General features: G+C 40.8%; 4 protein-coding genes across 8 annotated transcripts; 1 reads left to right on the forward strand and 3 right to left on the reverse strand.

Moving 5' to 3' along the window:
- The first annotated feature begins 1,893 nt into the window (after positions 1-1,893).
- On the forward strand, positions 1,894-5,217 carry LOC146501446 (E3 ubiquitin-protein ligase rnf146-like). Its single transcript, XM_085134060.1, has 2 exons — positions 1,894-2,147; positions 2,719-5,217. Exon 2 carries the CDS (start codon positions 2,720-2,722, stop codon positions 3,788-3,790), a length of 1,071 nt encoding a protein of 356 aa, XP_084990186.1. The 5' UTR covers positions 1,894-2,147; position 2,719; the 3' UTR covers positions 3,791-5,217.
- A 9,461-nt stretch (positions 5,218-14,678) lies between these two features.
- LOC146501447 (uncharacterized) lies at positions 14,679-21,713 on the reverse strand. Of its 2 annotated transcripts, none has more exons than XM_085134055.1 (6): positions 19,992-21,713; positions 18,578-18,846; positions 17,006-17,335; positions 16,523-16,602; positions 15,531-16,431; positions 14,679-15,425 (listed from the first exon to the last, which is right to left on the reverse strand). In XM_085134055.1, the coding sequence occupies exons 2-6, from the start codon at positions 18,719-18,721 to the stop codon at positions 15,168-15,170; spliced, it is 1,713 nt and encodes a 570-aa protein (XP_084990181.1). In that variant the 5' UTR covers positions 18,722-18,846; positions 19,992-21,713; the 3' UTR covers positions 14,679-15,167. The 2 variants fall into 2 exon arrangements, with proteins under 2 accessions (XP_084990181.1, XP_084990182.1); XM_085134056.1 differs by having other exon boundaries at positions 19,988-21,713.
- Positions 21,714-21,830: 117 nt separating this feature from the next.
- On the reverse strand, positions 21,831-29,240 carry LOC146501448 (microtubule cross-linking factor 3-like). 2 transcript variants are annotated; one of them, XM_085134054.1, is made up of 8 exons: positions 28,167-29,240; positions 27,361-27,585; positions 27,030-27,188; positions 26,646-26,714; positions 25,787-26,056; positions 25,317-25,703; positions 22,310-22,972; positions 21,831-21,972 (listed from the first exon to the last, which is right to left on the reverse strand). In XM_085134054.1, the coding sequence occupies exons 1-8, from the start codon at positions 28,908-28,910 to the stop codon at positions 21,856-21,858; spliced, it is 2,634 nt and encodes an 877-aa protein (XP_084990180.1). In that variant the 5' UTR covers positions 28,911-29,240; the 3' UTR covers positions 21,831-21,855. The 2 variants fall into 2 exon arrangements, with proteins under 2 accessions (XP_084990180.1, XP_084990179.1); XM_085134053.1 differs by having other exon boundaries at positions 21,831-22,174; positions 28,167-29,233.
- A 3,066-nt stretch (positions 29,241-32,306) lies between these two features.
- On the reverse strand, positions 32,307-40,365 carry LOC146501449 (very long chain fatty acid elongase 4-like). 3 transcript variants are annotated; one of them, XM_085134065.1, is made up of 7 exons: positions 40,087-40,365; positions 38,693-38,784; positions 37,894-38,081; positions 36,634-36,714; positions 35,471-35,642; positions 35,220-35,347; positions 32,307-33,701 (listed from the first exon to the last, which is right to left on the reverse strand). In XM_085134065.1, the coding sequence occupies exons 2-7, from the start codon at positions 38,757-38,759 to the stop codon at positions 33,405-33,407; spliced, it is 933 nt and encodes a 310-aa protein (XP_084990191.1). In that variant the 5' UTR covers positions 38,760-38,784; positions 40,087-40,365; the 3' UTR covers positions 32,307-33,404. The 3 variants fall into 3 exon arrangements, with proteins under 3 accessions (XP_084990191.1, XP_084990194.1, XP_084990192.1); XM_085134068.1 differs by lacking the exon at positions 40,087-40,365 and adding an exon at positions 38,987-40,050; XM_085134066.1 differs by lacking the exon at positions 40,087-40,365 and adding an exon at positions 38,972-40,050.
- Positions 40,366-71,159: the final 30,794 nt, after the last annotated feature.

A 71,159-nucleotide genomic window follows, 5' to 3' on the forward strand; every position in this document is an offset into this window, starting at 1 on the left:
AAGAAAAATGTTCAAAAAATGCTTGTATATGGTAACCCCTGCTCACACTTGTCAGAGATCAGGAAGTGCGCCATCAGAAAGAGACTCAGGAGCAGCCTGTAATGAGTTAAAAGAAGCCTCTTCTAAACCATTTGATCTCATCCTTCTTTTGGCTGCCTTTCAGGGGTCACCACAGTGGATCAACTCACCCCTTTTTTAGCATCCTCCTCTATCATACCAGCCCTCTGAATGTCAATTCAATTTTATTTTATTTATATAGCGCCAAATCACAACAACAGTCGCCTCAAGCTGCTTGAAGGTCCTCCTTCACTACATCGTTGAATCTCCCGTGTCTTCCTTTTTTTCCCCTCCTGCCTTGCAGCTCCATCTTTAGCATCCGTTGTTGAATTTATGCACTAATGTCTTCTAATTTTAAAACAAGTGGAAACTCTTTCATCTAAAAGAAGCCAGATTTTTCTATACACTCCACAGTTATGACTGAAGTGGATGGATATGACTAACTTTATTAAAGTGCTTGTGTACATCTTCATCTGGACATGCTTGTATGTTAGCTATTAATTTCCAAGGTTCATCTGTGCTTTAGTTTATGCCTCACTAGAACACTACTCTTTTGGGGACTAAAATCAGCACAAGAGCCTGGGGCAAGTATGGGGAAAATTATACTTTCACATTTAATGATGAAAACTTTGCGTTTGTGCTTGTTAGAAGCTCAAAATGGCTGAGAAACGCAAAATGTTTAATGCATACAAAAGATGCACCAGTGCTGTGGATTCCCTAAACACTTCAAGGTTCTACATGCACTGAGATAAGCCACAAAACCGACACCAACTCCCACCCACCATGGATCTCCCTGAAAACAAAAGTGCCTCAAACATGACCCTAAGGATCATTGCTGCTGATTGGTTTATATTTACAGTTTGTAATTTTGTCATCCTGTGTGTCTATCTCTCATTCCTGTGCAATAATTTCACCGCTTTCCTACTGAACTGTTAACACAGATAATAAAGTTCAGATAATTTGATTATATTTGCAATATTATTTAGCAAATACAATCACCAGATGTAGCAACTGCATGAAAATGTTATAGAATCACTGCCATTCTACGGCTGCAGGACATTTTCTGTGCCACTGATGAATGTGAAACTAATCCCTGCACAAAATATTAAAACATGCACTTGTTGTATAAATGACATTTGACCTCAGACAAAATGTGAACCATGTTAAACCTTTTTCTAAACATATTTATTTGTAACTTTTTTTTCAACATATTTTTATCCCTTGATGCCAAGCTAGTGCATTATATTTGAGACATGACTTTTTGAGGCTTCATTAGTGTGATTTTTTTTTCTTTGCCTGGTAAACCTAAATAAAGACATTTTTAAGACAAAAGCTAGATGTCGCAAATATTATGCAAATTTAAAGGCATATATGCAAATTACTTTTTGATTATTTCTTTAAAAATGTGTTTGAGCTGGATGTTAACACCATAGGGAATGAGTATTCAGTATGTATATCTTTGACTTGATGAGTAAGAATTTATCAAACAATAGTTTTTTAACTCTGGGTTCAGTTTTTTAGAGTTCTGGTAACAGGGTTGCGCCAAGCACAACACACAGTAACTACAATGTCTAATTAAAAGTGAAAATCTTGTGAAAAGGAAAAAAAAAAAGAGAAAGAAAAAAAAAAGAAAAAAAAAAAAGAAAAAAGAAAAAAAAGTGAAAATCTTATACCTGAGTAGGACAGATGGTTTTTTTTTTTTGGTTTATTATTTGTTTTTCTTAAGTAAATCGCAGTTATTTAAAAAAAAAATTAAATAAAGTTAGTTCTTTTTTAAGGTGTACAACATACTAAACCATAACTCTTTACAGGTTTAATGAAGCCCTCTTTTACTGTGAAATACACTCCTTTTTTTACCTACTTTGTGCAGCCACACACACCAGATCTACACAACATATGTATCACCTCTGGAAAGTGTTTGCAGCACATCCAGCAGTACTGAAGTTAGCTGGGCAGGGCACAGAGCTCAACTAACGTAGCAACACAGTCATTTCCTGTCATACATAACTTCATAACCAAATATAAATGCTGTGGAAATATCTCAACCTGGCCTTCAGCTGAGGACGCTTCTCGAGGTATCCCAAGTTCAGGTGAGTATATTTATAGGCAACTTTAGCAGCCCGGAGACACACTGACAGCTAGCAGGCTAGCTACATGCACTGCTGGAGCTAGCAGGCTAACTTTGGCTGAATGAATGATTTAACTTATCCGACTGTAAATTGGTTACAGTCACAAAAGCAATGCCAGAGTTTAACATTATGACAAGTAGTTTTATATCTGTTTATACAACTTGGGGCTGAAAAACTGACGTTAGCACAACAGTAGCCTAGCTGGGTGGCTACATTAGCTCTGCCAAACAGAGAGGCCTTTGTTGTTCTATTTGCAGACCGATAAAGTCACGAGAAGTATGCTGGCCTGTCTGTTGTTTGTAATATTTAGGCTTTCAAAGCAACAGTTATTTGGGAAGTAATGTTCAAAGGGGGATATTTGCCCTGAAAACAGTCTTGTGCTATATGCGAACGAGGGCGTTCCCAGAAGTGTCAGCAGAGCAGCGCATGCTAACTTGGGCTGCATTCCCATGTTTTTGTCAGTGAGTCACTAAATCTGTTCAGCTTGCAGCATGCATGTCCCATCAGCTGTGCTGTGACTCTCTCCCTGCAGCATGGCAGGCTGTGGAGAAGTGGACCTCTCAGCAAACGCCCTGCGACCTTCCAAGCTCATTGAGGAAGTGGGAGATGCTGCCTCCACCAGCACCAGCACTACCCCAGAGTGTGCCATCTGCCTGCAGAGCTGCGTCCATCCTGTACGCCTCCCCTGCTGCCATGTCTTCTGCTTCCTGTGCGTGAAAGGTGCCTCCTGGCATAGCAAGCGCTGTGCTCTCTGCCGACAGGAAATCCCTGAGGACTTCCTGGAGCGGCCCGTTCTCCTGTCACCTGAAGAACTGAAGGCAGCGGCTTCTGGGTTGAGCCGAAGCGGGGGAGTAGGAGGTGAATCCTGCGGAGACTATGCATGGTACTATGAAGGACGCAACGGTTGGTGGCAGTACGATGAGAGGACAAGCCGAGAGCTAGAGGAGGCCTTCGCCAAGGGCAGAAAGAGCACAGAGATGCTGATTGCGGGGTTTCTTTATGTGGCTGATCTGGAAAACATGGTCCAGTACCGCAGAAATGAGCATGGTCGCAGGCGCAAGATAAAGAGGGACATTCTAGATATTCCTAAAAAGGGGGTGGCGGGATTAAGGTTAGACCCTGAACCTACCCCTGTTCCTGCTTTACCTGTCATTGCTCCGGCAGCAACAGAGCGTGTCAGCTCAGCTGATGGCTCGGACTCTGCTGGCCAATCGCAGTCTTCCTTTCCTGTTATTGTGTCTTGCCCCCCTGTTAGACCTCAAACACTCCTGGGGCGTCATCATCTCACCAGTCCTCTGTCTCTGTCACCTTCGACCCTGGAGGCATCTTTTTCTCAGCTTCTAATCAGCCAGCCTGAGGGTGAAGAGGTGGAAGGCGATGACGAGCTTCAGATGTACGAATCTGCATCTGGCAACAGTGAGAGTGAGGACGAGAAGGAGTGCGAGAGAGATCGAGAAGAATCAGTGGCACGAAGAAGACATAGGCAGAGGCCGCTAAGAGAGATCCAGCCAACCAGAGTCCCTCCAAGGGGCAGGCCTTCTAGCTCTACACTCAGTCTCCGCTCACGTAGTCCTGATGGGCAGTGCACTGTGACAGAAGTGTGACTGGAACATTTGAAAAGTTCTCAAACTCTCATCAGTTCAGCAAAAAAGTTTAAAAACCAGTATGCATCTTTAAAAGATCCCATGGATGGAGCAATACCTTTTGAATGTGTTGTTACCTGTGTCACTGGGTGATTAACCTGTTGACTGATGTGCCAAACATTATCCTGAAATTATTGTTGGAATAATTAAAATTCTCCCTCCACTTTAATGTAAACTTCATCTTGTCGGTGGCCCTGTGTCTGTTGAGCTGTGTTCAGACCAAATTCATGAAAATATAGAGAGTAGTAAAAGCGAGGCGGTAGCTGGAATCAGGTCCTCCAGTTTTGAGAGAGTTTAGAGAATCCATTTTATGACTCTTAGCAAAATTTCCACTGAAGTTGTAATGCAAGTAATTCAGCTTGCAGACTTGCATACTTTCCCCAGTTCATGTCACCTGAAGCAAATTAACATTTTTACATAGATATTATATGAAATTGCTACGTGTGGGATAATGTAATAGCTAACATCATCATAACACCTCTGATATAGGTTGATCTCTCATGTTACCTTTGTTGTACTCCTCTCTCATGAGCAGAAACAACTAAAACCTTAGAAAGGAATATAATTTTTTTTTTATGGTCGTTGTTATAGTCGTACACAGTTTGCAGTTCATGGCTCGGTGGTTATGCAATAGCAGGCTTGTTCCTAAAACAAAAAAGTGAGGTGCTTTAGAAAGGTATCCAGTCTATAATCTACCATAAGCTCACTGCCTTATCATAAGATGTGACAGCGTAATACAGCCCTTTTGAAATTCAATGATTCTCTATTTACCAATTTTATGAGCTCATTGTTAATGTGGCTGATTTATGTATATCTAAATGCTTTTTCCTCTTTTCTCCATTTTTAGAGTGATGGTTTAAAAAAATCAAGCCTAAAATGTAGCAAAAGTTACAGAGGATTGAAACTGCTTACTTGCTGTGATGATTAGTTTTTTTTAAGCTTAATCGGGATCTAATTATTAGCTATTTAAATTTGAGTTTCTGTGTATGTGCGTGCACGTGTGTGTATTAGAGGAGGGAGGCCATGTTTCCCCCTGGTTTAGTGTGATAGTCTTATTTGATAATGATGTGTTTTTTCTTTTGTTGTGAGCACTGTTGGGTGTTGAAAAGCTATTGGCAGAACCACTGGAAAGTGTTGGGTTATATATGTAGAGAGACACATTTGGATTTCTATTTCTTGTCACAGGGCTACTATCAAAGCTTTGGCATTGACGTGTACTTGAATGAGCTCACACTGTCCTCACAAGCTCTGTCACCCTCATGACGCCTTCCCTCCCCATGTTCTTACTTCAGCTTTTACGTTTTTGCTGTACCTGTCTTACTGAAGTCTGAATGTTTCCCTTGTGGTGTTTTTGTCAAGTTATTAAAATTGTTTATCTGTGATTTAAAGTCATATGATGGGGGTGTTCATTTTCTTTTATGATGGATGAATATGTAATTCAGTGCATTAGAGGATTGTGGGATGACTGGAAGCTCTGATCCATGGACTTGTTTGTAAGGAGTGTCCTGGATTTAATCTGTTTCAAGAGTCCACAAGATGGAGGTGTTGCTCAGATTTCTGAAACCTTTAAGCAGCTCCATACGGACTGGGTGGTTGAAACCTTGCCCGTGATGCAACTAAGAGTATTTTTGTGCCTATTGTGAATAATAACATTTTTAACATTGGAATTACTAACTCAAGCATACATTGTACTGGAAAGTTCCTGAATTCAGCTGCAGTTTGTGTCAAAAGTGAATACTTGAGTTTTTATTTAACATTTATTTGTTCTTAAATGATTAAGAATCTTAAGTGGACAGAAATATTCAGTTTGTCTGTTTAAAATCATTACTGCCTTTTCTATAATCCATGAGCAACATGTAAATTTATTTGTATAAATTCTGGGTTCCCTGCACATTTTTCAGTAAAATGGAGCTGATCCAATCCAAAACATCAACGTATTCACAGCCTTTAAAAGGTACAAACAGACTAACGGTTAACACCACTGCACTCCCACTGTATCTCCATCAAAGTCTTGCTCACATTTGCTTTAGTTTGACGCATTAGTCTGTATGCATCACTAAAGGCTGTGACTTAAACACTGGGCTCCGGACCCTTCTGCCCTTTGGATTTATTTATATGATGCTCTGAAACCCCACCAAAGCCGCTGAGCTGCAGCATTTGCCAAGTGAAGAAAACCGCAGGCTTGATGCGTGCAGTTGGACTGTGACTTGAATTAGAAACATGGCTCTGTGGGCCAGACTTTGTCTGTGTCTTTTCAGAGCTTTCACAAAGCTGTGTGCACTTTTTAGTCAGTGGCGATGGTGGCCAGATGTCGTGTTTCTGTTCCTGGGTAAAATAATTTTCATCTGCAGCCTGGAAAATAAGTGAATGCAATTTTTTTTTGTTTTTGAAAAAAAGCACATCTTCATTCGTTCAGCAGTTTTGGAAAGCATTCAAACACAATTTTGTATACTTTATAAAGTTGTAAATGGGTAAAAACTTAACACTCAGTTTGTAGTTTTTAGTCATGTTAACAGTTAAACAAAACAAACTTCTGACCATGATAAGTGACTATGTAAGGTGTGTTTTGTTTCAGGAGGTAAGCAAGAACTAGCTGTCACTCTAAAAAGGCTTCAGGAGTCCTCTGCAGAGACAGGAAAACCTGCTCATAGATAACCACCATCATACAGGCCTTTATGGCAAATAAGCCAGATAGAGGATACCCTGATTGGAATACAAATGACTTGCCATTCATATGTGTTGGCAGGCTCCATTCTGTTTCTGGCAATGCTTAGCACTAAAGAAAAATATGGGATCACCACACTTAGAGGATGCTCATTTAGCAGTTTGACTTTATGAAATAAACAAAGTCAATATGACAAAAACATTTTTGTATTCAAACATCATTTGACAGAACTGTAAGAAATGTGATCAAATGAAAACCAGAAAACAGAATGAAAATGAAGCATGGCCTGTGAATGATCAGAAGTTAATCATAAATTTGTATTGGCTGAAGAGTTTAATCTGATAAAAAAAAAACATCCATTCTGGCTCCAAGTTTATCCATCAACTGCTCTTTGAGAAAGTTGGACTCAGTTTGATTGAGAAAATTGCTTTTATTAGTAAAGTCCATACGTCAACCAGGGATGTCAGGCTTTGATGTTTTTCTGTTTTTGTTGATAATGGTTTAACTTTGGATCTGGACAGAAATATTCCATCCATCCATCCGCTTCCGCTTATCCTTTTTAGGGTCGCGGGGGGCGCTGGAGCCTATCCCAGCTGTCATAGGGCGAGAGGCAGGGTACACCCTGGACAGGTCGCCAGTCTGTCGCAGGGCCAACACACAGGGACAGACAACCATTCGCACTCACTTTCATTCACACATTCACACCTAGTGACAATTTGATTATCCAATTAACCTATCCCCACAAGCTGCATGTCTTTGGACGGTGGGAGGAAGCCGGAGTACCCGGAGGAAACCCACGCAAACTCCACACAGAAAGACCCCGGCCTGATGTTGGAATTGAACTCAGGACCTTCTTGCTGTGCGGCAACAGTGCTAACCACCGTGCCACCGTGCTGCCTTCCAGAAATATTCCATTAATTAAAATAATTATATAGAATAGTTGTTCACAGATCATCTACCTCCATGTCACCCCATTCCTAGCTTCCTATTCTGTCACACCGACCTTCTGCGTGTCCTCCTTCACTGCATCCATGAATCTTTTCATCATCATTTGCCCAGTATATCCACTGTCCAAACCATCTCAGGATGCCTCTCTAACATTCCTACAAACCGCTCAACCTGAGCTAAAGTACTCATTTTTAATATCGCTATCTTGACTGAACATCCTCCAAGTGTGGTGACTGCAAATTTTTGCCAGGAGTTGCATCACCAAGCATCTTCAAGCTGTGGAGGTGGAGTTCAGCAAAATGCGCAGGGATCCAGCTAAAGAGTTTCTGAAAGAAATGACCTGAGTGCAACAGTGCAGTTATCAATATAGCAGTGAGCCTTACTACAAAACTACAGTTAAGTGCATATCAAGAAAGTGTGCCTGAATTCTGTGGTGCCAAGAGATGTACCCCCCAAAATTAAAGCTTTAAATACTGCGTAACATTGACAGATTGATGGGGAGACTGGGCCTTACCACCTTCTGAGGTCAGTATATTTTCTTTTCTTTTCCCTTTTATGTGTATTGCAAAAAATAGTATTCAAAGTATCACGTGTTGCTGAGAAGGTAGTTTATGGTGAGTTTTATGATTTTCTTGTTCTTTAAAAATACCTTCCAGTTGTAGCCGACAACCAAACCAATACAGTAAATCAGTTTTCCACATAACTGAAACACAACGCCTGCTTGGAACCGAGAGGCTCCGCAAGCTCAGGAGTATATCTATGGGTGCTTGTCACCACAACCAGTTGCATTTACATTACATGCAATTTGTCTATTGTTTCTATGAAAATATTGATTTCAGTAGCTTTCAATTTTTTGGAGACCTATACCTGAACACAGCTGATACTTGTCTTGTGTGTGTTCCATTCATTTACACATGAAGGCTAAACTCTGTCAAGTACTTAAAAAAAACTTGCATTACCTCACCACTGTAGCAGTGTATTCTTTTCTGACTGATATATTTTTGTGCAACAGTCAAAACATCATAAATATAATCACTGAACAACTAATGAATAATAACATGAATAATAACATATATCTTACATTGTGCTCTTTTTGCTTTTACACAGAAACAGAGACTGTGTTTAGATTGAACATCTGCTGGGGCGGAAGATGAGATGTGGCATTAGCGTGAAAATAGCATGAAGGACAAATGAAGAAGAGCAGACATGATGTTGACATAGAAACAAAGATGTCTTTCTGAATTCATTTTTTTTTTTAAACCCGACTGTGAGTCTCATTGCATCCATGATGAGAGGTCATGGCTACTTCTGGTCTGGGCATGCACTATATGATATGGCTATTGCTGAGTGCAGGCAGACAGACGGGAGACAAGCCTGCTATATGTTTTCAGACACGTAGCTGCCCTCTAACGATCTCATGTGAACCTCATATACTGGTCAAATGCCTTCTGTAGCCTAACTTTTCACACTACATAAAATACATACCCTGTCTCCAATACATCCACAAATAGTCTCGTCATACAACTCTCACCACCCTGAGGCCCAGAGTGGAGCATTGTTATTGTGGGGATTGTTTCTAACCTTATTTTGTTGAACATGGTAGATTGGTTGAGTCCATTAAATACAGGCTCAGGTTTTCTTATACAAATTCTATTGAATATTAAAATGTTTATTTTGTAAGAGAATAAAAGATGTTAGTACACTGTTTAGACTGTTACAAGAGCCATTAGCATGTGGCCTCTGTCTTGCAGCTGTGCATGATGTGTCTATGCATATATGCACAGTAGGTCATCAGTATTTCTAACCATAATGCAGAGATTCACAGACAAGGTACCTCACTCATGCAGGAGCCAAGAATGACTTCACTTCTACTGTAACGCTCATCGACCTAACACCATTAGCCTATCAAGTAACATGCCTCACTAAGCCCAGTGCTACTGAACCATTTATAACAGTGACGTATCACATTATTACTATGAAGATCGTAAAGTTTATATTATGAGTCTTCTCCATTTCTAAAAACAGTTTAATGTGATTGCACACTGTATTTTCCGTTTGGTGTCTACGTGCTACCAAATGAAGGCTAAAGGGAGAACTAGACAAGTTAGTACTGAGCTGACAGTTTAAGGCACTGATATTAGCTTTTGCACAGGAAGAAATGTTCTTTAGAGATCTAGCTGCTCTCTAGTTTATACAGTGGGGGAAATAATTATTTGGTCATCCAATGAATTTGTAAGTTTGCCCTCTTCTAAATAAATTAAATGAAAAATGAAAGTTTCATTTCAATGGAGAGAAACACAATATCAACCAAAAATCCACATTAACAAAGTTACATAAAATTTAAATAAATTCCCATGCAAGATTGTTCCTTCTGGGGTGAGAATGATCACGAGAAAGGTGGTAGAACACTCTAAAACTCCCCTGTAGCTTGTTAATGATCTAATGACATTCGGGATTACAGTGACCAAGAATGCCATTAATAATACACTAGACTGCAATAGACTGAATCTTCCAGTAGCTGCAAGGTCACTCTGCTTTTAGGTGAACAAATAAATGATTCAGAAAGAGCTTGGAAGAAAGTGCTGTGGTCAGATGAAATCAAAATTGGGCTCTTTGGTTTTAGAAATGCTGAGTATGACCCAAAGAACACCATCCCCACAGTCAAGCATAGGGTTGAATACATGCTTCGGTGTCGTTTTCCACTAATGGTACAGAACGATTTTACCAAAATCAGGGGCCAATGGACGGAGCCATGTAGCATAAAATCTTGGTTGAGAATCTTTCTTCAGGGGAAAAAGTCCATGACAACATTGCACCAATGCATTACTGCAGTCAACAGCATGTACCTGCAAAACAGACGACATTCCTTGGTGATGTGTATGTCCAGGAACATTTATCTGACGCGAACATGGGCACATGAATGGGCCACAGGCCAGTCCTGCAGCCATGTTGCCGCTCCCAGCTGACCACCAAATTAAAATTGGTCATTCGTCACACAATAAATGGACCACTATAGTCACCTCTGCCAAGCAACACCAGCTAATCCCACGAGAGCGCCCCGCTCTTGTTTTGAAAGACGACCCTAATGGGTCGTCTTTCAAAGGGGAGATATTTAGGCCCCATTCTATTTTAATGAAGGGTTCTGGAATTTTCAAGAACACTTTAGGCTCCCCCCTGGCTGTCCTTAATGGTCCAACCTCTTGTACTGCTGCACTCATCATCTGGCATTTGAGACGGCTGGTTCAATGGACAGATGCAGGCACACTGACAGTTTGGACAGGTGGACGAAGATAGAGCAGAACAAACTGTGACACCACCTCCAGTCTAACGGGACATTTTGTGCCATATGGTTAAAAGGAGCACAAAATGGAAGCGTGGAGCAGTGGAATTTGAAATTACACCTCTGGCCTAACAGAGTTGACCCTCAAATTCATAATTTAGGCTGTCAACACTCCTGGGAGATGTACAGCAGCTTTGAAATCCATTTTTTTTACGTGTTACCGATACAGGGATTCGAGAGGAGCAGGCTCAGCAGCTGCTGAAAATGTGTGAATTCTTATCACCCAATATCTTTGAGAGACAAGAAGATAACTTCATTTACAAATGTGTGACAGGAAATTTCAGGTTCGCATAGATCTCTGAAAGAGCATTTAGCAAAAGGTCTGAAAAGACTGAACAAAACAGGTGTCAGTCGAACCCTGCTTGTTTCTGCAGCTGCGCGCTCACGTGTGCAGTGGCAGGTGGATGCCAATGAGAGGACAGAGACATGCCTGTTGTTTGAGACATGCAAACATTTCTTGTCTGTTAAATTTTAACACGAGAAATCCAGCTATATAATGCAATGAGAGAGCTTGTGAAAACGGCTGTAAAACGGCTCAGTTTCAGCTGATCTGTCCTCCTTTACGCTTATTTTGGCCCTGCTGCTCTCCTGTTCACAATTTTGTGAGATGAACTCAAAATTAATGACTGTCAACTATTTTGAGTCTGTTGCAGGAGCAACTGACACATGCTGGGGATTTCACTGAAGACTCCCCAAGCCCAGCTTTAGAGAGGCGGGACAGGGGTGGAGAGCAGAGGACAGAGGACAGGTGGATGTGGCTAAGAAGTGACAGGAAGGAATGTGAGATTCTCACATTCTTAAGACATCTAAGAAAACATTATGCCATCAACCAGAGACTCAGTGAGATATATTTAACACTTGTAATAGGCATTTTTCCACAGCGGAAATGCTGGCATGCGTTCTGTGGAAAGGTAACATTAAAAACAACCACATTCCTTTTATGTGACCCAGTTTCTTGGTCTTCTTGTTGTGGATGCTGAAAAATTACTGGAAAAAAACCCTAAAACCGGCACATGTGCACACAGAACATCATCAGTCCTCACACAGAGGGATGGAAGACCATTTCTTCTAGATAATCCCTGTTTTAGATGAGCTCTGGCATTAAAAGTCATCACATGTACAGCAAAAATAGTTGTGTGTGCAAATTATGCATATCATAGATCATTTTAACCACGTTCTGATTGGAGACTGCAAGATAAACAGAGGTGTTTTAACAATATTGATGCCTCAGTTCCATCAGGAAGACATCTGTAATTTTATTAATTACACCTTCGCCATCAACTGGTAGTGGCAGATGGCTGCCCCTCCCTGAGTCTGGTGCTACGGGAGGTTTCTTCCTGTTAAAAGGGAGTTTTTTGTTCCCACTGTCACCAAGCATTTACTCATATGGGGTCATCTGATTGTTGGTGTTTTCTCTCTATTGTATGGTCTTCACCTTGTAGTAAAGAGCATCATGACATGACTGTGGCTGACTGTGATATGCTGTAAAAACGATGCCTAAGAGTGATGCTTCTAGCAAGCAGGATTTATTTGTGAATAAAGCTAATATTAAGTATGAAACAGACTATAAGTTGCTCCTGTAAAATAAACTCAGTTTTCCAGACATTGATTTAGACCAGTTGTAAATTGGTCTGTAAAACTTTTTTTCTTTTATCTTTTCTTTTTAGTCCAAGATTACGCTCAGTCCAAGTCTGGATAAATGTCTGAAAGACTGATACACGTGTTTTCTCTTAACAGAGGTGAGGATAGATGTAAATGTTGGCAATCACTGCCACAGGTTCGATTCTCTAAGGGGGTAAAGTGCTGCCTTGTCTGGGCTGCTCCCACGATCTCAATTCAATTCAATTCAATTCAATTTTATTTATATAGCGCCAAATCACAACAAAAGTCGCCTCAAGGCGCTTCATAGATACAGAGAAAAACCCAACAATCATATGACCCCCTATGAGCAAGCACTTTGGCGACAGTGGGAAGGAAAAACTCCCTTTTAACAGGAAGAAACCTCCGGCAGAACCAGGCTCAGGGAGGGGCGGCCATCTGCTGCGACCGGTTGGGGTGAGAGAAGGAAGACAGGATAAAAGACATGCTGTGGACACACACACGCATATACGCAATAGCAAATCATTGAAAAGGACAGTTCAGCACTGTACATGTGTCATGAATGAATGTGTTTGGCATTTTTATAGCATATAATAAAAGTTGCATAACTCGTAAAGTAGTTGCGTAAAGTAGAGGCTGTCCGAGGTGTGATGATGTAAAACTAAAAGTATCTTTTAGTGGGCGTAACCCCCTTGGGTGTGTTAACTTGGTTGCTGACGTCAAGTAAGCCAAGGCGACACTTCAGCTGTCTGCTCCTGTGTTCTCTTCCTTTCTCCCCACTGGCATGTGTCTGCTTTTGCTCACATGAATAGCCTTTCCAGTGGAGAGCATGTTGTGCCAGGCTCTGCCATGCTGTGCCGGTCTGATAGCAGTGTCTTTCATTCAGGGAGGCAGGGATAAAGGGGGAGCAGGCTGGACTAGGAGGGTGAAGAAGGAGAAGACGTACATGGCAAAGAACACTGCTTTTTCACACTTTCTACTGCGGATTTCCTGTTTAAAAGCTCACCTATGCAGGTGGGAGGTCGAGTTAGTAGGGGGCCTGATGAGGGTAGCGGAGATGGCCAGCTGTCATGCAGCATGTGGAGGTGCCAACCTGTAAGATGGGCTGTCATTTACTCACACAAAGAACCTGGAAGCAGAGGCGGGAAGACCAATGAGTAATGCTGTAACAAGGATACAGGAAGAGAGATGTCATTTTGATACCAGACAGAGGAATGATAAGGGGAACTATTATAATGTGCCTAAAAAAGCAAAACACACACAGACACACACAAATGAACCCAAAAACCACAAAATAAAATTACTTTAAAAAAAGAAAATGAGTGAGGGGCAAAATTATGTCCCAGATGAGCAGGTGAAACCCAGAATCTAAAGGCATTTCTACCTGAGGAGGCAGAAAAGGAGATAAATAAGATAAAAGATAAAGAGCTAAGGAGACAGAGTGAGGAGCCAAAACTCCCTTCCTGCTTTTTATTTATACTCCTAAAGACAGCAGGATAAGATTTCTGGCACCAAAACACACGTCACGCTTGCTATTTCTGTCTGAGGTGCCACATAGCACTGAGAGGTTGGGTGACAGGCATGAAATGAAACACAGGCCCAAGAGTCTTCCACGCACCCATGCAGCTTTTTAAATGACATTTCACACTTCAAATACCCTGTAAAATGGGGCAAAAGGCGTAGCAGGGCACGAACATATGTGCATACGTCTAAAAATGATATTGGTTGGTGCAGAAACTGTGTGATATGAATGCTTTTTTTTAATGTAATGCAAATATTCTTTCAGCGCCAGTGTGTAAACTTGTGAGTGTGTCAATGTGTTTCCTTCCTCTGCCCCAAAGCAGGTGTCAGGTGCCCCAGAGGTTGTTGATGAGAGAATGATGAGGTGAGAAACACAAAGCATGCGACGTCATCTCTGCCCGTGCCGCACGCTGAATATCCCGACAACGGCAGGTAACGTAACTGCCCTTGAACGGACGCTGCACGGTGTTTATGTGCTTAACAGCATCATCATTTCATGTTTTTTTTAAGAACATGATTAAACCCAACAAATCAAAACTGTGTCATATGCCAATCTGGAAGCTGTAAAATGTAATCACATAGCTTGTTTCAACTAACTTATTGAAGATGGCGGGCAATTAGCTCATTTGCAAAGCCGCCTAGCTCTGGACGAGCTGCCATCTCACTGGCATGCTGTGATTGGATATCAGCAGGCATCAGCGGGCAACGTCCTGCAATATGAGCCAATATTAATGGAGTGAGACAATGCAATCCTTCAACGCAGAGAGAGACGAGTCTTTATGTCAAAGCACTGTCATATTTATTACCAAGAAAAAAATACATTAAAGGCATATTATAGTCATTTGTCACAGCTGTTATTTCAACATCTTAAATATATTTTGACAATATGATACAGTACAACACACTGTTGTTGTTAGAGGAGTGGCCGCTGGGAGAACGGTCGATAATACAGCAGCCGTAAGGATCAAACACGTGGGCATGCACCCTCAAAACAGGGCTGCATGCTTCGTCACATTACACAGAAAACACCTGAAATTCAATACAAAAAGAAAATAAAGAAGTTTATAGATACGATGCAGGATTACAACAAAGCTGATATGATGATGTGTTGGCAAAGTTTAGGCACAGAAGGATTTAAAAGCCACAGCAGCACTGGAGAATGTAGTGGATGTGTTTTATCTCACAACAAAAATGAAGCGCTCTTGTTTGATAGAAATTATTTACAAAAAAAGAGGAAGGGAACAAGCTCAGTTCGAATGGAACTATTACATAATGACGGTCTCAGTAGGATGAGAGTAAGAAATAAGAAGCCGGTGCTTCATGGCAGGGCTTGGGGTTCTGGTCATGGGGCTAGGGGGGCGAGTGAGTGGGCTTGGTGGGCGGTAGATTGGGCCTGAGGGGGCGGTGATTCTGGCAGGAGGGGTGCGGCTGGCCCATCTGGAAGGAGGTCGCTGGTTGGCCGGCCGTGCAGGGCGAGAGAAGCTCTTCTTAGGCGTGGCTGGTGACAACTCAGCTTGGTTTGTCTGGTTACAAACACAGTGGTACGCGTGTTAGGGTGTACTACAGGTTTTTTTTTTTACAGGTTTATCGAATTTATAGTAAAAAAAAAGAAGCAGAAATTTACCTACCTGTTGTGGCTCCTGTCTGTAGGGTTTGTATCCTGTTCTGGGATTGGAGCTGTACTCGTGTTGGATCTCCAGCATGTCCAGCAGTTCAATGAGTCCTTCATCCCTCAACTGGCCATAACGAGTCGACTCCTGTCCTGATAACATTCCCCTATAGATTACAGAGGGAGCACTTGAAACCCTGTGCTCCATTTTGGGCTCCGCTTGCTCCACTGTAGCCTTTCTTGATTTCTCTCGAGCCAGTCCTCCATCTCTGTCTGCCCCACTGTGAGCTCTGGGTCTAATCTTTGGGATCCCTGCCACCTGTGATCTCCTCTGAGACTGCTGGGGACCAGACTGGGATCCTTTGGAACTGCTGTACCCTCCTCTTTGATCCTTGTAGTTCTGCCTTCCAGGGTCTAATGCTAACCCCCGATCTTGGCTGGGCTCTATCTCTGCTGTCAGCATGTCAGAATCCGTTTGGCACTTCTGGGTAGGCACGCGGGTGGGCAACCTGCCGGCGACTGCAGCGGCTCCCAGGGTTCTGCGCTGACAGCTGGGAGTGGTGCACTTTGCTTCTGGAGCTGGCCCCCGATGGGTAACCACTCCAGATTCTGTCAGCATTTTACCTTCGTTCTCCTGCAGCATGGCTCCAAACTTCCTGAGAACAGAGGGGCTGCTGCATTTCCTGTCACCCATGACACCTGCACTGAAGGACTTCCTGTCCAGAGCGGGAGATTCTGCAGTCCCTTGGAGTTGCGAGCGTGCTTGCGCAGAAGGAGCATCCCTTTGTCCAAGAGGGGGCTTGGCTGAGTTTTCTTTGTTGGGGGAACTCTCTCTGCAGGGGGAGTTTCTCATGTGGGACACTCTGTTCTTTCTGTTTTCAGTCTCCTCGAAGCTGCCGAAAAACTGTTCTTTACCGAGCCTGGTTCGGCACAGAGAAAATAACTCAAAACAAGGCTCAAAAATCATCTCAGACTATAAAGAGTTGATGAAAAACACATACAGCCTCTTACCTTTTATCTCCAGATCCTCTTTCAATCTCACCCTGGCATGCTGCGATGTCCTGGCTCACTTTGATTGTGTCACTGAAGCGCTGAAAGAGATCAGAAGTGACATAAAAATAACCCTGTATCAACATGCTGCTGTTATATTTGCTGGAAGATCATTGGCAAGGTACCCTTTACTGTATTTTTACCAAAACTGAACCCAACCACTCGATATAGCATAGCTCAATCTATTCTTATCTACTGTACTTTCCTGTTGCACTTGGCAAGTTGGCTTTCTTCTCCACTGCTGTCAGGTACAGGGACAGAATGTGAAACTAGCTCCTATCTGGCAGCTTGTCTGTGTAAGCAGACTTGCAGGGAACTGTAATCAATATGCTCCTGACCAAAGCCCTACTTATACTTTTACTGATCGGGTTCCTTCGGGCGTGCAAATGCCAACGACATGAGGCACATGGAAGGGAAATAAGAGAATTTCTTTCCTCTACTTACCACGTGGCGAGCTCCATTGTTCTTCCGGCCCATTTGTTTCCCTGCCCCCAAATAATCCTGCAGCAGGTCGCCAATCTCTGAGACGCTGTTGGCGTGGCAGAACCCGTAGCCGTTCTGATGAGTCACAGGGTAGCTGTAGCCACTGGAGCTGCAGCCGTTACTATAGTGATGTGGCACAGTTATAGCTCTAGTGTGGCTCTCTCTGTGATGGTCAGGCACAAAAAGGCCATTGCCATGGTGACCCAGGCCACACTCCAACGGGGTGCCATTTTTCTGGTTGTCAGCGGCGATATCGTTTGCTCCTCTGCGGGCCTGAACTTCATTGTACAGCTGGAAAGCAGCGATATTAATGATTACAAAACTACTTTAAAATCTAACTTAGATTTCTGACAAGCTCGTAATTCCATTACACACATGCACCTGTTTCAATTTGCATCTTTGTAATGTGCAATACTTTGGTATCCATTTTCAGACAGTGTGTGTGTGTGTGTCCAACATATCAGTCAGCACATCACAGTTTAATCAGCGTGTTAACATTTGTCTGCATCACTGCTCCAACAAGGCCAAGAGGTTGTGTGAGTTTGTGTGCTGCCAACAGTTTATTATGGAGCACAAACAAACATGTTACTCCAATTAACACACACTCTAGGGGCCACAAAAGCTCCTCACTGAAAACACAACATGTACCACACGTGGTCATGTTGAGAGATAACTGATACATCTTACTGGGAAGAAAAAACAACAACAAAAACAAAATAACTCCACTTTAAATTAAACATCGGGACCATCATTTATCTTAAAAATTTATTAAAAAAAAAAAAAATCTACTGAATTTCACTTTTGCACTTCAACACCGGTAGGTTGTAGTATTAGTAAGTACAATTTACACCCACTGACCCAGAGTCTGTAGAAATCTGCATTACGGATCAGTTTTGGCTAAGTTTAACCTGAGATTGGTGCAGTTCCTCAAATGACCACTTGAGGCTGCGACCAAAAGTTAATCCCCATAGACCACAGGTGTCAAACTCCAGGCCTCGAGGGCCGGTGTCCTGCAGGTTTTAGATGCGTCCTTGATCCAAGACAGCTGATTTAAATGGCTAAATTACCTCCTCAACATGTCTTGAAGTTCTCCAGAAGCCTGTTAATGAACTAATCATTTGATTCAGGTGTGTTGACCCTGGCCCTCGAGGCCTGAAGTTTGACACCCCTGCCATAAACCCATGTTAAACTGCACAACTGTAGAGCAAAAATAAAAATGTTTTATCAAAAACATTTTTACCTTATGCACCTTCAAGAAAACTGCACACGATCCCAGTACAACCCACCAGTTACATGAAATGTCCAAATTTGCCTTTCATTATTCATTAATGCACCTTGGTAATGCTAGCAGCATGGTTAGTGACGCCAAAGGTCAGTTTGGCTCCACAACAATACAGCGATGATCACAATACTAAAGCTGAGGCTTCAGAATGAATGTCCACAAGTTAACGGGTGACATCACAGTGGCCACTGCCATATTTTATATACAATCTGTACATTTAAAAGTCCTGCATTGTTTATGTAACGTCTCACCTCTTCGATTTTCCTCTGAATGTCCTGCAGCTGGTCCTCCCACTCCTGCATCTCCGAGTCGAAGTTGTCCATCAGCTCTGGTCTCTCTTGCCCCCAGCCACAACCACTGTGCTCAAGCCCTCGCTCCAGATCTAAAGCTGCCATGACAGGCTGCTTAATAGCCAGACACTCTTTCAAATGACTTTCCCCCTTTCTCCTGTTTCACTTTTCGGTCAGAGGTCACCAAAGGGTTGCAAGCAAGGGGCAGAAGGATTAATGGCCTGGAAACACTAAAAAGTCAAAGAAATAGAAGACAGACAACAAGTGTTGTTGATTAATTTCAATGTGTTTCAATGTATTTCTATATAAAGTAGCCCAAAATCTGGTTTTGTTATGGAGTTTCTGACACTGAAATCAAAAGGCTGATCAACCCATTTCTACTTTTTCAGTCGAGGCTTTTTCATCTGGGTTTGGCTTGAATACTTAGATATTTACAGCTGCTTTTGGAATTCTTCACCAATAATTACAGGCATGTTAGAACTACCAACGCAGCACGTGTAGACAAAACTATTACACGACAGTGCCACAGACATCTGTTTCAACTCTTGGTCAGTTTGACCTCCAGCCTGACCCAGCGTGTCAAAGAAAAAACATTTCACTCATGAATCAGAGTGCCCATGTGCACACATGATGTCACCTGTTATGCATTTTGCTATATCCACCCTATATCCTACACCCACCTATCATGTTTATACTGATAATCATTACAATAAGATTTGCTCATTAAAAAAAAAACATAAATGTACAAAAATCGCAAAACTGTGACAGAGTCTATTAGTAAGAAGGTTAAAAAAATCATTATCTCTTCTGCATCTGACCTTTAAAGAACCACTTAAAATCCTACTTGAGCTCAGTGCTTCTTAAGTGGGGCTCAACATTAAAAACGACCTCCTGGAGATTAAACTGCGTAACACCTCAGATGCATCCAAGACGGCGAGCCAGTTCCCTAAAACCAGCCAAGAGCAAGAGCCTAACTGCTGTGGTAAACTGAGACAGCAAGGCTTCTCTGATGTTGTTGTTGTTGGTGATGCCGCCACTCAATATTACAAGTATCCTGGTGGAAAATACCCGAATTTACCAGCCACTTCCCTCCCATCTGTGATGTGAGAGTAGAGATATTAATAATCTTGTAACTATGCATAGTAAAGTGACTGCACGTCCTGTGGACAGGGGAGAGAACACAGGGGAACAGAAAGTATGCCCGACACTAAGCCAAAGGAAAAATGATCAAACTGAACATGACTCAGAATAAATCTTTAAAGAAAACAAAAAATTATTTTTTCAATTTTCATTTTGTATATGTTGATAATTAAAACTAAATAAAATAAAATAAAAAAGTTTCCCACTTTAGTAATTTACAGCTTTTCTTACCTACCTCTACGTAAAAGTTCTATCTGCTCTCGGGTGTAACTCCTCAGTCTAGTCCCTGGTCTCTTCGGTCCTTTCAACCGTTCCTGCTCGCCAATTATTTTCAACTGCCCTCTCTCCGCTGCGTCCCCCTCGCTTTTGCCTCCACCGTGTTACGTAAAAAAAAAAAAAAACAACCTCGGGGGTTGAATTTAAAGGATCCCCTTGTCCTCCTCCTCGGGGAGCGTTGAGCTAAAGGGTAAACAACTTCTGTTCCAGCCGGGGTACCCACACTTTATACCGCTCCCGGGTGTTTACGTGGGGCGGAGGTCAAATATCATAATGTCAAATTTATTCCAGCATTTGAAGTCTCGATGGGACAAACTGTCGTCACCAGCATCCCTGCTATAATTACCGGGGCTCGCGGAGAGAGGGGAAAGTGTTTACATAGCTATTTCAGCTGCTGCGGTCTCTCGACCAATCAGCTTCTCTGTTGCTACTCTGCTTTCGGATACTTGGGCAGATTTTGCCTTGTGACCGTGCCCAGCTTGCAAATCATTTTTCCAAGGGATGCCAAATGAGTGCGTGTGACACTGTGAGTAATAATGTGTCACACGGAGTAATATCTTTATTGGAGACAGTCACAAAAACACAACAACAACACACAAACAATAATAAAAATAATAATACAGCATTTACATCTAATTTGTAGAGATTTAATATTTAAAGCTTTAATATATATATAAAAAATACGTCAAACTAACAATCAAGCCACACACTCAGTAGATGTATAACATTATTTATGCTTCAAATGGTGCAAAGAAGTAAAATATGCACACACTCATCCCATGTCCTGGAGTAACCCAAAGCTGTGACTCATTCTGTTGCGGTGAACATCTGAAGACAGTTGCTACTGTTCATCTGCCACGCCATCAATTACTAATAGCAACCCCTAATCAAGACCCTGTTGGGAATTTTGGGGTCCTTGACCCCTTCTTATGATGATGATCAGAATTCCTTCCAGTGTGAAATCAGCCTTAGTCTTCCACCTGTTGTGTTCCCAAATGAATAATTAAGCCCTTCAGCAATTCAGGGGTGGGACAGAAACAAACTTTCACCTTACTTTACTTTGAGGCAACAACAACAGCAGGGCGGCACAGCAAGTGTTGTTCCGCAAATTAAAGACGATGTCGCTGCCGTCATGACCTGTTACAACAGCTAATGTACTAAGTAGCACTAAGTGGTTCAGATTGCATCCAGTCAGAATAAAACCTATATGACCACACTTTCATTTTGGCTTAAACAAGTTCTGCACAAATATGCCAAAATATCTCCGTTGGCTTTAAATCCACAGCTATTACCCGCACAGTGAGGAATGAACTACAAAAAAACTGGACTATTTATTATTATGATTCAAACAGGCACACATCTTAAAACGTCCACACACACAAACACACACACAGGACATATTATATAACTGGACTCTTTGATGATGTCTGTCGTGCTGCAAGTTTGTACTACAATAAGTCTCTGAGGTGGCTGTTTTTAACCCCGTGGACACTTCCAGTGCTTACAAATGAAGCCTACGAGGAGTTGCAGCTCCTCAGATGGCCATCTGAGACTGTTACAAAAACTACATCTCCACTGTCCGCTTTGTTAAAATGCTTAATTGCATTTAGCAGAAATAAACATTTTTACAGTCCAGTTGAAAACAATTTTGTTCTCTGTAAGACAAATTTTCCCATTTATGACAACTTAGGGGCGTGAATTATTATTATTATTTGCAATTTAACCGTTTAAACATCATTAAGGCATAAAATTAAGCATTATTATGTTAGCGTTCCACTAGCTATCTGCAATGTGTAACCTGTCTGTAACTTACCGTCTCAATCTTATGCAGATGGCGATGCGTGATGATAATGCAGATTCCAGTGCTGAAGCTGGCCACACTTCCTCCAATGTGAGTGCAACCTCGGTAAGTGCTGAGCTTTTACTGTGCTGTCGGTTACCTTGGCAACAAATGATGCGGGGATGGAAAGAAAACAAATCAACGGAGGGAAAACAAACCAAAGGATGACGTGTGTTAAAGGGAGGTGTGCATCACAGAACAAAGAAAAGAGTGAAAAGAAAGACGAGCTTGAAGATGGTGGCGTAAGAGAGGGATGAGAATAACACGAGTATGAGGATGAGTAAAATGATTGGCTGGAACATCTGGGAGAGGGAGAAGCAGCAAACCGACAGATGAGAAACACGGGAGTATGGATAAAGAGAGAAAAAGGAAGAAATACCGTTAACTCTCGAGGATATTTTACGTGCTCACATGAGATATTTCAGTTCTATTCTCACCGACAGCGGCTCCTCTGACTCCCTGTCCTCTAGCTTCGGCACTTCCAGTCTGTCTATGAAGGCCTGCAGTTCCTTACGAAAGGCTTTCATCTGGGCGTTAATGCGATATAGCAGCTCATGTTCCCTGATTCTGCTCCCATCATCTTCCCCACCCTCCTCGCCGGACCTCCCGAACATTAAGTCGCCATTTGAAACGTAGACCCTCGCCTCCGAGATGATGGTCGCAGTATCGGCGATGAGCCTATCAATGGTGTGAACGAGCCTCTCTGCTTCCACGCGGATGTCTATCATCTGTTGCCGCTCACGCAGGGTGCACCGGCCACCAGGCAGGAAGCGGGATAAGGCGGAGGAGGCGGCGCCCTCTGGCCCAGTAGGGGTGTAGAGGCCCCGGGTGGGCGTCAAGCAGCGACTGCTGCCGTTATTGTTTCTCACCTCATCTGAGTCACTTTCCCCACCAACAGGACCCTCGCGTTTGCGGTGAGGAGGGAGCAGGCGGGATGAGGTGGAGTCCTCGTCGCTCTCGCGGCGACCACTCGTCGTGCCACCGGCATCGCTCTCTGCATCGCTGTCCCGTGGGCTTGGCCGCAGGGAGAGATGAGAAGCCAGATCGTAGCGTTGCATGTTGGAGAGGAGCACTCGGTTCTCATACTGCAGCTGCATAACCTGATGGGAAGAGGCGGCAGAGAGATGAGAACTGTTTTTAGATGTTTTGGCCAAGCAGTGACCTCTGGGGTGGAAAGATAGAACTATAAATTGCAGGCTGGTTCCAAAAGCAAGTCAGTCCTCATAGGCTGCAATGTTAAAATACCGGGCTTTGCAGCAGGATCGAACATGTTACACCCTGGTACAAAAAATGATTTGGGACTTTATGGGCAATTTTCCCCTATTGTAAAAACTGCTCAGTTATTTTACCCACTTAAAGTTATGCAGAACTGTGAAAGGTGCATGTAAAACTGTCTTGTCTCTCCCATGCTCTGTATCTCTCACCCTACATCTCTCTGTATGTCTTGAGTCTCTTGAGTTTTTGTGTTCGTGCTACTTCCTGTCTTATTTTGATAGTCCTTGTCTCATGTTCATTGTGTCAGTTTTGCTTTCCCTATCTCGTTATGTCTAATTTGTTCCTGCTGTGTTCCCATGTGTTTCCACTTTCCTGATCACCCCTCAGTGTATGTGACGGTCGTGTCCAAATTCATGGGCTGCATCCTCCTGAGGACCCGGCCTTCGCGGTCGTGGCCGGGTCCTCAGGAGGTCGGGTAGGCCGGAAGTAAATGGCTATGGAATTGGACGGTCTAGCCTTCTTGATCTACTCCCGCCCTTAATTCAGAGTATTTCCGGTTGTCAGCGCCACGGCACGAAAATCGAAAATGGACCCTGAAATCTTTCTCCGTTTTTTGTGTTCATTTTTAATTATCAACGAGCTAACCCACATTCTCGCCTGAAAATATGTTTAAAGTTTATTTTGTGGCCCAGAAAGATTAATAAGAGTAATTTTAAAACTTAGTAGCGGCCGCCATTGCCGGAAACTGGAGCTTGGCTGGGCTGCGCTATGAATTCTGGGATATGGTGGGCCAAGAAGGACACACCCGACCCATCCTTTAAATTCGGGGAAAAGGAGGACGCATTTGTCGGCTGCATTCGGAGGAGTCTACGAATTTGGACAGCCTTCGGCGCGTCGCTGTGACGTAATCGGTCTACAAATGCGGCCTCAGGAGGATGCAGCCCATGAATTTGGACACGACCATTGTCTCCGTCCTTTGTCTGAGTGTCTTTCTGTCTTCCCCTGTGTCTCTCAGGTTCTATGGCTGAGTCTCAATTCAGGGGCTGCATCCTTCGGAGGCCGCATTTGAAGGCCAATTACGTCACAGCAATGCAACGAAGGCTGTCCCAATTCGAAGGCTGCTCCAAATGCGGCTGACAAATGCATCGTTCATTTCCCTGAATTTGAAGGATAGGTCGGGAGTATCCTTCGTGGCCCAACCTATCCCAGAATTCATAGCGCGGCCCAGCCAATTCCAGTTTCCAACAATGGCGACAGCTACTTTGTTGTAATATTATTTTTATTACTCTTTGCAATACTGTATTAATTAAATTAGTATTTCGAATATTTTTATAATAATATAAAAATACTTTTCATACGCGGCAATGGATTAGGAGCGCGGCTAAAGTAGCCCCTAAATTGAGACACAGCTTATGTTTCCCGTGCTTCCCATGTTCTAGTGTCTTTCCCAGTTTAGATTTCAGTTCAGTTTCCTTATTTTGCACCATTTTGCCAATCAGCCCGAATAATCTGCTTGCCTTTTGTTATAGTTCTGTTCCTGCTTACATTGTCTGCACATAGGTCCTCACTCTCTGCTCCACAAAATCTGCTGCTGCAGATCATAACAAAAACCCAACTGATTTACCGAGCAGGCTGATACTATCGACTGATTTTAAGTGTTTGCAGATCTATCAGCATCAATATTTATAGTAGCCAATAAATGAAAGCTAAAAAAGAGCGGAAAGAAGAGATGAGAGGGTACTCTTAGGGTACCTTCCCCGATGGCAACACACGTATTTGGAACCACAGACTGTTAGGGAATTGTGTTTATGTTTTTTTGAAAGAAAAAAATATTAATGCTATATCAGAATATTGGTATTTTAAAATATTGGTATCGGTATATTTAAAATATCAGTATTGTTAGTAAATATCTGTGTTGGTAGTGTAAAGCGGTAATGATATCAGTATCAGTCTTAAAAATTCTATACTGGCAGGCCTAATCAGACAAAGATGCTAACACTCTAAACTAAAATGATTTGCAGAGAAAACATCAACTTGGTAAAATTCATGATTCTGTTATTACTGCTACTAAAGAAAAACTAGCATATCTGGGGACTGTCAGTTTTGGGAATGAGGGAATGAGTTACTAATTAATACCTAAATGCATATATTTACACTAATTATAAAAGCATTAAATTAATTACATAGATCAGCATCTTATATTATGTCAGTGTTTAACGCCTTCCTTACCTTGCCACTTAGATCATTAATCTGCAGTCTTGCAGCCTTCAGCTCCTCCTGTAGGGCTTCTGCCTTTGCTCCATCAATGCCTGTTCCTCCTGTAACTCCACCTCCTCCTCCATGCCTGGCACCTCCTTCATGAGTGCCAGCTTTAAAGCGTAACTTGTTCAGCTCAGCTGTCACCCTCTTGTTCTGTTCCTCAGCATCAGCCAGGTTTCTCCTCAGGAGCTCTGCCTCGTCCTCCACCAGCTGTAGCTGTTGTCTGAGCTCTGTCAGATCATCCCCCAGGCCTCGGCCTGCGCCCGGCCCACCCGTCGCTCCACAACCCGAGCCTCCACCGCTCTCTCCTTCTCCACGGAGGTCATCAAGCTCAGCCCTCAAGCCACGGTTCTCAACCTGTAAGGAAAAAGGGAGACGGGTGCAAAAATCACATGATCTTTCATTCAGAAATTTCACACAGTCTGCTCTTACCCTCTTACCTCTAACTCAACTATCTTTCTCCCGAGGATGTTGGCTTCCTCCTCCACCAGCCGGAGGCGTAGCTTCAGCTCTGACTCACGCGTGGTGGGTGGCCCCCCAGCCTCCCCTTTTGGGTGGGTACTGTCAAGTTCTCCATAGAACGAGCGGTATTTCTGCAGCTCTTGCTCTAGCCGGTCCTTCTCCTTGTCAATCTTGGCTGTTTTCTTCCTCATAAGCACAGCCTCCTCTTTGATGAAAGCTAGCTGGCACTTCAGGTCCTCATTGTCCTCCTAAAACACGATGAAAAACAAACTGTATACACTCAAGTGCATTGAAATGGTTAAATTGTTAAGAAGGCTGGTTTCTGCATTGAGACCTAAGACTTAAGATTAAAGTGAAGAGCAGATTTTTTAGCCACAGTCTTTCTGAGCCAGACGGTTATCTCTCATCCGACTCAGCGGATTCTTGGCATGTAATAAGTCTAACAAAATTGCTCCAGCTCTGCAAACCCTCAGCTTTCACTAAAACTTTGTAGCTGGAGGTGAAAAGCCAAACATTTGACACAACAGGATATCACAGAAGCTCATACGCAAAATATCAGGTGTGGACCCTGAGAGTTTGCAGGGTAAAAGCTGTTTATTCTTTGGCCTGACTGCTCAATACATCGGCAGGCTGTCTCCAGGCTGAAGTGCATGTTTAAAAACAGCTGATTCAGGACTAAATATTCACACATCAGTTCACATGAGACTGCACATTTTCCTAAGAGAACTACCTCCTAACAGTTATCTGCATCAGTTTAGGCAAGGTAAGAATTTATGCCAAAAATGTATAAATATACACAAAATAAAATAATTCTTTTTAACCATAACAGCATCTCACCTCAGTGGGAGTCTGTGCTGCTTTCTTGTCACTCTTCTGGACGTCCTTGCTTCCTCTTCTCTTTTGAGACTATAAGAGGACATTGCAATTGAAATTAAATTATGACTTCTTAATGTATGCACGAGTATACTTGTATGCGTACACTTACTGGCCACTTTGTTAAGTATACCCACTCAACTGCTGATTAAAGCAAATATCTGTTCAGCCAATCACGTGGGAGTAACTCAGTGAATGATCAATGCGACCTGCTGAAGTTCAACTCAGGTATTACCTAATGAAGTGGCTGGTCGATCATTTAATATTCATATATGTGGACATTTATGACACATTACATTTAATGCTCCTCTGATGTATGGTGATGGATGTGGGGAAGCGTTTACACACCTCTTTGGTTTTTTCTAGTTCATTCTGAAGGGCTTGTTTGGTCACTTCCACCTCTATGAGCTTCTGTCTCAGCTTTTCATTCTCCTCCTCCGTCTTAGTGCGTTTCTCCTCCACTTTTTCCAGCTCATGGTGGAGCCTCACAGACACATCCTTTGCTACCTGTAATAATCATAACCTGAACCTGCTGTAATAATCTGTTATACTTGATTTTTACTGCTGTAAAATGCATAACAATTGAACTAACGTGATGGTTCGTATTAGCCTACATTAAAACCTCCCATACATAACATATTAGCCTTAACACACAGAGTCATCTCCTCCCCTCCCCTACCTTTAGGTCCTGCTCCAGACTCCTGAGCAACTCTTCATCGATCTCTCCTGTCTGGGCGTAGCGCAGCCTCTTCCTCTCAGCCTTCCGCAGACGATACTGCAGGATTCTGCAGTTTTTATTGGCTCTCTCTAGCTCACGCCTCATTTCCTGGAGCTGGCAAGTGTCTTCTTCATAGAAAGTGTCTCGCATCTCGTCCATCTCGGCCCTCATTTCTTCAATCTCACACTAGCAGAATCATAGCAGACAGAAGATGTAATTGCTACATGTGTCACACTGACAGCAGGAGGTGTATATACTTCGAAAACAGGAGATTTTATTGGTTCAGACTCTGACTAGTAGCTCCAGATGTATTACAGATTTTCAGTTTCAGGTTAAAATATACAACCTGACTTAAAAAAAAAAGGTTTTTTCCAGATGTGAGTCTGATCATCTTTATTACTCCACAGTTCATTTCAGGGATATATAAATGCAACATTGCAAACATATGAATTCCAGCTGTGGCATTGTGGGTAGTCCCTTCTAAACACAAGATATAATCGATCCTTATTAATCAATAGCATCAGGATCGATATCCAGTTACAATAGAGAATGCGTTTTCACTGAAGACAGAGAGGCTGTCCTACAAACATAATCGACCCCATTTGCTATCTGTCATTTCATGACAATTAAGACGTTTCTGAATTGTGTCATTCTAATATGATTTCACCTCTTTAGCCTTGGCCTACATTTCAGGTTAGGTGAGATTATGTATTTTAAGTATTTTTTATTTTATTTAAAAAAATGTTTTTTGTTAAAGTCTATCAAACCTTGAGATCTTCGTTTTCCTCCAGCAGCCTGTCCATCTCCTCCTCCAGGGCCTGGTCCTGCTGTGTCACGGACCCCGCCTCTGTCGCCTCTGCAGCCCGCTCCGGCTCTTCCACGGCGGTCTCCGACGTCCCAGTGCTGTCCGCTTTGGCTTGCATCTTGGCTCCCCTCCTCTTGAGTCTCTTCTGCAGGTGGAAGTGAATCAGCTCAGCCTGTAAGCATCGCCCTTTCCACAGACCCAAACCGAGGCCCGCTTCACAGGCCGCGGACACGTCGGTTCTCTTCCCGTGTCCGCTTCTCTCAGCTGGCTTTCTCTCCTTTTCTCTCAGCGAATAAGCTCTGCCGGAAAACAAAGGCTGTGTGGAGTCACCTTTAAAGCGGGGTAACGCAGAGCCTAGAGTCGGTACTGGGAAATCTTCCGGATCTTCCTCGACAGCATCCGCCCTGTTTGGTCTGGCAAGCTCAGCTTCAGCACCATCCGGGTGAACAGCTGCTCCTCCGCGGCTCTCGGGCTCCCTCTCCCTTCTGTCTGCGGTGCTCAGGCTGTCCCTCAACCCAAGATCCCCGCTTCTCCGTGCACGATCAGGAGGCCTGGAGCTGCCCGGGTGTCTGGGAACAATCTTTAATGCCCCCTCCTGGGCTGTAGCCGGCGAGGGAGCCCGGTGCTGCCTCCTCCTCCTGCCTGCGTTATTGTCCGCCGGTGCTGTGGAAGAAGGATCTGCAGCGCCGCTCACTGTCGGCTTCATTTTTTCCACCTCAAGTAAACTCCACGCACACGCTGCATTTGCGTGCTTTTATAGATGAAAAACAAAGCAGCCCTACAGAAGGATTTTCTAAAAAAAAAAATCTTAGCCTAACTGAAACATGAACAAAACATTAATAAAAACTCTAAAAGTTCAAAGTTGCCTCCAGTGAGCCACTAGATGTCGCTATTGTGCCGCTGCTGTCAGCGCCCCTATCCTCTCATCCCAAACCATATGCATATGACCTGAAAGCTTTACCCACAGCCAGTGAGGGCGGGGAACACATGAGCGGTGCCACGACTCTGTAAAAGTATTAAAAATAATAATAAAATAAATGCGTTTTAACATTTATTTAGAATTTTACATAGTGGCTGAATCCTTACCGCGGACCTCTGAGAGAGGAGACGCTGACACGGGGTACCACCAGGCACTGCAGGGCAGGGGCACGGGGGCGTAAACGTTAGGGTGGACGTCAGAACAGGAAGTAAAACAGCCTCCCCCGACAGCCTCGTCCTTACAGACATATCCCACTCTCTTCCTCTGTCTCATATTCAGAGCATTATATTGTTGTACTACGATATGTTGCACATGTTAACAAGAATGTAAGAAAAAGACTACTCTTGGTTGGTTTGAATACAGTCCACTTCACTGATACTGAAACAGGCATCGATTTCTGGGGCTCCAGTTTGCTGATAGGGCTGGTGTAATCCTCCAATGGGTCCAGCTGCAAAGGTGAACTGTCAGATTCCTGACACATTCAGTCCTGCTGTTATTTATTACTCCTTTTTACTTGCAGTATTGTGTACAAGTCTCAGCCAACCATAATTTCCTTTTATTTTGCCTCCAAAAAGCGACAATTGTATCTTTAGGCACTTATTGCTAGCAGCCTATTGCAAAAACACAGAAGTTGTTCCCATTTGCTTAGTTGAATCTGTGAAAAGTGCCAATGATAACCACATTTAACGGACATAAAATGATACTTTTGCACCAACAAAGTGATTCCCAAAGAACTATTTGGCAAACACTTGGTATATCTCTTCATGGTGCGCAGTGTGTGCTTGAAAACTTTCAAGAAACTGATCAAAGTCAGGAGTTAAAAAGAAAAAGTGGCAGGCCTAAAAAAACAGCAGGAGATGAACAATATCTGAAGGTCATGTACTTCAGAAATAAGAAACAATCCAGTAAAGACCTGACGGTTCATTTAAGGTTAATCAGAAATGGTCTCAGTGAAAGTGTGACTGTCAAGAAGCCATTTTTAAGGGAAGGAAACAGGGAGAAAATGCTCAAACATGCCTCATTACACAAGAACTGGACTGAAAATCTTTGGCAATGGGTCTTATTGAGTGATGACTATATCAGTTTGTATGAAGGAGGTCAGGAGAGAGGCAGGGAGGGTCTGCATCTATCTGTGAAACAGTTTCAGGAGGTGGTGTTAAAAGTCTTTTAAAAAGTGATTGAATTATGAACGCAGAAAACTACAGTCAGAAGATCCACCGTGCAATACCATCTGGAAAGTATCTGATTGACAACGGCTTCATTTTTCAGAATCTTCAGCATGACAATGAATTCAATCCTTAAACTGTTCAAAATTTGCCTCTGAAAAGCAGTATTATGTAGCTATTAAACTGTTTGCCCTTACACAGACCTTCATCCTATTCCATTTTTTATAATAACCAATTAGGTTCCTGAATTGCTGAAAATTAACCGCACTGGCTGTGCATTTTCCTCTCTCACTGGTTTTAAACTGTTCTGAATTGAAGTTTAACTTCCTTGCACAGCATTTTATTTGGTTTATATTTACATTTTTAACAGGTTTGTATCATTGGGCTCATCCTCTCACCTCTAAGTAATCAAGAAATATAACCGTGGCCCAACAGAGGGTGCTCTACATACACAAAACTGCCTGTGCAGAAGCCCAGAGGGTAATCTGCCTCACAGATAGAGAGAGAGAGCCAGTAAAACGCTGACTGTTTCCACTCTCTGTTCAGCTAGAATGAGCTCCTTAGTAATATAATTGCTAATGAGATGAGTAAGACCCAGGTCAGGTTTGCAAGGATTTAACCCCTCTCCGGAAAACTGACCCTTCACCCACTTGGGTCTTCCAGCTACAACTTCTATTGTCTTTGTGTAAAGGTTTGTGTGTGCCACAAAAGGAAAGAAGACATTCAGGAAGCAGCAGTGTGTTTTATGAATGCATATATTTTAAGTTCCACATCAAACTGTAGAAATAGTGGTCAATTTTATGCATGTGCATACATGTTTTTTCCGCTTCCTGTAGCAACAGCAGCAAGCATGCAGGTTATAGTGTCCTGTGCTAAATGCCTTTGATAGAAAAGCCTTGGCAATTCTGCAATCCTATTAGTCGCTGGCTTAGATCCTTCTGTGTCCCCAAGAAGGACAAATTTACTTCCTCTCACTCATCTCACCCAATCTATCATTCACATCTACAGCCTTCCACCTCCTTCTACCTCCATGCTAACGCCATCGGTGGAAAAAAAAGGATAAAAATAGCCACATGTATACCATTATAAGAAAGTAGGAGTTTAGGAGTAGGGCATGTATGCTAGGAAGGAGGGATAGGAATGTGGGAAAATTATGTGAGGAAATAAAGAGAACATGCAAAAATACAACAAAGGATGCAAAAGAATTGCAATTGACTTTCCAGACATGCAGCCACAAATGACGGCCTGAGAATGAGCCGAGGCTGCGGGACACAGGAAAAGGCATGGAAGAGGAAAATGATAGGGGCTAAATAATTGAATAGATGCCATTAGTGACTCATGGTGTGGCGAAAGAAGAGTGGGCTGTAGTTTGCTTGTTACAGGATGATAAAAAAAAAGGAATGTGAGTGTATGGAAAGATCATGCAGTGTCACAAGAATGGCAGAGTCATAATTCAGGCTGATGAATTTACTATTTCTTTTCAAATATCTTGAAGTTGTTAAATACACATGCTTCACATTGTAAATCAACTATTTTCAAGGCCAAATATGAACTAATCCACACAGTTTGAGAGTTGCAGTAGCAACCTGGTGGCAGATTAGTGAAGGCTTCTCTTTCAGTGACCTGCTTTCCTGAGTAACCTATGGAGTGACGTGGAAATAAGCTCTTTTGGAGCTAAAGCCAATTTGCCCCCAAAGATTAGGGCAGATCTGTCTGAGCAGGCCAAACACACATCCTACCTCTGCCTATCTCTCTCTCTGTCACACACACGCACACCTATAAGAGCTCTTTCCATTGTACAGATGGAAACAGGAGAGATGAAGTAAGTAGGACAAAGGGAGAAAGTTGGAGGATGGAGGATGGGAAGACTAGCTTCTGGTAGTTTAGCAGATGATTTGCAGCTGAATGCACAGACGCTCACGCCAAAACTAGCACAAAGACACACAAACACAACCTATGGGGTGCTGACATTGTCTTTATTTCAGTTATATGTGCAGCCAGGGAAAGTTGTGTCTCTTCTGTTTTAATAAGACAATCCTTTCCCTTAAAAAAAAAAGACGAAGCTCTTCTCAAGACGACTTTCCCCGTCCGTTCTACGTGGCAGTGAGACAATACTGAGCTGTACATTAATCTCTTATTCTTGCACCTCAGCTACATTGCACAGCAAAAAGAAAGAACGACCCACAGAAATGTGTATTATAACAAAGATAACCATAAATTAGCGCTATAAAAAAAACCCTACAATTTCACCGCCCCCCTCGAAAGTATTTAAAACCAGGTTTTTAATCCACAAAGCACATAAAGAAAATAGTGTATCACTCTGTAAATGCAGCACAGGTAAATAAAGTCAGAGAAGACAGTGAGATTTGAAGTCTGGTAGATGGTGCAGGTGACTGCAAAGAGTTGATGGCAGATAATGAAGAGACATGTTTTTTTTGTTTCTTTGATAGCCATGTTAAGGTAAACTAAGTATTTGTAAACAATGATAACCCCCAAACCAAAAAAGAGAAAAAAAGAAAGATCAGAGTTTTGCATGTTTTTTCCCCTTGTTAACAGTTTAAATGAATTGATACTCATTGAAAGCACTAGAAAATAAATTAATTTAGCTTATTTAACGCTATTAAGCTTTTAAACAGTACTGGAATTGAGAGTACAAAAGTTGGAGGTGGATTCCGGTTGAAAGTAAGTGGATGCTGAGCAGGATGCGGTTCCTTTAATATTTTGGTCCTACTATGGTCCAAAACAGAGCTGGACAGAGGAACGGGGGGTGGGCCTACACGAACAGCAATTTTCTTTTCTTATGTGGATTTAATTACAAAAGAAAACTGTCATGGAGACAACCGACACTCTCGTCCCCTCAAAACCAGAACCATTTACAGACACACCCAGTGAACACACACTGCTAACCATTCACTTCATCAAGTTGGTCCCTAATCACATCCATCCACTTTATTTGCAGGGATGATCGTCTGGTTTGAACTCTGTTTATCCCTCCCCTCCCCTCCGCCCATAAAATAACTGTCTGCTTTTCGCAAAGCAAGCCCCATTTCCTGCTTTACTCCCTTTTCGCTCTTCCTTTCTTTTGCCTCTTTCCGTTGTCCTCCTCATCGTCCTCCTCCTCTTCCTCCACTTTGCTATGACCGTTAGCCACCACAGAGGAGCCATTTGTTATGGGCTTCCCTCCCTTCCGAGAAAAGGCAGGCTTGCGTCGATATGCGTGGTAGTAGAAGTTGGCGAAGAGGATGATAAAGGTGACGGCGTAGCCAATCAGAGCCCACTGCATCCAGCAGGGGAACGGACAGCCGGTGTAGAGGGAGTGGCCGGCGTGGCCGATGGTTACGTGGAACTGGATCTGGTGAGTATGTAAGAAAAAAAGATTAAAAAGACACAGAAGAAGCAGTCTGAATTTTTGAATATACAACTACCAATTAAAATCGGAGCTATCACTGAAACAGGCAGAAATCAGTAACAAACGAACATCTGTCAGATTAACTGCTTAACACTAAAGCCTACATATTTGTGTATTTTCTCATGCATACAGCTGTTTCAGAGGGCTGACTTCACTCCTGTTCCCAAGTTTAATCCCAGTGGTTCACCACGGTGGATGAATCAGCATATCTGATTTGGCACAAATTCTACATCGGATGCTTTTCCTGATGCAACCCTCCAATTTATCCAGTCTTGGGACCAGGGACTAGCCTGTGATCCCCTGAGTTTGCGTCTCTTCCCAGCATTAAACCAGGGATCCACCTTGTGCTAGACTAATGTGTTAGCTACTACACCATGGAACCTCTAGAATCAGTGCTAATAACATTTATTTCCTAAAAGCCTATTATCACTATATTAGAAGTTTATAACAATTAAATAATGTTTCATACTGATATGATACCCAATTGTATTAATCTTTAAAATGTGAAGATCTAAGAGGAAAATATAGTTACAGATTTAAAAGTTGATTTTTTAATATAACATTATATTAAAACCTGGCTGCGGCACCCACGACGTGGGACGGAGAGATTTCGCAGGTCTTTCCTCCCTACTGCTGTCAGACTTCAACTGATCAAACACACACATCCACACATGTGCAATAGCAATAACACTAAGTGCAATACTCTTTTCTGGCATCGTTGTATTATACTCAATTGTATATAGCATTTGTATTCTATTTTATTCGATTGTATATAGTGTTTTATTTTTATTTTGTTTTATTCTATTCTATTGTGTACAGTATCTCATAGATATATTATTCCAGTGTTTTTTCTCTAATCTTTCTATGCAACTTTGCACTGTCCACTGCTGTAACAAAACAAATTTCCCACACGTGGGACTAATAAAGGTTATCTTGTCTTATCTTATCTTATTAATATTCCCTATGTGTAGAATAAAGAATACACTGTCAACCAATTTTCAGTCATGAATGTGGCAGACTTCAAAAGACTCATTGCTGATGGAAAGGTCTAATTAAGTCTGCAAGAGTTCAACAAATTCAGATATAGTTAATTAAATACAAGCAAAAAATTAATTAAGCACTCATTTGTAGCACATTTATAGCAATTCATTATTAGCTTCATAAGCTCTGCGTTTCTGCGTAAACTTTATTATAATTGGATGAAGATGCAAACTATATCTAAGGGCTTCACATATTAGCAGATCAGTGGATCTTTAGATGATAACCATTGTCACTAATAATCACTCTGAGGTAAGTGAAACCCAAAGTGTGTTTCATTGTCCTCACAATCAGCTCAGGTAATTCGGAGAGGCAAAAAACACCAATCACACCATGTTAGCATAAAAAACTGTTGGCTAAACTTTCACAATCAATAACGTCAAGTTATTTGATATATGATGCATCCCTAAAGGTGCCACTTACCATCTGGATAATGGTGAGGTATTTCTTCCACCAGAGGTACTTCTGCATCTGAGGTCCCAAGGCAGCCAAGCCATAGTACCCGTACATGAGGACGTGAATGGAAGAGTTGATGGTTGCACCAAAAAATGCTGTGGAAACAGTTACATTTATATCAGAGGTGATGGTGGCTGTGTTATTACTAAACAGCTGTAATGTGCCTGTTTTCCAGCTCCAAGTACAACGACAAGCTCTACTCTGATTCTTTGACTCACATTGTCCACCAGGAACCCATTTGATTCCAATCCACCAGAGGATGAACATGGTGCAGTGATGGTAGACGTGGAGGAAGCTGACTTGGTTGAACTTCTTCCTCAGTATGAAAAAGACAGTGTCCAAGAACTCCACTCCTTTGGAGATGTAGTACCACCAAAGAGCCGAGGCTATCTAAAGATATAAAATGAGGCAAGGTGAATTATCACAGCACACCGAGGTGAATCCGTCACATAAGTCAATAAACCTTTTGAGACCATGCATGGGGACATTACATTTGACTTCTCTGACTTTTTTGCATCTTATATTTCACTCTTCTCAACACAGACCTGTTGCATCCCTTGCATCCTAAACAAGACCTCAGCTCTCAGGAGGTTAAGGTCCTATGTAGGTCATATTTAACTATTTACAGCCTGTTTCTGATTCCTTTTCTGAAGGTTTCTTCAGTGAAATATTGCTGGTAACAAATGTTCTGCAAATAATGATTACATGGAGTTAAGATCATTGTAAACAAAGCCAATGGCAACTGTAGACAACATCCAAATCCCACATAAAATAACATATGTAATTATATATTTACATAGTTATTGGTACAATATATATTAATATTTCTTTAGTGGTGAGCTCTAGCTTATTGGTATTTTTCCTAGTACACAAACAATGAAGCAGATTCCTTGCCTGAGTTTCCTTTGTACTAATAGAAAATCTTTAGATGACAGAAAAATGTAGCAATTGAGGATCTTTGGAGAGATCAGCAAATCAAATATTTTTAGTAACCCCTTTATACTAACACAGCATGTCAAAATCTTTCTCTCTGTTATCCTATTTAACTCTGTCGCAGTACAAATTACTCCCCTTGTGACACACAGCACACAAGGTTGTTCTCTAAGCCATCTTGCTCTGGCATCTCTTATCCTTAAGGCCATCATGAAAGCTGAGGCCTAAAGGTGGAGATGGGGCAGAGCTTACGGGTGGTGAGACTGACTGGCCCCGCCCCTCTGAATGTTGAGCCAAAAGATTAGTAAAAGTAGTAAAAAAATTGTCATACTAAAAAGTGTCATATTAATGTCATTTTACCCTAACTATGTCCAGTGCGGAGGTAAACTGTGTGCGAAGGATGTTCACAGATTGCTTTTTAGATGTCTGTGCGTGTGAGGGAACCTACCCTGACTTCATTGACATCATTCGAGTAGTTTACAGGCTGACAGAGGTAGCTGTACCCGGCTGCTCTGGAGGCTAGTAGGAGCTGATGAGAGGACACAAAGTCAGAACAAGGATGAGAGCAGAACACCGGATCCTGCCTGTGATCTGGAGAGACCGACAACTACTGCAAGTCACTCCTGTTCAATTACCCTTTTTCATGTAAGCACTGCTAAAACATTAACAATACACAGAGAGCAGGACTGAACATGATATTCTGTGCCGATAGGACCTTCAGTTTATCCAAAAATACATGAAGAATGTAAGCAGACACAAATTTGACTCAAAAAGATCAAATTAGTAAAAGAGACTATGTGCTCCTATAATTCACATGAATCTTCCCACTTTCTTTTCTTGTAGTATTGACCATGTTTTGCAGATGCATTGCCATGTATACAATACAAGACTTTGGTAATGTAAATTACTAAATATGATGCCTACTCATTTAAAGTCACATAGACAGTTAAAAAATATGTATATCCAAAAATCTAATTTCTCCTACGTCTTATGCTTCTAGTTGACTGGATATATGACGCACCAAATAAAATATGTCTTTATTCAATACAAAGGTTTCCACACTAATCTTACTGGCTGCCCTCTAGGTTCTTCTAGTAGGGAGTAAAGGCAGTTCAATCCACGTGATGGAGTTACAAGAGAAAATGGGTGATCAAGGAAGCTACATTAAACCCCCTCAGGTAAGAGTTTTGAAAACTCTGAGCGGACTGAAATGCTGTTATTTGGTGCATTCAGTGACAGATGTTCATGCTGTGGGCTTCACTGCAAACATGTTATGTGAGCATTATTGCTAACATCAAAAAAGGTAGCCACAAAATACTGCAGCCGCTTCTGACTTGTGCAAATAATGGTTATTTGACAGTAAGATTAAGTTGAAATATTTTCTCTTTATTAGGGAAAGAAAGAAAATGTTCATTTGATTAGATCCACAATCTTTAAAGCTGGAAACTGAATTCACAGACCTGCAGAATCTGTGTCATACATCCATTTCCTTTAACAAGTTCTAAGGTATATTTCATGTATACACAAAATATATAGTGCTTTGTAAAGTATTTTTTTATGTTTGTTTGTAAGTTTGATGGACAAAAAAATTATTTTCAATTTAGATTCTACCCAGAATCTGCCAAGCCCCATATTGTGGCTCTTTTAAGCATCTAGTACCTCCACTTTAAGCTATGATCGGTCCTTCAAAGGCTACAATGGCACTCACCTCTTTGGCGATGTAGAAGTTGAGGACCACCATGCTGAAGTTGTAGACTATGAGGGTCTTCCTGAGTGTGTAGGGCTGGCGATCTTGCATGTATTTAGGTCCTGCCCACAGGAAGATCAAGTACAGGCAGCTGATAGCCAGAGTAGGGAAGGGAGAGGACATCATGGGCCAGTGCTGAACCCTCTTGTCTGATGGTAAAGGGGTTACAGTTAATTTTAAGGGTGGGGAAGAAAAACACAAGTTACAGCTGTAAATATCAGGATGGATTCAACTGAAACATTAATAAACGTATGTTGTAAAGTTGATCCACAAACCCTCATAATCTTTATTAATCGCTTGATATTTTTGTGTGGACCAAGTTTTTTTTGACTAAGAACACAGGCTACAGAAGTTATAGTTTGGCATTCATTTATTGGCTCTATAAAAACAGTACAGAGGATGTAAGTTGAAGGTGAAAATACTCTTCCCAGCTCAAAAATAAGCTGACAAGTTTAGTTATGCAGTTCCTCTTTCACTTGATACACGCACGTAGCTGTAAACACACTTGCAAAGCATTAAGTATGTTTACTTTTGCAGTTTTCTGTGCACTCCATATACCATCAGCAAGCACATCTATACATACACACAACTGCATGATGATGAAAACAAGAGACATCGATCACTTTTGGTGAAGTTATAATAATCCATTATTATGATTATGCAGCCACTGTTGAACAAACCATGTTGTCACCCCACAGATGTGCGTATGTAGTGAAAGCTCCTATTGCGTGTTGTTTCCAAGCAAGAGATCCCAGCTTACCTGCTATAGTAAGGCTCCATTTGTAAAACTCTACAGTGTCATTCACAAGATGCGTTACAACCTCCATGGCTCTGCCTTTGGTCTAGATTACACTGTGGTGGAGAGAGAGAGAGAAGAGCAGAATGTCAAAATCAGCTAGAGTTACACTGTATTGGTAAATGATGTCTAAAGTCAAACATTTCAACAGCACAAATAATATGTTAAATGCATGTTATGATAAATGCATGGTGAAGTTTTTTCTTTTCACTCTTTTCTCCATTGAAAGTGCGCATTAGCCACCTATTCACCACAAACCTCCACAGGAAGTTGATTATTATGATTGCTGGGCACTCCCATCAGTTACAGATAACTACAGGAAAATGGATGGAGGATACTGAGTAATAATGGGCACACAAATAAAAAAAACGCACACATATGAGACAGTAATAATGCAGAGGGCGATTTGCACCCCATTGATAAGGCAGCATTACATAACAAACCCTTTTTATCCACTTGAGAGCTGGGAGCAGGTGCCTCTATATTAATCTATAATTAATCCTATGCGTCAGATCAGCTGCCCTTTAAATAATTAATTGCCAAGTGTACAGTAACTACTGCCCACCAGTGAGCGCTCAGTGGAAGGAAAGTGTTGAGTGTTGAGCACAGAGTTGCTCATAGCTTTATCAGGATAACTTTATTTGCAGAATGCATCCCATCCAATCCAGGGTCCAGGGTTTAGTTGAGCAGCAGAGGGCCGCGGAGGGAGATCAGATAAGAGAGGGTTAACCGGGTCTGTGCAAGAACAAAAAGACTGGGGCGCATGTGTCAGCAGGTTTCGCCCTGACCGCTCAAGAGGCTTACATTCAATTGATCAACGAGCTTAGATGTAGGCCTAAGAACAAATGGCCAACCATTTGACAGCCTGCCGGATGGTTATCTGCCTACATGTGCTATGACATACGCAAAAAATAAAAATAAAGAAAGAAAGGAAAACAGACAATACAACCTGCACACTGCACAGCAGTGATATTGTCATTTTTGCAATGATGGGGATTTAAAAGAATAAACCAATCGCCCTTTTTATTTTAAAAGGGGTCCAACAAGTGATTTACTCCAGTCAGCTTTATTCGGATGGTGGTAACAGGTGGTAGCTGAAAGGCACTGGGGGCTGATATTATAGTTCTTTGTAGCTTGCAAGCCATAGAAATGTGACTAAAAGATTCTTCATCCGCCAGCGTTAAATACATTATTTCTGGTGTACAAAAGGCTCGACCCCTCTCTAAGTAACTCCAAAATTAAAGCTCAAATGTTTAATTTTCATGTATAATAAACTCACAGGAACAAAGTATACTCAAAACCGCATTACAATAACACTTAAAACTCATGCAGTAGTTTTTAAAGATGCATTTACTTACGTCCTCGATATATAAAAGCGTATAATGACATCCGGTGGCAATATGATGCCCAACTCCCGTCAGTAACTGTTTCGCTCCCCCTCTTCTTCTTCTGCCCTTACAGCTTATCAGTTCATTCGCTGCTCTTGTTCAAATTCGACATCAAGCAGCAAATTTGGCAAGAAACTAAAAAAAGAAAAGGCAAGTGGAAACCTATGACTAAGGTTTGCCCGTTAAGCAGTCGGTTCGTGCCGGCCGCTCAGCCGCATCTTCTTCTCCCAATCTCCTGGAAGCAGGGAAGCCAGAGCGCATTGCGCATGCGGGAATCGGCTCTACTGTCTCACGCGCATCAGGCGATGGCAGCTCACCTCGTGGCCGTGCTCGCGTTGTCGCACTTGTGATAAACCTCGGCATTTACTAACCGTACCTATAAACAGTTAGATAATTAAGAAACAAACTAGCTTCGTTGCTATTCATATATCTTAATAAAAATAGATAAATGATAATAACTTTCTATTCACAGCCTAAAACAACTATATACATCCTAGAGGTTTGGCTCTGCAGGTTGCCTTACTCGTAAAAACGTCCCTATCGGATTTCTCCATTAGATGGTGCTGTTAGGCTATCTTTAAGTTTTTAATTCACCGTCCGCTTCAAGACACCGGCTCAAGACTCATTTACCGCTCGACCAGGAGAGTTTCCTCAGAAGGAAAGCTGGTTTCTGTATTTTGGTGGAGCGAAATTTCCCATTTCCCTTACCAAAAATGTATTGCCAAGGCACAACATTAGTCACCGAATTAGTATGGCTATATGTCACTGTCTGAGTTTGTTAGGTTAGTTGTCACAGCCTACAAGTGAAAATTAGTTTTGACTAGTGTGTCAGGCTGTGCTGTTTTGGAGAATCCAGTACATTTGAAAAGGCTCTATTGCTGTGCCAGAGCCATTTATAGGCTTTTCTGTGAGGAAGGGTGACAGATCCAGCTGGACTGCACTAACCTGGCCCAACCACCAAAAGGCTGTAGGCATCCAGAACAGTGAAGGATGTGAACGTATCCTGTGTCTGTTTGTGTTTGAACCAAGCTACAAGGAACAGGTGTAATGGCTCAGATTAATGCCTTTCTCTCCAAATACAACTTGTAAACTGACGTCCTCTGTCCATTTGTTTTGATATTGCTGCAGTACAGTTAAATCCTGTATGATACCCTGTAAATAAAAACTGCATATACATTCACAGGTCTGTGAAGGTAATCATGTCTACATCTGCAAGATGCTGTGTCACTAATAGACACCTTAATATTTAAATAGTTTTGACTGCTGTCTGAATTTGGCATATACAAAATAAACTGAACAGTTTGATTATGTCTAAACAATGCATGAAACAGTGTGCTTCCTCTGGTGCAATTTATTCAAATTTGCCTTGATGGTTTATTTGCATGGCTCCAGTTGCACTGTAATTACGGTGCTTGCAGTTATTTGCTTCGTTAACAGGAGATCTATCATTTCTAAAATTGACATTCTTTGCAGGCCTGCCTTCCCCCACGCTCCCTCGGATGAGATGAATAACTGTTTTTGTGTGCTTTCTAATAGTTTCAGTGTGTTTTTGTGATTGCAAAAAGGACAAAGTTGCCCCCCACCTTTTTTTTTTTGCATACTTATTCTTTGAGTGTTGCAAGAAAGAAATATAGGAAGTTGCTCATATTCTTCCTTCCTTTAGACATTTTAGCATTTGCAATCGATAGTGCATCTGCAGCCAAACTGCTGTTTTTTTCTTTCTTTTTCATCTTTTAGGTGGTGCAACATGTTGGACGCTAATTGTATGTGTTACAATGCAGTTCCTATGAAGCGTTTCATACGATATTAAAACGCAAGATTCAGGAAGCAGTTTGTGAAATTCAGAGGTCAGGATGTTTACCGTGGGTTTAACCTCAGTTGTGAAAACGCACACAGATACCATCCTGCACACACATTTGCATTCCAGTTTGGTTGACACTGACATTTTCTGTGCACATGCACAACGTGAAGTAGGCAATTGGGCTCGACTGTAATCAGAAATGACTACCAGTGTGGAGGCACATCAGGGCAACTTGGAAGTTAGGCTTTTAATAATGCAAGCTAATGCATTTAATATTATCATTTGACATTCCCAAATGTCCTGCTAAGTCTAACTAAACTGTGGTTGCTTTGCTTTGTGGAGTTTAAAAATGTACATTTTATACTCCATAAATGTTTAAGTAAATTTATTCCATAATTACAATCTAATGTTATAATCATACAGAGGAGCATATCCTGTTGCAGACTTCATATTCAGAAAGCGTGAATGTGAAGTGAAGTGCTCTGAGGTTCTGAGTGCGTGACGTAGTAGGGGTTAAAGAGAATATATGCTGACTAGACTTCCTGTTTTCACTCTTCCTATTTTCTATACTGTCATGTTTGCTCTGCCTGTCATCTCACTTCACGCATGGCCAGCTGTATATCATATTGTGCTTTCGCAGCTTGTAAAGTTACCATCTGTTGATCTCACACGCTTTTATCGCACTTTATGGGCTTCATATTTCATGCAACATCTGGCAGTGCCATTTTCAAAAGGGTAAATATTCCACCGTTTCCAAACTGAGCAAATGCCAGAGCACAGCCATCTCTCTCAGAGATATATTAGTCTATGATTTATGCTGGAACACACTGTGCACAAACCACCGAACTCTCTGGAAGGGAAATTTCCTTCTGTAGGGCACATTCACAGCCAGCGACCTGGGATAAACTATTTTCCACATACCTCTGGAGCGGCTTTTAAAAAAAGTCTTTTGGGAATACTGCTTTTCCAAAGCGTTCTCTGAACACAGGGAGAGTTTCACATCATTGAGGCTCTTGTAACTGGGATAGGTTGATGTCAAACCTGCCAGCATGAAGTAGCTGTTTGCGTTTATTTGCTGGGCAAAAAGTAAATACTGGAAGACCCTAACTGTAAGCACATTGTCATCCTCACGTTGACAGAGTTAATTATGATAACGTGTGAGATGAGGAGGGCAGATAGGAATAAGACTGTAACTCAGTCAAGATGTATTTTTGAGTCTCTTTTTCAGCACGTGTGACCAGGAAATTACAGGCCTAGGGAGATTTAGCTCATAGAATGTGCATATTACTTTTCTCAGTGGTTTCTGTGTGTGTTCTTTCTGTAGGTGTGCGGTCACTGCATCCTTAAGCAGGATTAAATCACCACATTTCATATAGGCCAGTGCTTTTGTTTCAGGTTAAACACGTGCAGCAACTTTTCACATGGCGCAAAGTGCAACAGTTTCCCATAAACAACGCAGGTTCGTGCTCCTTTAATTAGCTGTCCTGCCCTAGCTCCAGTTTCTCCAATTACATCTAATTGCATTGAATCGTTTTCTTCCACTGTTTCTGTATAATCTGGATCGGGATAATCTTCCATCAGAGTCTTTCATATGGTTTTAATTTAGGACGGCATATCCATCAAGCTGAGATTTAAATGGCTTCGTTCAGTAGCTGAGCCCTCTCTGTGTGTAGTGGCTCACTAGATGTGGCATTAGGTCACAGCTTGTGCCACTTTGGGGATAACAGGGCTTTTTTACTGCTTCCCATAAAAACAGGAATTGAGCTGCACACTTATATGTGTTCTCTACAGCTGCGTGCACACACACACACATACACATACACACACATTTGTCCTCATTTGGCCTTTAAGGGAACCCCTCCCCCATTGCAGTATGTGGCCACAAGTGCCCACATGCAGAAACATATCGATGACGATGATAGAACAACATTTCTCCTGTTTTTCTTTCTTTCTTTCTTTCTTTCTTTCTTTCTTTCTTTCTTTCTTTCTTTCTTTCTTTCTTTCTTTCTTTCTTTCTTTCTCAGTTTCCCTTCTCTGAAACCCAAGCCATTTTCATTCATCATCATCTTTCAAAGACAGAGTTTCTCTTCTGTTTTTCTTCATGTTGACTTGCGCAGCACTCGGCCATTACACAAAGTTATTCTTAGAGGCTAAAGACGCAGTTAACTTTGTAAAGAGACACAAGCAGCACTCAATAATTAAAAAGAGAAAATATTTTTATTATTAGAGTGACAAGTGGGGTCATTTAGAATGTGTAATAACCTCTATTAAATTACTTTCATTAAGGAAAGTTAAATGTCATTTATACTTACACTATAGAATGTGTAAGACGTGGTTTTTCTGAGTTACTTAGAATTTTAAAAAAAAGAAAAGAAAAACTTCAAATATCACACGTCTCATTTAGAGAGGACCAACCCCATATAATTTAAAATGCCAAGTATTGTAATTATCTCCAGCACTGATTCTAAGACCAGACCAGTTTAAGTATAGAGGTAGAACTGACTGCTTCAGCAATCCTCTTACGGGATAAGACCCAGAGAGTTAATGAAATCACATTCGGTTCTTACTTTTGTGGAGCAGAACGTAAAGTTCACGTTAAAAACATAAAGTTTAAATGTTGCATTAAAAGTGACTTGTAAAAAATGTGTCTCAGTAATTGCAAAACCCTGAGAAACTTCCACACGCTCGGAGACAGGAGACATGCAGAAAATGCTCGGTTCTTATTGAAAGACAGATATCAGTGGGCTGTTGCTGCTATCACATCTAGGAAACTGGCAGCCAGATAAATTAAACAGATTCCCTGCAAGCAATGTGAGCAGCTTGTAAGATCATTGCTCCTGATAGCATTGTGAAAACACACTATATGGTCTGCTATAATATTTTCATTACCTATACTACAGCCTGTCAGTCACTGCTGAGTGAGAAACCACAGACATAATACAGGAGTTGTCTCAAGGTGCTCTGTGGGAGGGGGCCAGGCTGGTTGGCTTGCTCCCTTCATTTTTGCCTTTGATGAAAACTTGGCTCTGAGCTGCAACTTCTTCTAATAATGAACACCTGTGCAGTGATCTTAAAAGAAACGTCCTATTTCATTTACTTAATGAAATCTAGACCTGTTCTTTTGATTAAAGAACTGCTGGAAGTTTCAGTAGTATACAGCAAGAAACCCCACTTATTGCTTCAGCCATACCCCACTGCCTTATTGAAGCCTTTACATTATACTGACAGCGTGATTACATCCTGTGAAAGCTACTACACTTACTTTGTATGCATATATATACAGTCACATTTCATGAATGTGTGTTCACAAAGTGAACAGTATTCTTCTCTACAGCTGTAACACATGATAATATTTTGAGTAAAAATATTTTCTCTGTAGACTAAAGCTAGCTGGAAGCAGTTACACATGGTTCACTGACTTGGCCTTACTACAGGAAATCTGATTCCCAGGATTTTGCCTCATTGCCACCAAGTCTACCCATATTTTGACTGGGCAGAGCGAAATGTGTCATAGTGCATGGTGGCTGGTGTGATGTAAATCCATAAAAACAAGTATTGCCACTCAAAACAGGAGTTATTGGATCAGTTTTAAGAAGCAAAGCCAGCAGAGAGAGAGCCTGCAACTGTGGGGTGGAAAGCAAGAGTCAACACGAGGCACTTCCAGCACAGTATGGTCACTAATTATATTTACAGCTGGTTCAGGACCAGCTCTGCCAATAAGCCCATAATGGGGATGTGGTTAATGGGCAGGCAGACTAACAGGCTTTAAGTTTGTTTGAGATCTGCTGTCTACTCTGAGTTTTCTTTCCAGCAAACCTACCACTAAATCATTGAACAAATAAGAAGTACCATATATGCTATATTCTTCTTCCACACAGTTTTAAAGCAACTAATTAATGTGCATATTTAACTATGTTTAGGGGTGAAATGACACAAAAACATGCACTAAAGCTGTGAATCATGCTGTGATTCACTTTACAGACTGCATCAAACTAAACTTACCATAAGCTGTACGTGACAGATGAACACCATGATGGCACTGGTTAGTTTAAATCATATTCGGACGAGAGGGTTGCGCTGCTATCAGCTAAATCGAGCCCTGGCTAGCTAGCTCAGTTAGCAGAGTGCATCTACAGTATGATTCACTGTGATATTTAATGGAATGATAGTTTTATCTGTTGAAAAAAACCCCTTCAAAACCCAGACTGGCTTAGATAGCTTAAAATATCACACACATAGTACTGAAATATGTGAAAATTTATTATTTTGTTAGACGTGCAAGATCCTTATTCCAAAACAGCAACTTTCTCTAAGCAAATGTTCACTTTTTCTATCAGTCTGGTGCACAATCAGCATCAAATACATAATGTATTTCACAGATGTAAATTACAAACAGTCAAGAGAAAGCTTTTTAATATTGTTATTTATTCTTACAATAATACCCCTTCTTCATGCATGTTAATTCAGTTGCTAAAGTCTAGCTTGTTTCCATGTTAGCTAATGTTAGCTTTGTTTCACAGCTTCAGAGGTTATATAATATTTAATAGACCACAGAAGGTACAGAAGACTTTATGCAACAGCTTTCACTGATTAATATTCCTTCATAAGTAAGCTGACCTGAAATGGGTTTAGATTACCACTGTCAGAAATTGCAATTTGGAGCTGTGACTTACAAATCTATTAGTATACCTTTAGTAACTCTTCCAGTGTGAATGCATTACACATTTTAGCCCTGCTTATGTTAGTACGTAGTATGGAATTGGGACGCACTAGCTCTAGGTAGGCACTGCAGGTATAGAGGTAGTTAATCCTCTGCCCGACCGAGCTCAAAGTCTCTCAGCGCTGTCACGTTCTCTTAATGTTAATCTGAAGTGGATCCACTGCCAAGGGGCTGACCCACTGCCTGCAGCCTTACTGAGGTCAGTGTCTTACGTCACTAGGAGAGGCTGGAGTGCCCTTTGATAATTACTGCCAATAGCCTGGATTTAACATGCCCATGACCTTTGATAACATTTAGAAACCACAACCACCATCACACTTTGTACCAACTTGTTCAAGACTGTGTTCAAGTCAACAACTTACTCAGACTCAGTCACTCAGACATGTCTAAGCTAAATAATTACCTTGTATTTCAGCAGAATAAGTCAGATATGTGGGTTTGTTTTTCGTGATGTGCTGCTAAAAGGTAATGGCTCCTATATTTATCAGACCACACTTTTCTTTAGCATGATTAGTGTGGCTTTAAGGAAGATTGTGTGGACTGTTGTAAGGTTGATCTGTGAATTGGGTATCTATTCAAGGAGTTGATTCTTGGTGAATTTTTAATTCCAAGCTACGATTTTTACTTAAATAACTACTGGATTTCTTCAAAAACTGGTGTACACAATTTACAGATTTATAGATGGTGTAATGTGTTAATAGATCCTGTTTCTCTTATGAGATCCGCTTAATTTCTTTTGTAAAATCACTCAGTAGCTACTGGACGGATGCATAGAAATCAAAAACATGAATATTTTCTTCACGTTAGAAAGTAATAACATTTGTAAATCTCGGACTTTTTAAAAAATCTGTTGCTCTCTCTACATGTTTGAATCTGCTCAGTAAATTTTGCACAACTTAAACTGTATTAAATGTTCATTTTTGTTTGTTTGTGTTAAAAAATGACAAAAAGTTTCATCAGCAATTTAGTGAGTCAGTTGCTGAGCTAGATGTTTGCGTGCTTACTGTTCTGGCTTGACAAGAGCGCCAGAGTAATGTTAAATCTCTAATTATGTTGAACTCAGATACTTTCCTCTAAAGGGAGAGAGAGAGTTTGGTTTAAAAGAGGAGAAGAACAGAAGAAAGAAATCTCCAAATTTCTCAAGAATTGAACTTTATATTTGAGGAACTATAATCCACTGTATCTAGGGCTACAGTTAGATCCATAACCATGTCTGTGTGTTGGACATAGACCTGTACTTTTGGACCCAAATGTAGACTTGTGGAGACGGGACTTAGAACTCATAAAACTCACACCTTTATTAGCTAGAAGGAAAATAACACGAAACTGTACTGGGAAATTATAAGAGCAAAACACACGGGGAAACACACAGTAAACACACAACCATGAGGGAGATCACGACACAGGACCAAGGGAAACACGGACATAAATACACAGAAGGATAACGAGGGAAGTCAGAACATGCAGGGAACACAGCTGACATGAATTAACATGACGCCACAGGGGAAGCACATTGAACATGGAAACACGAGACTTTCACAATAAAACAGGAAAGGGTGGAATGTGACACAGGAGTGGGGGAAAGGCAGAGGAGAGGGAAATAAGGCACAAGGACTAACACACCTAAACACATACACACAGAGAGGGACACAAAAGGCAAAGACACAAGTGGAGCCTAAATGTACAAAAGCTAACATAGTATAAACTCAGGACTACCCAGTGAACCTAAAAATCATAAACCATAATACAAAATGTCCCCAAAACCCAAAAATACTTGGTCAAAAGGACCCAGAACCTCTAAATCCCTGTACTTTGTGAAAATAATCTCTTTATATTTTGTTTTTTAATTGAGTTAAAACAAAATGACAAAGTTTTATCTTCAGTCTTAACATGCTCTGTTGTGTTAAAATCATGTGACTGACATGGTCATTGAAGAACAATCCAATATTTTTTTTCTCTTGCCTTGAGAAACTCTTGGGTTGATTTTGTAGTTTGCTTTGGATTATTATCAATTTGCATTGAGAAGTGCTGTGTGATCAGTTTTGCAACATTCGGCTAAATCTGAAGAGAGAAAGTAGCTCTGTACTCATCCTGCTACTTCTGTCAGCAGTCACATCATCAATAAACATTAGGAACTCAGTTCCACTAGCCGTCATACATGCCCATGCCAAAACATTGCCTCCACCATGTTTGACAGATAATGTAGTATGTTTCTGATCATGAGCCGTCTCTCTCCTCCTCCATACTTTTTTCTCCCTCCAGAGTGTTCTTGACTTGTTTGTGAAGTTGTTTTTCTTAACCATGGCAATAAATTTCCCATTATGCACTTCAGTTGTCTTCTGTGGTCTTTCAGGTCTGCCAGTCAATTAGTCCAGTTGATTTTGATCTTGAGGAAGTTGGGTAATATGTGCAAAAATGCCTGTAATTCCTAAACAGTTAAAGCATTTCTTTTGTAAAAACCCCTGAAATAAAGCTTAAAGCTTACATTACAATCAACCATTTATTGTTTCATGTAAAATCTACTGTGGTGGTGTAAGCAAAACTTTGAAAAGTGTGTCTTTGTCCAACCAATTATTTACCCAGTATCATGGTGCTGGGTTTTTTGACCTGGAGTTATCAGTTTCAGTTTTTGGTCCTAGTTTCAAGTTTTCTTGTTACCTATAGCACTAGTTATCTATAGCATCCATGGTTGGGTTTTTGGTTTACATCCTATTCTTAGATTTCATTTTGCTATCTACCTTTGTCTTTCTACAGTTTTTCTATTTATTCAATGCAACTGAGAAATACTTACCTCATTAACATTTATGGAGCCTCATTTAGGAGCAGGGATAGCTCAGTAGGTAGAGTAGTGGCCCTATGATTGGAAGGTCTGGGGTTCGAATCCACTGAATGGGTACCCCTGAGCAAGGTACCGTCCCTACACACTGCTTCCTGGGTGGGGATGGGTTAAATGCAGAAAGGCATTTCTTTTGGGGATCAATAAAGTATACATTAAGTTATTCATTATTATTTCTTCAAAGGGACAGAAAAGGTGATAGAGGGAAGTAATACAATAAGTCAGACAAGATAGGAGAGAGCAAAGAGGAGAGCCGTAAGGGGGGCGCCTGATCTGGCTTTCCACACCTCCCCACCGGATCGGGCTGCGTGCTCTACCCCCCCCCCCCCCCCCCCCCCCCCCCCACTGCCTCCCAGAAAAGGGGAGAAGAGCGGAACATTTTTCTTTCCTATTCTTTCATTCCTCCTTTTAGTTTCACTACCATGAGGTTAACTGCACAGTCCCCCGGAGGCCCTGAGACAGCTGTATCAGTCAACCAGCAAAACGTCTAATGTTACGTTTTACCCTTTGACGCCCCCTGTTGAGGCAGGCCCACCACGGGTCGATCAATCCTTGGCATGTGTATCGCGGTTAGCTGACTGCCTTAGCTGCCCAAATGATGTCAGCCCTTTTTAGCCATAGCCAGTGACTGGTCCTCTCAGCAGTGTTAGTCAGTTCCCTTATAGCCTGCCATTGTGCCTGTCCTCTGATCCCAATCTCTCTAAGCAGTTTGGCTGTTGTCTTGGCAACAAAGTCCCTGCACCCCACTTCCACCGGGCGCACCTTGATCTTCCTCTGTCCTCTGCCTCAGCTGCCAAGTTGTCATACCGCAGCTTCTTACGCTCAAATGCCTCTTCAATTGCTTCCTCCCATGGTACCATCAGCTCAATGACATACGCAAGTTTTTGGGAGTTAGACCAAAGGACAAGGTCTGGTTGCAGAGTAGCTGTTGCGATCTCTGTGGGAAAAATTAGCCTCTGATCCAAGTCCACTTGCATCTGCCAATCCCTGGCAACCTTCAGCGGGCCCAGGGTTGAGGGGCTCATCCTCGGCTTGTCTCCCTCCTGGACAAATACTAATGAAAACTGACGCTCCTCTTGGTTCGCGGAAAGTTGAGCGTTGATGGATTTTCTTTTGCGCTCAACTTTCTCGGCTAGACACCTGAGAACCTAGTTGTGTCTCCATGTGTATCTGCCCTGAGTAAGGCTAGTCCTACAACCAACCAAGACATGCTTGAGTGTGGCTGGGTCCTTACCGAACCACATCTGCAGATTTATTGTTATATTGTTCTCTGTGTTAGGTGTTCTCATGTTTTAGATCATTCCAGTTTTACTTTGGCAGTCTTTGTCTCTTGTGCCTTATTTTCAGTTTTATTTCCTTTTTTTGTTTAATTAGTTCAGCTTTGTTTCGTCACGCTCCGGTATCCACTTCCCTTGTTTACATCATGTGTTTATTTAAGGCCTCAGTTTGTCTCAGTTCCTTGTTGCGTCATACTCTTTGCCTGAGTGGTTTCCCTGGCAGGATTTTTGGATCCATTTTTTGTTTACCCTTTGGATTTTCAGCTTTATCTAAATAAAGATTTGTCTTTTGTTTATTCACTCAGTCTTTAAGTCTGCATTTTTACATCCACATTATCCACTCATATGACACCTCTAGCTCTATAAACTACAAAACCAGCCTACACTAAAGTGAGATTGATGTGAGAGTCTAATAAAAAAAACTGAGTAGACTAAAGAAAAAATACAAAGGAGCAATGGAGTCAATAAAGAGTTGTCATATATAATTTTGATATAATGGTGTCTGCACAGTCATTAAGTGTATTAGTATATTTCACTATTAAGTCTGACTCAGAAACTATGTTTTAACAGACATTTAAAAAGAAGTGGGCTTTTATACAAAAATGCATCTCCCTTTTAGATCAGCATAAGCTGGCTTCTTTTGTGAGTCACTCTAAAGAAAGTCTTTGTTGTCTGTGGTTGTGATGTAATTTAAAAGTTTGAGCAAACATCATTAGAGTTTTTGTCTTTGTCTTTAAAAAAGTGACTTTAATTTGTTTATCCACCAACCACGCTTTGTAGTTTTTGGTTGTCTAGTTATTTTCCAGTTGTCCTAAAGACTATTTAGAAGTCCCACAAACACATTTACATTGTAAATTTGATGACTGCCATTATGTTGTTCTTGCAGTTACAGTTTAAGAAGAAAGGAATAAAGTGCAAACACACACAAGGAATGTTCGCATGCTTATTTGTGCATGCCTTTTATTTGTGCGTGCTCATATTTTCAAGCTCATTGCCAGCTGCTTGACTAACCATACACTTTACCTACATACAGTAAATCTGTCTCATAATATTTAATGAGAGACTATGTACCACTAATAGCTCATTTTAATTACACTAGATATGTTGATCCTTTCCTGACCAGCAACCAAAACTTCTGTTATGGTTGAGTGATTGTGGCTGGGAAAGATATGATTAGCATCCTTTTGAATCCCGTGTGTTTTATTCAGCAAAAAATTAGTATCTACATGAGAGAGTTGGCCCTAAAAAGCAACATAAAATGGCTAGTCACTTAGTGAAAAGCACCTATTGGGTTTATTGTCTTAATTAAAAGAGAAGAGAAGACATTATTACTGTCTCTGTGTCTTTATTTTAGCCAGCTACAACTAGCACTATAGCTTGGCATAGCACAATAGTTAACAAATAACACTCACTGGTCACTTTGTACAACTGTTCAGCTGCTTTTTAAAGGAAAACATCAACAATCTTTTTAAATTTACCAAGACTAATAAGAGTCCAGGGACTGATGACATGTGGCCGGGTGCTAAATACATGTGCTGAGCAATTATGCAGCATCTTTTCTTACACCTTTCTCTAATCACTTCAGCAACAGAAGGTTCCAGAGGTGTGGAAAAAGTCAGTTTTTGCTCCAGTTGCAAAGACCACAAAACCTACATCACTAAATGATTTAAGGCCTGTTTCTTTAATGTCTCTAGCGATGAAATCCTTTGAAAAGCTCATCAAGAAGGAGATTCTGGAGCAAGTAGAAAAGCTTGATCCACTGCAATTTGCATACAGGCTGTGGTGACCAGTGTTGGTCAAGTTACTTGAAATGATTTACACCCTGAATTGGTAATAAAGCGATAGATCTTTCCGCCCAATTCTACTTTTTCTGCATAATCCATCATATAAAATGTAATCAAATGAAAAAGTCTCTTTTTAAAACTTCTTTTATTAGTTTTAATCTTTTAACTTTATGCATCAAGCTAACATTAAATTATATGCAACATTCTCTGACTGGAAGAAATTTGTTTAACATTTAAACCTATTTTCTGCACATTCCTGCAGAAAATAAAATAGGTTTTTGTGTTTACGCTCACTCTTTCGAATAGATGCACGTAAAACAGCAGAAAATAAATAAAATCAAAGACTCAGCAGTCCTGTTGCTCTATTTTCACCTGTATAGCAGGAGTGGGGCAGGCGAAGGTTGCTTGTAACGCGTTACTGCCCATCTCTGGTGGTGACTTTATTAAATTTCCTATATTGCCATCTGGATGGGGATAAAGCCCAAGCTCAGCTCCTATTTACTGACTTTTCTTCAGCTTTTAATACTATCCAGAGACATCTCTTAGCTGATGAATGTCTTAACAAGTTTAAACTTGATTTCAATCTTGTTGGTAGAATTTGAGTCATTTTAACTGACAGATCTCAGTGTGTGAGAAACAAGTATTTTTTTCAATAACCTGAATTCTTCTACTGGTTCACAACAGGGATGTTGTCTATCTCCCCTATTATATATTTTGTATACTAATGACTGTAGTACCTGGGCTTATAGACATTTCAAATACGGGGATGACACAGTCATTGTAAGCCCCCTTCATGGTGAAGGCCTGCTGTGGATGAATTTGTTTCTTGGTGTGATCAGTCACTTTTAAAGATCAGCAACCTGAAAACTAAGGACATATACTGACTTCATGAAACCATCCCCCCATCCTGGACTAACACTAGTAAATGGTGCATCCATTGAACTGGTGGATAGTTTTAAGTTTTGGGGGGTTGTTCTTGATAATGTTCTGTCTTTTGACTCATATTTTGTTGTTACAATTAAAAAGGTCCAACAATGCCATTGAGAGTTTTTGACGTTTCATCTGAAATGATGATCCTTTTATAAAAGTTTTATTGAATCTGTTTTAGTGTTTTTTATCCATTGCTTGGTACTATAATGTGTCTTTGACCAGTAAGACCAGATTTGGTAACCTGGGTAAAGGAGGACTCAGGTCCAGCATGTGGACCTTTGTAACAGGCAGGTGTTGAGGAAGGCAACCTCTGTCATGTTATGTTCAGACCATCCTCTCTTTCAACTGCTTCCCTCAGGTCATTGGTATAAAGTGCCTGCAGTGAAGACCAAGCGACAGAGTGTCTTTTACACCTGCTGCTATTATCATGCTTAATAACATTACTGATGAAACTTGGGCTGTTCTTGTTTGTTTGTTTTTTTAGATTTATGTGTGTGTTGTTTCATGTGTGGACATGCTGCAAATCAATAAAGTTACCATTGACCACTGACCACCACTAACCATTGACCATCTCTTAGTTACACTGCAACATGTCAAGGCTGGTACAGTTTCCCATGGTGCACTGAGTGTTTCACCTTCAGTAACCTTTTATTTACATGTTTACTGTAAACATGTTTACATGTATTTATATACCTCTCTGCATTTAATAATTATTTATTATTAATCTCTGGGTCTCTTCCACAGCGTGTCTTTATTCTGTCTTCCTCCCCTCACCACCCAAACAGTCATGGCTGTGCTGGAGGATCCTTCTTGTTATAAGGGAGTTTTTCCTTCCCACTGTCGCCCAAGCGCTTGCACAAACTCAGATAATCTCAAACTGTTTTCTTAAACATTACAGTGAGTTCACCATCCTCAAATTGCCTTCACAGTCATCAGCTCTCAGTCCAGTGGAGCACCTTTGGGATGTGGTGGAACAGGAGATTCATATCATGGATGTGCGGCTGACAAATCTCATGCCAATGTGGATGAGAATCTCTGAGATATATTTTAAGCCCCTTGTTGAATCTATGCCATGAAGAATTGAGGCAGTTCTGAAGACAAAAGGGGGTCCAAGCCAGTACTAGAAAGCTTTACCTAAAAAAAAAAAAAAGGTAGGAAACCAAAAGCTTATCAGTATGATTTGGAAAAAAACATGTTTTTTTATTTAGTAGATGTTGCTAATGTAAAAGGGACATTGTTTTTAATCTGCTGCTGTTGGTTTACAAAGCACTGAAGGGTTTATGCTGAAAATCTTTCTGATCTGTGGATATGTTATGACCTTTCTGGGACAGGTTTTCTTTCTACTCCCTGAATCAAAACTAAATATGGGAAAGCAGCATTTAGTACCACATGTCTGGAACAAACACCAAGAAAACTTGTGTTTTCCCCAACTCTTTAAAAATAATCAACTCTTAAAGCTTCCCTTTTCCAAGTTTCTTGTTTTCTTTTTGTTGTTCTTTAGCTTTTATATATGCCGTATATTCTCTTAAAATGAGTTTCTCCAGTTAAGTAAAGTAATGAATTGCTTTGCTGTTGAATAATGCAAAAAAATAAACTTTACTTTTCTTGGAGACTCCAGGAAGTTAATACACACAACCAAGAAATAGTGCCATACATAACCCACGGTCATAGACTGTATAGTTTGACATTTTTAAACATTTATCATTGAGGAATTTAGCACATTGAATTAGTCTTTAAAGTAATTAGTGAGCTTCAGAGGTGCTGAAAGTCAAATGTATTATGGTCAGAGTACGGCTGGTCCCCAGTGTTTAGTGCTGCTCACGCTCAGTGTGCTGATGTGAGAATGATGAAACATGTTTTAAAAAGCCACATGAATGCAGCAGTGTCACTGTGAGTGTACTACAGGAAAACACAAAGTACTTGCTAGGCTCTCACTGAGAAGAAAGTAATGCTTCCTTGGGAAAAGGGCTGACTTCAATTTGCCTGCTAAGATCTTTTTTCCCCCCCAGAATGACACACAATAGTTTATGTATAACATCCCAGATTTTCACAGCAGAAACCATCCTTTAATTCAAAAGTGTTTCATTTTCTTCCAGAGTTTTACAAAACCGCACTAAATAATATATATATATATAGTACTAAAACAGATGATATCATTAGTAGCATTTTAGCATAATAAACATGTAAATAAACTGCTGACAGTCTGAATTGGAAACATGTGCATGCTGATATTCAAGCATTCTTTGTTAAAAACGCTCAGTCAGGTCATTACAACATCAGCCAGAACAGTTCCTCAAGAATTATTGGATAATTACGAGACCTCTGGCAGAAACAGCAGGTTCATTAGAGAGGTCGGTGTTGTTGAGAAACAAACACGGTTGGTTGCACAGATACGCCAGTGGCTCGAAGACCTGGCTGCTTTTTTGAATTCATTTTCTCACCTTAGCCCCCTAAAGCATTCTCTCTTACGAAGTTTTAAAGGTGAGAAATACTGAGTTTCTTTGTTTTCCAATTGGATGTATAAAAGGTCAGAACAACCTTTACAAAACCTTAGCCAGACACACAAAATGCTAATCAATTCTTCAGTCAAAATGACAAGAACACAGAGCTTTCCATTGCAAATGTGGTTACAGAAACCACATCCCCACATGCCTACACACACGCAGACGCACATGCAACCCATCCAGACACCCCTTTGAGCTTCTTCACAGATGATTCATCTGCGGTCTGATGTGGTTAACAATGACCAGTGTTTCTGTGTTTGTTCAGATTCCGCCCTCACAGCCACATGGGACGATCAGCAAGTTTTCTTCATTCCCACGATTTTTCCTGATGTTGCTGACTAAACGAATGAAGCAAGGTTTCTCTGCGGGAACAATAGTTACAAATCTTTGTATCACATGTAAATTTTGAATAGATTTCCGGTTACAGCCATTTACTAGGTAAATATCATATGGAAGTACTCCACTGATTCAGAATTGTATTCTAGTAGCTATTATTGTAATGTCAAACTGCTAGCCTAAAAGGTGAAGCTAACGCACCTTGATAGTGGATTCAATCTATAGTCCAGCAGGGGGAGACTCCAAAGGAAGTCTGGGTAACACTTTCTAATATGTGACTAAGGGTCAGTGTTGGGGAGTAACGGAATACATGTACCACCGTTACGTATTTAAAATACAAAATATGAGTAACTGTATTCCGTTACAGTTACCGTTTAAAAAGGTGGTATTTAGAATACAGTTACTTTGTTGAAATAAATGGATTACACGGCGGTACTTCCCTGTTTCATATTGTGGCGGGTCAGGCCTGTTTGGGTTTTGTTTGACAGCTGTTCTGTTGTTCCAGCTGGCAGCGTTACAGTTGCCATGGTTACAGGGTGACGCTCTCTCTCTGCGTGTTTCCTGGGTGAGAGAGGCCTTTTTGTTGTTGTGCTAAGCCAGTGGTTCCCAAACTTTTTTTGCTGGGCCCCCCTTGTTTTACAAGAAAAATGTTCGCGCCCCCCCCCTCGCGCGCGCGCACGCACGCAAGAACACGTCCTCCAAAGGCAGAGGCGTCACGGTGTAATTATTTTACATGTAGTTGTTTTTTTTTTCCTGTGTAATAATATTTAACATTGCTATCAATACATTTTTCAAAAAATCCCTCTGCAAAATGGGTTCAAAAACATAAACAACTGTTGGATGCTGTTTGTCCGTGATTTGAACCGGGGGAACAAATTGTGGCAGGATCAGCCTGATATTATTTGTATCCCACTGTAACTTTACTGTATAAAGAGCTAGCATCTCCAAAATGTCAGGAGTAGTTAGTCATTACAACAAGTGTTTGTGAACTACAAGTCAAGAATGTGGGATACTGTTTGTCCGTGATTTAAACAGCCCAGCGCTGCTCCCGACGAAGGGAAAACCAATCCTGCAGGGAGACCTACCTCGGCACTTGTGCAGGTAAAACCAAAGGGAAGATGTGCTTCACCATATTTTCTAGTCTTTGGCTTAGAATGAAGTTGGTTTGGAAACATATTCAGCAATGCTTCATCTCCTGCTTTGCGTTTGTGTGGGCGCCCCGTGCTAGCAGTGTCCAAGCGTTGGTTTTTTTTGTTGTTTTTTTTTGTTGTTTTTTTTTCCCTTTTCATGCCGCGCCCCCCCTAGGGGGCGGGCCCCACACTTTGGGAACGTCTGTGCTAAGCAAATAGGCAGAATGCTACCGGTATAGCTCTAAAGAATGTAGCATCATAGGCAGTGTAGTTCGTGCTGCAGGGAGAATGGACTGCCATACACGTTATGTGTCTGTGAGCGAGGGAGGGAGAAAAAGGAAAAGTACGAGCTGTCATCGAGCAAAAACGGGAGCTGGAAGCATGTAAATATAATAATAACCACTGCAGCCAAGAAGAGTGCCTGACGAGCCCAGTTGTAAGTAAGCTATTAAGACTCGACTGTACACCGTGTTCCTGTTTTCCTCCAAAAACAATAAGTTCCGTTGGAGCAGCCTTTCAACGCCTCTCACTGTCTCTCGCTAGCAAAGTTGACCCAGACAATAAAGTAAAGCTAGTTTTCGGCTACGAGCCCGACACAGAACCCACCGTATTAGCCAGAGGTCCCTTTACTACAGTTCGGAGCATCAGTAACAGTAATAAATCACACAGCAATAGTACATTCATGTAGTTGTAAACAGCATGATAATATATTAAGTAATCCAAAGTAGTCAGAATACGTTACTCTCATTGAGTAACGTAACGGAATACGTTACAGAATACATTTTGGGACATGTATTCTGTAATGGAATACATTTTAAAAGTAACCTTCCCAACACTGCTAAGGGCATAGTCCCATGTCATGAAATGGATGGATTTTATTTGACATTGTACATGTAGACATGTAAAAATATTTACCTACAAATACTGAAAAAGAGGTAGAACAGAATAAAGGGGTAACAAGTCATATTTTTTTTTTGTTACAGAAAACAAAGAAGTAATTATGATGACAGTAAATTTAAGTAGTCATTTTAAATGATGTGCAAATAATTTATGCAATGCATGAGTAATTTTAAGTACAATGGTCCCTCGTTTATCGCGGGAGTTACGTTCTAAAAATAACCCGCAATAGGTGAAATCCGCGAAGTACCCAACTTTATTTTTTTACTATTATTATAGATGTTTTAAGGCGGTAAAACCCCTCACTACACATTTTATACATTTTTCTTAAACAGGCACGAACATTTTCACACTTTTCTCTCTTGTTTAAACCTAAAGTTCAAACCTTTGTAGAAAAATAAGTCCAGTATTAGATTGGTAATTTGACTGTTGCCAAAATGTGACTATGTTTGGATGAGAGGGTAGAGCTAGAGAAGAGCAAAGGGGAGTGGGGGTGAGGAGCTTAGCCTCTTTTATTTTCAATTTAACTCTAAATAGGACCATAATTTACAAAATTACTATCATGTTGTGCTTTAAACTGTGATCCAAGGCAAAAAAAAACTTCAAGGTCGTCTAATTATCAGCTTTAATGCAATCAGACTTGGATAACATTTTTTAATACAGATAAAGCTGCAATTCCTCTGTAATTAAAAGGAATTTCAGTATATTATATTTGAAATTACAATGTAGTTATATTTACCTACAAATATTTAAAGGTAGGCACACTAAAATACGGTGGTAAAATACCTGCAGTTATGCAATACAGTGGTCTCTCGCTTTATCACGGTTCACCTTTCATGGCCAATTTTGCGGATTTTTTATTTATTTTTTGTACAATTTTGCATGCTTTTATGCTACATTCATGTAGTTGCTTTTATGCTGTGGTTGCCTTTGATGGTGCAAAATGTTTTATCAACATTGTTGTGTTTGTTGGGGAGAAAACTTACAAACTTCAGCACTACAGAGTCACACTGCTAGTGATTGAAGATTTATGTAAATTTGACAAGCTGAACACATTCTGTACTGTACAGGAGACACTGCACAAGATTGATTTACAATGGTCTACAGCCAATCAGGACACAGAACACAATGCACTGTAAAAAAAATAAATAAAAGCATGCAAAATTGTACAAAAAATAAATAAAAAATCCGCAAAATTGGCCATGAAAGGTGAACCGTGATAAAGCGAGAGACCACTGTATTGCATAACTTCAGGTATTTTATCACCTTATTTTAGTGTGCCTACCTTTAAATATTTGTAGGTAAATATAACTACGTTGTAATTTCAAATATAATATACTGACATTCCTTTTAATTACAGAGGAATTGCAGGTTTATCTGTATTAAAAAATGTTATCCAAGTCTGATTACATTAAAGCTGATAATTAGACAACCTTGAAGTTTTTTGCCTTGGATCACAGTTTAAAGCACAACATAATAGTAATTTTGTAAATTATGGTCCTATTTAGAGTTAAATTGAAAATAAAAGAGGCTAAGCTCCTCACCCCCACTCCCCTTTGCTCTTCTCTAGCTCTACCCTCTCATCCAAACATAGTCACATTTTGGCAACAGTCAAATTACCAAACTTGAGGTTACAAAATAATCTACTTCTTTGAGAAGGTCTGTGTGAAGCAGGATCATTGTTTTCAGCAATGGAAAATAGCTAAATGATGATCTCTATGATCAAAATCATAGAGTATAAAAGATGGCGCTAGCTACTGTGACGTAAGTCGCTGGTTTCTGAAGTTCCATTTTGATGTGTCAAGATGAGCAAAAAGCCTGTGAAATCAGAGGGTGGGCCTGACTGTGAAACTGCACGTTCATTGGCTAAAGACTTACCAGTTAGATGTTGTTTTGAAACATAGCATGACCAAGATTTATAAAATGTCTTAATTTTTTTCTTCAGTATGACCCAAATTGACTGACCGGCATTCAGATAGAATGCAGGTTTATGCATTTTTATGACCCAGAAGCTATGACCACATTTTAGACTGTCTACACTCACAAATGTTGCAAATGTCTCCAAATATTGCACTATGCTATTGTATGTTCATCGCGTAATTCAGACACATTTACATTCAGTCCAGAGCCAGTCAGTTTGCCATGCTCTTTGTTTCTGTCATGGTGGCCGGGGTCTTGGACCCAGGGGTTTTGAGTTTATGTCTTTTGGTATGATTCATGTTTGCATTTTGTTCCCTTTGGAATATTTTCTAGTGTTCTTATTTGAAAACTCTGTTAAGTTACTGATGACTTTAGGTTTATATTTTTGCCCTGTCCTGTCGTGTTCCCTCCATCAGTCTCATTTCCTTGTCTTTCAGCTTTACCTTGTGTCAGGTTAGTCTTTAGTATCTTGCTTCCTGTTTTATTTTAGTGACTGTTCCCTGTGTCTTTTGTTCAGTTTCACTTTCCCCAACTCATCATTTCATTTGTCCTCCTCTGTGTCACTAACATACTATTCTCACTACCCCATAACCCTAACCCCCAGTTCATATATTGTCTCATTCTTCCTTTGCCTTTTTGTTAGGTTGCTTTTTCCTACCTCTAGTTTCCCTGCCACTCCTAGTGTCTTCGGTACTTTTACATTCCTTGGTTTTACGTTCCATGTCAGAAACAATGTACTTTTGGACATTGTTTCCGACATCTCTGGACTATTTGGCTTGACTTTGACTTGCTCATCCTGTGGTTACTTCTGTTTCTTGTGTTTGCGTCTTCATTAAGGCAGTCCACACTCCAGACAGCAGATCTTGACAGTTTCAGCATCAGATGTAACTTTTATGAAATATATATATATATATATATATATATTAGGGGTGCAACGATACTCGTATCGATATTGAACCGTTCGATACAGTGCTTTCGGTTCGGTACGCATATGTATCGAACAATACAACATTTTTAATTTATTTTATCAACTTTCCTTCTGACGATGCTGTCTGTGTTGAGCGCTCAGTGGATCTGTGCTCGACATGCAGCCTAGGCGGAGTAGTCGAACACAGATCCACTGAGCCCAGCGCAAGCTAGCAGACAGAAGCTAAGCTCTCGTTGCAACATGGCAAATTAAACCTCCCCCACCCTCATTCAGATCTGGCGTTTGGAACTATTTTGGTTTTCATGTGACGTATGACCCTGAAGGTAAGCGCGTCATGGACTAAAGTAAAACAGTATGTTGGATGTGCCAGCAATGCTCAATTACATGGGTGGGAACTAGTGTGTTAGCGCAGTTAGCTCGTTAACGTGTTGGCCGTCCAGCCCCACGCACGGGGCGATCCGCGGTAGCTCGTTAACAGAGATTTGCCGTGTTGTGGCGTTAACCTCATTTCAGATTAACGCTGACAGCACTAGTGGGAACACAACGAATATGACTGCACATTTACGCCGACATCATCCTAGTGCAAAGACAAGTGGAAGAAGACAAAAACAACAAGCAGCATGCTACAAACTTTACCCGAGTCATTTAGACAGCCGTTAGCACATGATTCTCCTTATGGGGACCTGATATGTTTAATATGCTGCTGAGAATATAGCCCAGAAGAAGCGTATAGTATAGCTTTTATTTTGGAAAGAGACATTTCTCTGTAATAAACTCTCTTTTCCAAAGATGAGGGATTCCTCAATCAGATACAGGGCTCGCAAAATCGCTAGCCCAGCTAGCGATTTTGCCAAATCTATCTCTGGCCTGCCCGTCGGCCTATCGTAGGAAGGAAAAGTTTATGTCAATGCTTTTGCATTCTTTCGGAAATGTAGCTGGGTAATTATGTCATTGGCATCGGTGAGCCACTGTCAATATGTGACATATTGAAATCGCATTTGAATTTGCGCTTGTTTTTTGCTTTCACTTTGCAATCGCGCGAACTGTGTATAGAGAGCGACAGCACTGAGTGGTGAGTGATGATAATTTGCGCACCAATTCCTCTGACATCATCTTATCAATCGTTAGCTTACTATGCAAACATGACAAGTGAAATCTCCCGCAGCTTAAACATGTGAGAGGTTGATCGCGCAGAGAATCACTGAGCGTTATGTGAGTGCGTGTGTAAAAGCAGCAGGATATATATTTTAGTTCTGCTGAGCCAAATAAGACAGGTCAGGGTGAAGAAGTGACAGCCAAAGAAAAGCTTACCACAAAACGGAAAAGTTATGACAAATCCGACTATAAGGCAAAAAGAAAGTGCAGCTTTATGGTTTCATGGACAAAAGAATTTCTGTGGCTGCAATATGACAAGCTAAATAACCACGGCTGCACATAAGTGGTCCGCAGGTGCGCATTCGCTGTCAAAATAAAAAACGCGCACAAGATAAGAAGTTGCAACGCGTGTTTGTGTACATAAGATTTTCTGGAGGAGGACAGACATTTGTTTAGAACTCTTAAAGTGTAAATTTAAACCTTTTAAATGTCAAAGAAGCTCCTTTAAGCAGTTACTGTGATGTTCCTCCACCTCCAAAGAAATGTCAGAAGGAGTCCGAACCACAAAAGAAGCGCGTATTCTCGGAAAAGTGGTTGCAGGAGGTGAGCTGGCTTCAAACAAATGATGAACGCACAGAGATGTGGTGCAGAATGTGCCGTGAAAATTTAATAAATACCAAATTAAAAAGGCATGAACATCTTTTTTTTGTATCGAAAAAATATCGAACCGTGACACCAAAGTATTGAACCGAACCGAACCGTGAATTTTGTGTATCGTTGCACCCCTAATATATATGTAAAACCACATGTTCATGCCCACACATGCACTGCTTTGTCTTTATTCTTCCTGATAATTATTCAGACCAGTGGTAAAATCGGTTGCACTTCCTACAAACATCCCTGACAAAGTCAAGAGTGATGCCTTTGAACCTACAAACTAAAGTCTGTGGAGAGAAAAAGAGAAATTTGTGTTACGGTCAAATGTGCATTTTCAAAACCCAGTAATGATCGTAACCAGAGATAAGCCTTTCTATCTGATCAGCCAGCGGAGCATGTGGCCACAGGGTAATTTAGTATCTGTTTCAAAACAGATCAGTCACAAACAGAAAGTAAGTTTTGCAGTCATCTTCAATGAGCATAACATGAAAATAAATTACAATAATTATAATATGTTTGAACATTAAGCTCTTCTACATCAAATAGAAATTCCTTTTGACCTCATATCCTCTGCCCCTCACGGGACTGTGGAGTTTTTCAGGTTTCTGCATTTTGCTTTCTGCAGTGATTGCTGGTTACAGTTAATCATTCGATTAAAGCTACCAATGACAGTGCTTATCTTTACTTAACAATTACATCCAAACATAATCCCCTCCGCTACAGAGGTTATGTTTTGGGTATCATTTGTATGCATGTCATTCTGTCTTAAAACACAATACCACGATAGAAGTTTTGAATGAATTCTGATAAAATGTTATAGAGGTGCAGACTGGGGTCATGCTTACAATCCATTAAAATTTGGCTTAGATCCACCAAGGTTTTCAAGGTTAACCATTTATTGGTCGGAAATCGACCAAAAGCCTTATAATTTAGAAACTATAATTTTTATAAGTGTGGCGTGTATTGTCAACATGTAGAAAGCACTATATAGAGATTCAATTCAATTCAATTCAATTTTATTTATATAGCGCCAAATCACAACAAATGTCGCCTCAAGGCGCTTCATAGATACAGAGAAAAGCCCAACAATCATATGACCCCCTATGAGCAAGCACTTTGGCGAAAATATATGTAAAATATCATGTCACATTTGACCTCTGACCTCTCCTTCAAGGACAATACATTGTTCTGAAGATCAGAGTTCTATATAATGCTCTATAGAGCTATTTAAAACTAGGTTTCTTACAGCTATTGTTTGTATTGACAACGTGTAGGTATATCAACAATGATATATGGATATTCTAAATATCCTTTCTTCTTTATTACCCTATTTAAAACATTCTTTGGCAAAATAATCAAAATTCAAGCATTTCAAGTTACTTTGGAACATTTAAAATAGCAACATTGTTCATCATGTTAACAGGATAACTCGTGATCTGCAACCTATTCAAAGTAATCTTCTAACACTGGTCAGACTATGCCATAGTACCTTTGTCAGAAGTTCTGTGAAGCTTACTAAATGATCAAACGTCACAAAGTGGCACAACATCGGAACTTATGTTGAGCCACATCAATCATTTAATGGGATCCAGATGAGGCGCTGAATGAGTAAAACATTCTGTAACATCAGATATGTGTTTGTGTTTTTGCACAATGGCTTGCCAAAATAGCCCAAAGTTTTAGAATTGAGGTGGTCCTTTGTGTTTGGTCTACTCATTTTAGGTTCAGTTTACTCAACTGGCAGAATGTAGGACTAGAAAAATGTAGCCCCTGAGCTTCAAAAGTGTAAAACCAGTGGTTAAAGTATGTTTTCCCCCCTCTTTTGCCCTCGGTCTTCTTGTTCACAGATACCTGTCTTGTTTGCCATCAAAGCGAGGGATAAAGGAAGAGACTTCTCCGGAGCAATAAATGATGTGTGTTATACTGACAGATGACAGCACAAATTGTGACCATGTGCTGAAAGAAGGTAGAAGGCTGTAATTTTGGGAGAAGAGAGGAATTACTCTTGTCGTTTTATGACTTTTCACATTAGCTATTATAGTGTAATTTATTATTCTGTCAGTAAGTGCCACATAGGAGAAATTCTTTGGTAAATGATGTATATTTTAACTTTGGAAGCAGAAACTGAATGACCTGTAGTAAATTAAAATGTGGAAATTACACCAGAGGATGTGAACAGGTTTTCATGTAAAGAAAATATCTGCAACCATATTTACTGCAGATGTTGAGCTTTGCTGTCAAAAATACTGCAGTAAATATTAAGGTTAGTTTTATTACTTTTACTCTTATTCTTCGTCTTACTTTTCTTTTGAGAATAATTCTGCTTAATGACTTGAAACAAAAGAAGAGAAATGGGGGATTTAAACAGAAAGCAAGGCTATGCATTCAAAATGTTAGTTGCATCTTTTTGTCCTTTACCTGGCAGTTGGAAGAGGAGGGCATTCTCAGAGTTGTTTATGATTTCCTTCTGTTTCCTGTGATCAGTGGTTACGGTATCACCTCAATGGTCATTCGTTGATGTTTTATATTATCCTCGATGCGGTTTCTCCATTTTTTCTTTTGCGCCATAGGATCTTGAACGGTCATCGATTTATCACATTGCAAGTATACCAGCGGTCCCCAACCTTCTTTGCGCCACCTTTAAGGTGTCGCGGATAAATACAACAAAATAAAACTAGTACCGGTACCAAAAAAAAGGAGATTATTCATAACACACATGAAAAGACCCAGGAAAACCGAGTTAACGAAAAAAAAAACGATAACAAAATAACGCTAAAAACCCTGAAAGCCATACATTTCACACCCGAGTCTCACTCTCGCGGCCCGGTACCAAATGACTCACACGACCGGTACCGGGCCGTGGCCTGGGTGTTGTGGACCGCTGAAGTATACCACCTTATATCATTATTTCATAGGTGGTTTAGAAAGGACACCCCAAAAATTTTTCCAAGGCAACGTTTTTGGATTACCTGCAGTTTGCACATGTCAATTTTGAGTAAGGTCCATGTCTTGGATCCATAGAGAAGAATCGGCAGGATGAGGGGTGTAAAACAGGCATATTTTAGTGGTGATGCATAAGTACACAGCCCTAACAGGCTATCTAATAGGGTCTGTATCTGAGACCAGTCTTAGAAGCCATCTGCTAATCTGACTTACTATCTAGGGGGAAAAAGTTAAACAGATATGGGATACTATGTAACCGATACCTGGTTCAAGACTTCCTTTTAAAATCTGTTCAGCAATTCAGTGTTTTTTATTTTAGCCCAAACTGTAATCTTGATCTGTTCCTATGCTTCAAATAATTGTTTTGGTGGCTACCACTGGAAACTCTAAATGATTTAAAGAAAAGGGAAGTTTTGTGCAAGAAAGCCAAACTCTTTTTGAGATGTTCTGAGCTTTGTAACATGGTGCATTATCCTGCAGTTCATGGTCACCAACAACACTCAGGTAGGCTGTAGCAATACTCAAGGGGTCCAAAGTGTGATAAGAAAATATCCTCCACATCATTACATCACCACCACCAGCCTGAACTGTTGATACAAGGCAGTATTTATTCATGCTTTGAATTTATTTATACCAACTTTTGACCCTGCCGATCGAATGCTGCAGCAGAAAATGAGGCTCGTCAGACCAGGCAACGATTTTCAAATTCTCTACTGTCCAATTTTTGTGAGCCTGGTTGAAAGGTAGCCATAGTTTCCTGTTCTTAGCTGACAGGAGTGTCACTAGATGTGGTCTTCTCTCGCTGTAGCCTATCAAGGTTTGACGTGTTATACATTCAGAGATGCTCATCTACATAACTTAGTTGTAATTAGTGGTTAGTTAGTGGATAGGCTCCTTAAACCCTAAAATTGGGAAGAAAATGGATGGATGCTGGTTTCTGTTTGAAGCACTCTTTGGCAACTGGCATCAACTATGGGATTTTCTCCCACAGAACTGCCGTTCACTGGATGTTTTCTCTTTTTTGACCGTTCTCTGTGAACCATCGATATGATTATCTTAGAAAATCCCAGCAGATCAGCATTTTCTGAAATACCAGCCAGTCTTGCACCAACAACCGTGCCATGTTCAGAGTGACTTAAATCACCTTTCTTCCCCGTTCTGATGCTTGGTTTAAACTTAGTTAGTTGGTGGTCTTGGCCATGTCGAAACATCTAAATAAATTGAGTTGCTGAACATGTGATTGTATGTTAATGAGCATTTGAACACATAAGGCCAATGAGTGTATAAATCTTCTAAAATGACATAAAGTGATATCTCCAAAATGCTTTTTATATTAGAAAACTTTCACTATGTTCTTGTCAGGCAAGGCACCGATAAATGTATAATACATAGTATGAAAACTGAGAGCCAGGACGTGCGTTTTTATGTACAGCCATTTTCCATATTTCAGTTGGAAAATGCTTGTTTTTAAAGCACAGGCTTTTATTTTAATAGCTCTAAATCCTGTCAGTGAAACATTAAACCTGCTAAACATGTTAAACATGTAAAAGACTTTAATGACCATTCAGGGAAAACTAAAGCAACAAAACGTGAAAAATTACTTTCCAGAAAAGCTGCACTAAAATAAAAATGTCTTCAAGAATTTATATATTTATCTGATTTTTTGCGACTGAAGCTGTATGTTTAAGAACCACTGTGGTAGGTTTAAAACTCTCACCAGATAACAGTAAATCACTTTACATAAGATGTACAAAACCCCTCCCCAAAAACAAAAAAACCAACAAACATATTGTAGTACTGTAAATTCTAATAACACCATAAATGTCTGCTTTTTTCTGAGGTGTTGTGATGTTTTTCTGTCTTTATAAGAGAAAAGTGGTTTAGCAACGATTTCAGCACCAGTTTTTTGAGTTGATGAATCATCCCCGAAATTATCTCATTTCTCTGATAAATGCCGCCCTCATCTCTCCTTCCTTCACCCCTCTCCGGTGATCTCATCCTTGTTCCCTCCTGCTTTAGGACCTCATTCATTTAGCCTAAGAGGCAGGAACTCATAATCTCTTTCAAACTTCTTTTTGGTAAAGAAAAAAGACACATTCACACAAAACAGCTGGTTACAGCTGGCAGCACCTCACTTGCTCACTTTTATTTATGTGTGTTTTGTGATGTCATTATGAAATTAATTCCTCATTGGGTTTTTGTTGGACCTTAAAGGAAGTGCTTGCTGTTGGTCAAATCTCTTGCTCTGCAGTATCTTTGAGAAGTGTTGTTGAGGGATTAGGCCACAGTCATGTCAGTTACACTCTCTCCTCCAAATAAAATGACATGTGCATAAACAGAGCGAGGGATGGAAAAACACAATATATAAAAAAGCATTATAGTTTTCATGTTGTGTATAAATAGACAACTCTCCAACATCTTCTCCCCCCTGAGGATGAGAAGAACATGTTTTTCTTTAAGCGATAAGGCTAAATGATAAGCACAATGCTAATACAGCTTTCATAAACACTAGACAGGAAGCCAAAGTCTCAAACGCAGCTGTATCCATTTCCAGATGTCACTTGAACCCTGCCTCATGTCTCCTTTTTCTTTCTCTATATAAGTTCAGTCTGTATCACCCTGAATTACCTTTATCCCTGCTGTCAACCCCTCTCTCTCTCCTCTCTGTCCCCACATATCTGCTCACCAGCTGCGCTCAGATGGCCGAGAGGAGCAGGCTGAATGGGTTTTTATAGAGTGCACGCTCTGACGCACATGCATTTGCAGGGTGTTGCAAAGCGACCTGCTAAAGCAGGGATCCAGGTCTTTTGTCCCATTAGCCTAGAAAGTCTTTCTTCCTTTTCCCACTTCTTTTCGCCATTTGAGACCATATCAATACTTGCAAGTGGCTGCTGACAAACTTAGGTTTTGGTCAGAGAAGGTCAGGAATTTGGCTGTTTCTCTGCTGCTAATCGGATTAGTGTTTCTTTTTTTTTCTCTCGTTTTGCATGGCTAATATGAAAGTGATTAGACAGTCTATTCTCAGTACAAATCCTTTAAAGTTTAACATCGACTTCATTCAGAACTCTCATGACAAAAAGGCCATGTTTCCTTTTTCTATGTCGTGTTCACTGCAGTTTTGGAAGGCCTTTTCTCTAGCAGAGGAAGCTAGCTTTTAGGATACAAAAACTGTCAGCAGTGTCAGCTAATCTTGGCTCAACCACAGCAAGTATTTATGATCTAATATTTAAAAAGAGGTCTTTTAACCGAGCAACAATAATCACTTTAACAAAGAAGAAATAAATGAGGTCATGGATGCTTACTGCACAAAAATTGCTGCGTGCTGACACAAACCCATACTGTTTGAATTTCTTCAGTCTTAACTAGCCAAGTGTAATAGATTTTCTTTTTATCTGCTGAAATGACAGCAAAATATTTGATCAGCACGGATGGAAAAAGTACAGAACAGAAATACAGACACTTGTGTTAAAAAACAACGATGGTTTCAAATTCTTTACTCAAGTAAAAGTGAATAAGCACAGGCTCTGACATGTATTCATAGAAGCAAAAAAGCAGAGGACAGTTCTACCCGCTAACTGCAGCTCATGCCATATTCATATCCTAATGAAATAATATTTATATATGGGAATAAAAATGTTATTTTAACCTAAATTGTAAGTCCAGTGAAGGTGTTAACCTTGAACATCTTTTGTGTAGAACATAAACAGCTCTATTTGCAGTTGCCTAAGTCTTAGATAGGTGATTTTGCCTCCATATCTAAACAGAAAAAGTGTAAGCAAGAATTAAAGTGGGATTTGGCAGATGTGGGAACCCTAAGATTGGCTGTAGCAGTGCAGCACGAGTAAAGAAGTCTGAACTCCAATAGATTCCTGGTGTGGATGCTGTGATAAGCTAAATTGTGTTGCTGCAAATTGCAAAGGAAATCCCATCCCAGTGTTAAATTTAGTGCTTATATTTAAAATGATGTTAGTTTCTTTAAGGCAGCGCGGTGGCGCAGTGGTTAGCACTTGCAACCTCACTGGAAGAGCTTCCCAAGTTTGATCTTTGTGTGGAGTCTACATGGGTTCTCTCCGGGTACTCCAGCTTCCTCTCACTGTTCACACACATGCAGTTAGAGGTTTTAGGTTAAATGGTTATCCCAAATTGTCTGTAGATGTGAATTTGAATGCAAATAATTGTCTGTCTCTCTGTGTTAGTGACCTGTCAAGGGTTTACTCCGCCTCTCAATTTATGGTAGCTGGGATAGGCTCCAGCCCTTCTTTGACCCAAATAAGGACGAGTGGAATAGAATGAATGGATGGAAGGATAGTTTGTCCAAATGGCTTTAAATTCCTTCACAATCACTGCAAAACTTTTTGTAAACCGCCCTAAATTAAAGCTGAAAATGTGAACTTCAATTGCATATTGACAATTTGATTCAAACTTCACTGTGGCAGAGGCAAAGCTTTAAAAAAACTTGTCATTTCCTAAAAACGTATGGACAAAATTCTTATTTGAGGCAGGGGTGTCAACAAATGTTGACTGGTTTCATTTTTCCACATGTAAACACAAAAACTACAGTCTGAGTCTCCAAACTGTGATGTTGCCATGGTGACAAGCGAGTAAAACCATGAGCTGCCCTGCTGCAGAGTTCTGTCGCTGTCTTTTAACATAACAGGATGGGTCATGTGAAAACCACACAGCTGACAGGTGGGTGTCTCTATGCGTGAAAACGCTAGTCAGTCAGGAAGGGGTACATTAAGTGATAAAATGGGGGGAAGGAAGGTGAAAGTGAGGTCACGGGGTGGAAAGACTGAGCAGGTTGGAGGATGTTAAGATTATGGGCCTCGTGTGTAAACATAGCTCTAGTGTGGAATGCGAGAATACGTCTGCATGTATGCACACGAGGATAGCTCTTCCACAACCAGCCCCTCTTGAATCAACCTGAATTTCACAACTTTATGATGATGAATAATCGGCTCAGCCAGTCAGTCAAGACATGAGAAAGCTGACACACTTTTCTCTCAGCAGTATGTCCCCTTTTGTGGTACCCTCACCTTTAACCTTAGACCTTAAAGCCTTTGCCGAGGTCAGTTAAGAACTGACAGTCAAAGGGCATAAATCTGGTATTAGAAAGACAAGCAGCTCAGTGAGCTTCCCCTTCACTAGCATGGGACTTTTAAAAGATCACATCCATCAGCTGGTGGGAACCAGCTTATCTAACAAAAAAGAATAAACAAATAAAAAAGGTCATATTATGAATGAGGTAATTTTATCTGAGCGTGGCCTATGTAAAGTTTACATAG

The sequence above is a fragment of the Neolamprologus multifasciatus genome, chromosome 15, assembly GCF_963576455.1.
Source record: "Neolamprologus multifasciatus chromosome 15, fNeoMul1.2, whole genome shotgun sequence".
NCBI classification, from domain to species: Eukaryota; Metazoa; Chordata; class Actinopteri; order Cichliformes; family Cichlidae; genus Neolamprologus; species Neolamprologus multifasciatus.

Excerpts from the sequence above, each read along its gene's own strand:
- LOC146501448 (XM_085134054.1), bottom strand. The coding sequence starts at position 28,910 with ATGAAGCCGACAGTGAGCGGCGCTGCAGATCCTTCTTCCACAGCACCG. Across the intron at positions 27,586-28,166 it reads AGGAAAACGAAGATCTCAAG|TGTGAGATTGAAGAAATGAG; the intron begins GTTTGATAGACT and ends TGATTCTGCTAG. Across the intron at positions 26,715-27,029 it reads AACTAGAAAAAACCAAAGAG|TCTCAAAAGAGAAGAGGAAG; the intron begins GTGTGTAAACGC and ends GTCCTCTTATAG.
- LOC146501447 (XM_085134055.1), bottom strand. The coding sequence starts at position 18,721 with ATGGCAGCTTTAGATCTGGAGCGAGGGCTTGAGCACAGTGGTTGTGGC. Across the intron at positions 17,336-18,577 it reads TTCAGAGGAAAATCGAAGAG|CTGTACAATGAAGTTCAGGC; the intron begins GTGAGACGTTAC and ends GCTGCTTTCCAG. Across the intron at positions 15,426-15,530 it reads ACAGACAGGAGCCACAACAG|ACAAACCAAGCTGAGTTGTC; the intron begins GTAGGTAAATTT and ends GTTTGTAACCAG.
- LOC146501449 (XM_085134065.1), bottom strand. The coding sequence starts at position 38,759 with ATGGAGGTTGTAACGCATCTTGTGAATGACACTGTAGAGTTTTACAAA. Across the intron at positions 38,082-38,692 it reads ATGGAGCCTTACTATAGCAG|ACAAGAGGGTTCAGCACTGG; the intron begins GTAAGCTGGGAT and ends CTTTACCATCAG. Across the intron at positions 36,715-37,893 it reads ACTTCTACATCGCCAAAGAG|CTCCTACTAGCCTCCAGAGC; the intron begins GTGAGTGCCATT and ends TCCTCTCATCAG.
- LOC146501446 (XM_085134060.1), top strand. The coding sequence starts at position 2,720 with ATGGCAGGCTGTGGAGAAGTGGACCTCTCAGCAAACGCCCTGCGACCT.